This window comes from Cupressus sempervirens, chromosome 2 (genome assembly GCF_028749045.1).
Source record: "Cupressus sempervirens isolate cs-2001-9-10 chromosome 2, ASM2874904v1, whole genome shotgun sequence".
Taxonomy (NCBI): Eukaryota; Viridiplantae; Streptophyta; class Pinopsida; order Cupressales; family Cupressaceae; genus Cupressus; species Cupressus sempervirens.
Window position 1 is genome coordinate 511,478,793 of NC_143119.1, and position 72,089 is coordinate 511,550,881.

The 72,089-nt window shown below is 36.5% G+C and overlaps 1 protein-coding gene across 2 annotated transcripts; it reads right to left on the reverse strand.

Moving 5' to 3' along the window:
* Positions 1–1,159: 1,159 nt before the first annotated feature.
* On the reverse strand, positions 1,160–59,976 carry LOC149573219 (peroxisomal membrane protein PEX14-like). Of its 2 annotated transcripts, none has more exons than XM_089814398.1 (14): positions 59,768–59,976; positions 58,773–58,843; positions 58,268–58,512; positions 58,037–58,085; positions 57,597–57,787; positions 57,041–57,227; positions 56,736–56,894; positions 18,335–18,414; positions 18,165–18,210; positions 17,977–18,044; positions 3,260–3,304; positions 3,103–3,171; positions 2,204–2,925; positions 1,160–1,518 (listed from the first exon to the last, which is right to left on the reverse strand). In XM_089814398.1, the coding sequence occupies exons 2-13, from the start codon at positions 58,822–58,824 to the stop codon at positions 2,215–2,217; spliced, it is 1,902 nt and encodes a 633-aa protein (XP_089670524.1). In that variant the 5' UTR covers positions 58,825–58,843; positions 59,768–59,976; the 3' UTR covers positions 1,160–1,518; positions 2,204–2,214. The 2 variants fall into 2 exon arrangements, with proteins under 2 accessions (XP_089670524.1, XP_089670525.1); XM_089814399.1 differs by having other exon boundaries at positions 1,160–1,919.
* Positions 59,977–72,089: the final 12,113 nt, after the last annotated feature.

Genomic DNA, 72,089 nt, shown 5'->3' on the forward strand with positions numbered 1-72,089 from the left:
CAAAGCTCGTGTTTGCCTACACCTTAAAAAAGATACACAGTGCTTTACTAGTAATTCACGCTTCAAATTATTTTCTTCATCATAAGTTCATAACCAAGATCCAAGAAAACCGAATTGGCATGCACCAGATAAAACACATTATAAACATGAAGCCTTCATGATTTTTCATCTGAAAGCAGCATTACACTTAGGTAATGTAAAGTGGAAATACAATTCACCAATTTTGTTAGTAATATCCCAGGCAATGTAGTGCATTGACAACTAATAACCCACAGATCAAAATATCTAGTACTCCCATTTTCCTCATCCCCAAATACTATAGCAGCAGTCAATATTAACGAGAAGTACAATTCAGGATGCAGAGACCAACTAAAGGCTAAAATCAAATGTTACAATCACAGAATGCAAAAACAAGTTGTTCCATGACAGTTCCCTTCAATCAGACCAAAAACTTTAAAACACATTTATTCATATCTACTTTAAAAACATAGTAATGGCATTATACTTCCGCATGATATAAAAGGAAAAGAATTTGAAACACAATACTTGTACAAGCCCAGTTTGGAAAAGTGAAAAAACAAACAGCTGAATTGAAGATGGAAAAATCGAACTTAAGTAGAAAGGAATATGCGACGGAATTTCAATGAAAAGGAAAATCATCTCTCCATATGTATTATGTTGATGCTTTACAGATGCAGCTCTAGCACAAAAGTGCAATCTGATGCATGCTTAAAATATGTCAAACATAAGGAACATACCACGAAAAACATAAAAGAAGTTTGTAAAGGAATTGCTAGAAAAGGTTGGGAAGATATTAAGACTAGGGAGCCAGGGACGAATAGGGGCATGATGAAAATGAAACATGTAGCATTCTGAATACCAATCCAAAAAGGTGTTGAATAGAAGTGTTGTAGTCTGAAAAACTCATTGCTAAACACAATGAAAATTAGTAGACAAGAAGAATATATTATTAAATAAAACAAGGATCAGGAAATTCAAAGCAAATCCCATAATCCATGAAGCCACAATGGCCATGCATGAGAATGTCATAGAAACGCACACAGAAGGCCCAAGGCAAGGATAAAGACACGCCAAAAATTAAGCATGGAAAGACAAAATTATTGACATTTCCATTATCATGGAAACTGGAGACCACAAGAAACCAAAATAGATCAATGGGATTCAGGAAACTACCAGTTATAAATGAGTAGTATTAGGGTAATAGACCCTGAGTTCTGAAAAATAACTAAATGGAAAGTACAAGAGAAAGCTAATAGCTAATACAGCAGAATACATATAATTTTAGGATTGCTCAGGCACTCATCATCATGATAATGTTGTGTGAAAACCAATAGTACATTTATCACTCTTGTAGTATTCCAGTAAGCGGTGCTTCACTTTCATAGTCAATCATCCTTATCATCATTTGGATGGCTATATATCTAGTTTCAACTTCATATTGCATCATACTGTGTGCACAAGACATCAGCATAATGAAATATGTCATGAAAGCAGCACCTGAAATGAATCAATAAAAATCTAGTCAGTATGCCCTAAAATCAATTTCCATACAGAGAACTCTGAAGATGAAATTATGTGAAAATCCATATTTAATTTTAATGAGAGCAATAAGCGAGTGACTCAGTAGACGATCACTATTTGAGTTCCATATCACATGGTTCCATGTATAACTTTCCTTTAAAAAATAAAAAATAATCAACACAATGACAAGAACAAGCTCACAAAGAGAGGATCAATGAACAAACGACATTATTTAATAAACACTCCAAACCAAGCCAGAGTAGAGATACCAACATACTTTCCCAACAAACAAAACAAACTGAAACAAAAGCTTCAGAACCAAATACAAGGATGCTTAAATCCCTCCAAATTCTTCATGCTTAGCCTTTGGGTTCCATCTACAAATAGACACATGACTACAATTTTAAAATAATGTAAATTTCCATAAATAAGATCATTATTAAAAAATGAGATATATCAGTTAGGGCCAGAAATGTAAGCAAGAACTCAGAAAGGGCCAGCAAGTGAAAGATGAAAAAAATAGGGATTTGGAAAACATTTCGATTTGTAATAGTAGCAAAATATAGTGAAAGGTTCAGCATAAGACAACTAAACGATGTGCACTTGACTTATATAGTAAAGCAGACAATGAATACAAAGCAAAGAGATAATTATCCCACACCTTCCATATGCTCATACATCCTTCACCTCGACACCCTCATTTACAACATCCTTGTACAAATTTGTCTCATAAGAAGCTTCTTTGGTAGATCTAGGAAGGTGATTTATGTCTGTTATATTTTGAACCTCTGATGATGACACCACATGTTCTTGCTCAGGCATAGCTTCAGTTGGCATTAACGAGTTATCAGTGGACTCCGGCCTCGCAACTGGCCCAGAGCTAGCTGACACCTCAGATGTCAAGTTCTGTTCTTGAATTTGTGTCTTTGACTTTGGATGCCAAATCGCTTTTGCAGCTTGAGGCATGGCCACTGGAGGTGGCGGAGGTGGCACCCAGGATATATCACTCGAACCAAGTAAAGAACTATTGCTTGGTCCATTTGCAGCGGTGTTCATGATGCTTCCAGAAGGCAACTCGTGTGATGTGCCACCATTTATCTCCTTATCAGTAGATTCCATTTCTGCTATCCTCAAATTGCTTCCAGAAGGTGTACTGAAACCAAGAGATAGTTCTGTTTCATTTTTCTTAGGTCGCCACCAAGATTCGCGGGCATCAGATGTCGTTACAGTTACTGGATTAGTTGGCTGTGGTTGTATATTACCAGAGCCATTGATGACTGCCTTTTCTCCATCTCTTACTGCAGAGGTGTTCACTGTTTGAACATTCTGAGCATGCATGTTGTGTTTGCTGTTGCTGCTTTGAGCTTGGATTGTTTCCCAGGGCTGTTAAACAATTGCAGCTAAATAATTTTCGAAACATAATACAAAGTCAAACAAGAAACATTTGAGAATATATGTGGATCAACTTCAAAATGCCTGGAAACTTGTACCATATAACTCTGTTTAGAAAATTCACAAAAACAATCAAGGTCAAAGGTGCAAGTTCAACGATATTTTAACCTTTGCTTTTGGTTGTAACCGGGGATTTGATGGCAGTTGATTTGGATATGGAGGTTTGTCATTTACTTCCTGCAAAACATTAGCATGTCTTGAATAAGCCAAGAACGTGATAAAACAATTTACATACCAAAGATGAATTAGAGAAAGAAAATTCAACCTTAATCCCTGGAGGTTTCTCGCCACGCTGTACCATGGCCACAAGCTGCCAAAAAAACCTAACTTTAACATAGTGGCCATAAATTTCCATTTACCAATCAAAACAAAAACTTCATCCCAAAGGAAAAAGCAAAAGATTCAAACGTGTGGGCTACTTTTGATTTGGCTAATTTTTTACTTTTCCAGCTGAATTCCTTTTCTCCTAAAGCCATTGTGGAATGAAGTAAAAGTTGACTTGTTTTTTAACATTTTGCCTTTCTCGTATTGTTCTGGTATCCTATATAGGCTCTGTGGACTCTTTCCAAGATAGATGTTCTAAGTTGTTAGATTAACTAGAAATAAGCTTTTCATTTTGCTGAGACATTTCATGCATCATTGCTCAAGCTTTTATGTTCGAGATTTCACACCGCTGCTATTTCTAATAGTTCTTGTTTCGTCAATTTAGTTCTAAGTCACAAGGTTTGAATTCGAATTCAAGTTCATCAATCATAAAATTTGGATTAAATTCAACAAGGGTAATAAATTATAATTCAAAACAAATCAACAATAATGTGCCTTATATAAATTTATTAATTTTTATATGTAAGTAGTATATCCACAAAATTGTCAATAGTTTGACATTGTTAAATAATTAACTAAATAACTCGCTATTATTTTTAAATAAAATAACATTATATTAATGATTATAAAATTCGGATGAAGCTTGGAAAGGGTAAAAATCCACTGGAATTTGGCATATCCTGTGACTTAGATTTAGTTTATCAATACTTGTGAGATAAGAATTATTTATTTGCCTTCATATCCAGTGGTACTTGTAGCATATATTCTTTATGAGTTATATAGAACTTGCAGATGTGTTGAATTGCTCCAGAAGTATTCGAGAATGAAAAAAAACTATTCTCTCAACTTTCCTGCTTGGAAATATGCCGTACTTGGACGAGTCCAAAGGAGTCTGATTTGCCTCTTCTATAGTAAGAAACTTCATGGACACATCAATCACCTCAAGCAACAAATCGTATGCACTCTTTTTTGCTATTCGAAGCCAGGCAAAAAATTCACAGAATAGACAAAACAAAAAATGCAAACAGCCTTCACATTCTTGAATAAGAATAAACTAGATAGGAAGGGCATAAGGAGCCATTTTTTATAACTAGATAATCACTAGAGGAGAAGAAGCTCGATAATCACCTTACCTTAGAGGTGGTGGAGAACCTAGGAGTATTTGGTGATCGAATTGACAGTTGCAAGTAAAGGGTGCAGCACACCCTCTCTAGAAGAATTAAGTGGGAAGTTGCTCCATTATACTATTGCAAATGCAAAGACAATTTTGGAAGACCAAATGAAACACTAGCAAAAGTTCAGGTGCACCATTCTTTCAAATGGGTGGACAGATAAAGAGAATCACACCTTAATCAAACTTTTGGTCACTTCAAATGATGAGACTAATTTTCTTGAAGTCAATTGGTACCCCTGAGAAAAATAAAGAATATAGAAATATTGAATTTAATGCTAAGAGGATTTTTCTTAGAGGCGGGCGTAAAAATGTGGTGCGAGATGTCAATTGCAATGGCATGCATGCCTACTAGGAAAATGCATTATGATAGGCATATATTTCTTTTTTGGACCAACTAGTTGTAGAAGATGCAAGAAGCATCACAAAATATATCTATAAACACAACGAGATTTTTAACCTGATGAGGGACCACACCAAGTCGAAAGTGATTGTGAAACTATGCATCACAAGGTTGACAACAACTTTCTAACATTGAAAAGCATTTGTAGTCCATTGACATCCTTGAAGCAAGCAGATATGTGCAAGCCAAGCATGGCTATACTCATAACGTATTCAAAAGCACTAATGAACGGATTTCCAAAAAGATAGTTTTTTACTATGTCTTCGTTAAGAGACCCACAAAAATCAAGTTAGCTTCAAACATTAATTTAAATTTCAAATTGAATCTTTTTATTTTCAAATTTTAAAAAAAAAATTTAAAAAATTTAAATTTTAAAAAAATTGAAAATAAATTTAATTGGTCAATTTGTCACTTGAATTTGTTTGTACTTAAAAATGTCCTTTTGTAAGAGGTTTACGCTCGATGGATTGCAAGCAATCTACTAGGATATAGTTATGAACCCACAGATAGAGGTAGATTTGATCCCTTTTGAGAGATCATTGGTCTAAGGTGAAAAAATCAATTCCATCAACCCACTCATGCAACAGAGAATTACCTTGACCCCAAGTTTTCCTATCGGATAGCTTCCCAAACTTTCCAAAGGGAGGACAGAAAATAGGTTATCAAGAAGGAATTTTGTTTTGCCACTTTTGAGGATGGAGGGGGCAGCTATATAAAAAATAGGGAAACATATAAAATATATAAGGAAATTTTAAATATTCATATGAAAACATGGATAAAGCATGCTTAAACACATTATAGAACCTTAACATATACAATTTGACTTAATAATTCAAATTGAGCGTTCACATGAGATTTAAGTCAAACCCATTATCAAAACTCAAACATTAATACTATGGGCAAACAAGGGATGTCCCTGAGGTGTCCCCAGGTAACATTGTTCCCAAATGTTAAAAAGGTTATGGAGGAACTCTCACACCCAAGGTTGATGTGAGAAGTCTCATCATTTCAAAGTTGGAAAAATACAAGAAAGCTGAAGGGAGACTCTCTTTACTTATATTACAAATTACAATTATTTGCAAACTATTGCTTTCTTACAAACTTTAGAATATTTTATTTGTGGGTTTTTTTGGTGGGAAGATTGACCTAGAAATACACAAAATCTTCACTAGGTAGCTCTACAAATTTTGCCTCAACCTTGTAGCACTTCAAAAGAAACACAAGTTGATTACACCTCCATGACCTAGTTTTACATTGAAACTCTAAAAAGCAGAATGAATTGTATTAACAATGCACATAAATAAATAGAATTTATGAACACTAAAAAAACTACGAACTAAAAACAAAATTGTCTAAATAAAGATGTCATCTAGCAATAGACATGTTATGCCTTGCATACTTGTCCCTGCATTTTGCTGGGGAAAATGTTTTTGTACTTGTCCCTAGTTGGGGAAAATTTTCTCCGTTGTGTTATTTCTCCATGGTTCGGAACTCCAAAGTATGTTGTCTCTTGCTTGGGACTTTTTGTTGTCCATGTTTCTTTCCTTTAGTGTTTGTTACCCAGTCATGCTTCAAGATCCTGAAGTTCCTTTTGCTTTGCTGCCAAGTCTTCGGAATTCAGTGATGCTTCTTGTGTTTTTAAACGCAAGGGAGGTTTGTTCCTAGGAGCCTAGAGTTTGATATAATTAATAACACAAGGGAGGTCTATTCCTGGGAAACCAAAGTCTGAAGTAATTAATGACCATGAAAAGGTGTGCCATAATTAATGCCCCTAACCCATGACCTATATAAGGGTTTTTATTGCTCATTTTTACACTTACCATGCGAAAATAACTCTGAGCTAAGTGCCTTTGACCTTATTGTGACCAAGTTTTAGTGCTTTCATTATGAATTGCAAAGATAATTGTTGGAATCCTTGCCCATTTGAAGAGCCTAGTCGTGCATGAGTATTCTAGTGACGAAGTGTCAAATTGCGGAGAGTGGTTTAATAGAGCTCAATGGTTGCTTAGTAAGGTTGGTAGCCTTTTAATCCTTTTCGACAATTCAATTGTCTGGTTGGGTTTCTTGTTTTGTTTTCTTACTTGTTTTTTCATTGTTTTCATTGCGGCAGAACCACTTGGCTCCATTTGCCTTTTGGGTTACTTTTGGGTCATTCGGCCCTCTGTTTTGTCCATCATGTATTTGAGTGACCTCTTTCGCCCATTTTCTTTGATAGATGGTCATTGTTTCTATGGTGTTGGATTGTTGGTATCTCCACAAACCAGTAGAGCGCCTCTGTGTTGGTTTTGATCTTACTCTCAATCATGGCCGTTTTTTTGCATCGGCCATGTTTTCTAACGTTTCGTCCTATGAGTGGGTGGAGTTTGACTCCACGGAGTCCAAGGTCTTGGCTTGGACTCGTCAATTTGGGTTTGGCATGCGCTCCTTTGGCGTCCTTGCAGATGTCAAAGTCAAGCTTTGCAGAGTCAGAAAATTCAAAGTCCATCACTTTCAAAGTTGGTTGCAAATAACGGTGTTGTCCCTAGATTTTGGGTGGCGCTGCTAGTGGTGCTACAATGGTGGCCAGAGTTTTAGCTCTAGTCACCACAATTGGTTGCCGTCGTTAAAACACACACGTCATACATAAAAAGGGTAATTAGTACCTAATAGGCATTGTACCCAACTAGCCGTTGGTAATTAATGTTGCCAAGATTTTAGTTCTCAGTATTCTTATCACTTTTGGGTGATGGTATCAAATGCTTCCAAAGAAGAAGCTATAGGATAAAACTGCAAAATGATAAAAGCATCTAAGTATCGGATATACCTTAGATTTAATTTGAATACAATGTGTTCTTCTAGGCTTCCAAACTTCGAGACTTCATTGTGTCTTCTTAAGGTAGTTCAACTCTATGTGAAGGTATGTTTCCCTGGCATTTTCTTTAAGCAACCTTTTGCTAAGTATTGATTATTCATATAATATTTTGGACTTCAAGTTATAAGTATCCTGCCTCAAGATCAATAATAAAAGCACCTAAGTATCGGATATACCTTAGATTTAATTTGAATACAAAGTGTTCTTCTAGGCTTCTAGACTTCGGGACTTCATTGTGTCTTCCTAAGGTAGTTCAACTCTATGTGAAGGTATGTTTCCCTACCATTTTCTTTAAGCAACCTTTTGCTAAGTATTGATTATTCATATAATATTTTGGACTTCAAGTTACAAGCATCCTACCTCAAGATGAAATTTTGTTCTGGCCTATTGCTAACACTGGACTCTTGCTTGGGACCTTTTGTTGTCCATGTTTCTTTCCTTTAGTGTTTGTTACCCAGTCATGCTTCAAGATCCTGAAGTTCCTTTTGCTTTGCTGCCAAGTCTTCGGAATTCAGTGATGCTTTTTGTGTTTTTAAACGCAAGGGAGGTTTGTTCCTAGGAGCCCAGAGTTTGATATAATTAATAACACAAGGGAGGTCTATTCCTGGGAAACCAAAGTCTGAAGTAATTAATGACCATGAAAAGGTGTGCCGTAATTAATGCCCCTAACCCATGACCTATATAAGGGTTTTTATTGCTCATTTTTACACTTACCATGCGAAAATAACTCTGAGCTAAGTGCCTTTGACCTTATTGTGACCAAGTTTTAGTGCTTTCATTATGAATTGCAAAGATAATTGTTGGAATCCTTGCCCATTTGAAGAGCCTAGTCGTGCATGAGTATTCTAGTGACGAAGTGTCAAATTGCGAAGAGTGGTTTAATAGAGCTCAATGGTTGCTTAGTAAGGTTGGTAGCCTTTTAATCCTTTTCGACAATTCAATTGTCTGGTTGGGTTTCTTGTTTTGTTTTCTTACTTGTTTTTTCATTGTTTTCATTGCGGCAGAACCACTTGGCTCCATTTGCCTTTTGGGTTACTTTTGGGTCATTCGGCCCTCTGTTTTGTCCATCATGTATTTGAGTGACCTCTTTCGCCCATTTTCTTTGATATATGGTCATTGTTTCTATGGTGTTGGATTGTTGGTATCTCCACAAACCAGTAGAGCGCCTCTGTGTTGGTTTTGATCTTACTCTCAATTATGGCCGTTTTTGTGCATCGGCCATGTTTTCTAACGTTTCGTCCTATGAGTGGGTGGAGTTTGACTCCACGGAGTCCAAGGTCTTGGCTTGGACTCATCAATTTGGGTTTGGCATGCGCTCCTTTGGCGTCCTTGCAGATGTCAAAGTCAAGCTTTGCAGAGTCAGAAAATTCAAAGTCCATCACTTTCAAAGTTGGTTGCAAATAACGGTGTTGTCCCTAGATTTTGGGTGGTGCTGCTAGTGGTGCTACAGTGGTGGCCAGAGTTTTAGCTCTAGTCACCACAATTGGTTGCCGTCGTTAAAACACACACGTCATACATAAAAAGGGTAATTAGTACCTAATAGGCATTGTACCCAACTAGCCGTTGGTAATTAATGCTGCCAAGATTTTAGTTCCCGGTATTCTTATCACTTTTGGGTGATGGTATCAAATGCTTCCAAAGAAGAAGCTATAGGATAAAACTGCAAAATGATAAAAGCATCTAAGTATCGGATATACCTTAGATTTAATTTGAATACAATGTGTTCTTCTAGGCTTCCAAACTTCGAGACTTCATTGTGTCTTCTTAAGGTAGTTCAACTCTATGTGAAGGTATGTCTCCCTGGCATTTTCTTTAAGCAACCTTTTGCTAAGTATTGATTATTCATATAATATTTTGGACTTCAAGTTATAAGTATCCTGCCTCAAGATCAATAATAAAAGCATCTAAGTATCGGATATACCTTAGATTTAATTTGAATACAAAGTGTTCTTCTAGGCTTCTAGACTTCGGGACTTCATTGTGTCTTCTTAAGGTAGTTCAACTCTGTGAAGGTATGTTTCCCTGCCATTTTCTTTAAGCAACCTTTTGCTAAGTATTGATTATTCATATAATATTTTGGACTTCAAGTTACAAGCATCCTACCTCAAGATGAAATTTTGTTCTGGCCTATTGCTAACACTGGAGCCCAGAATGCTTTAAAATTCATGTCCAGTCATGCAAGTGAATAATGGCCCATTCACCATCACCATCTACCAGCACAAATCCTTATGTTGGACTCTCCGCACCTTCTAGGAGGACAACCAAAGCTAAAATGGAGATGGAGAAGCCCCCCCTTAACAATGAAGCATAGGAAGGATGGCCAGCTCCAAGCATCCAAGATAAATTTCTCATTAAAGTCATCACAGACATGGATGTCAGCAAGTGGGCCAAAATGCAGGAATTTCAAAGAAACATAAGATCTTGGAAGGAGATAAGCAAAGATCTATCCACATTTCTCTCCTACTCCGGACTCATCCAAGCGGGCTACTTTCTCAATTCCTTCCAAAGTTCGAAGTTGTTAACATTATTTGCAAAGAACTACAAACCTGTCAACTGGAAAATGACGTTGACTACAAATGAACTAGTGCTCACCTTTGATGAATACTCGATGAGGACAGCATTCAGAATCCTTAACTAGGGGAACCAAGCACGAGTGATGAGTTGGTAATAGTCCCAAAAGGAGTTTGATCAAAACAAAGGCAAGGCCCAAGCCTGGTTGAGTGTCAATCAGCTGAAGAAACCTAGGCAGGACATGAGGAAGATGTTAATTAACATCCTGCGGTATGATATTATCAAGCCAATCCAGGTCAATATCTACTTTTTGTGCAGAGTGTTTGCAAGCCTAGTGCCAAAGAATTTGGCTAATTAATGTACTACTTTTTGCATTCTATCACCAAAAAGAAGGTGCGGTTTGATTGGCCCACCATCATTTCCAACCACATCCACCAATAGAACAAGGACCTAGAAAAGCACAACTATTTCTATATGACATCCTACGTGGTGTGGATAACATGGCAGACACCTGGACTTTAGGGTTTGAGGGCGATAGGGATCATAACCAGTCAAGTATCAAATCCACTACCCTAGCCAACCATTCAATGACTTCTTCGCCCATTTTTGTAGGGTTAATGATTGTTTTATTTACGACTGGATGATCAAAATCTCCGGAGACATTGAGGATTATTGGGCAGACTATCAAGATGATTTTGAGATCCGAAGGAGGCAGCAAAGGCTTCTCACAAAAGATGAAATCGCCACATTTCACCTATGAACGCTCCCCAAGAGGTTCACAGATATCAAGGACATGGACATGATATCAAAGGAAAAGGTGTACATAAAATAAGCCTCCCTTCGATAAATTGGGACACCCCAGAAGTATATAATATTGAAGCAGTTTCAAAGACCATAGTGGAGTGGAGTCACCCTTGTTTTGAAAGGGTGTGTCTGACAAGTGTAAGGAAATGCCCAACTACCCATACCAGAATGCATGGTCCCACCACAACTAGATACATCTGATTGTCAGCCACAAGGTCAGGCAAATGGAAAAGAGTAGGCGTGTGAGTCTTCGACTCGACCTAATCCCCTATTATCAGCCCCCACTAAAGTTGTATAGGAAAAATTAGGGGAACAAGTGGATTGTTCTTGAAAGTTGGTATCCGCATCGATGGCCTGTGAAACCATTAGACTTGGGCTTGGACCTCCAAGTGTTACACCTCTGCAAACCAGAATAGCCCCATTAGGAATAAGGCCAATCAACAACAATCATTATGAGTCGGTGGAGGCAAAAGAAAATGTGCAAATAGAATGACCAAAGAGGCAGCAACAAAAGAGTCAAAGACCATGCCTCAAGTTCTACCCATGGGGGATCCAAGCGCTCCTTTAAAAATCAAGGATCTAGATGATCCTTCCAAAAAAGACATCAATGATGTCTTAATAGTGGATGATCGCTCTCTTCAAAGAGGTTGAGGAAAATATACGCCTTGTAAAGGAAGCCTGGAAGAAAGCGGAAGCAAAGGTAGAGGCCAAAGCTAGGTCAGGGATCGAGGCTAAGGCCAAAGGAAGACATTGACTAGAAGGCCGAGGAAGAAAGACTCTGCAAGGAGGAACAAGACTGCCTCTAAAAGGAAATAGAAGAAAAGAATAAACAAGAGGAAGATGGATTGAAGCATAAAGACTCTAAAAAGAGAAGGAAGAGTGTGCCCGCCAAGAGGAAGCTCTACCCAAGGGGGAAGAAGAGCTCTGATAAAAAGAAGAGGCCAAGAAAAAGAAATCAGGGGGCGAGCAGAGATCAAAGATAGAAGAAGAGAAGACTTATGAAGCTCACAAGAAATCAATCAAAGTGAGCAAGCATCAAAGGAAGAGATGGAAGAAAAGAAACGAAGGAACAAGTTGTCGCTCTTGAGGAAATTGGATCTTTAGGAACAACTGTACCCTTAAACACTAGCGTCCCTCCTACCTTGCCACCAAGAGTAATAGATACAACGTTGCCTACCATGCCACCAATGATCATACTCGAGTGGGATGAGAAGCACTAGAAAACAAGCCTGATGAAGAATCACCTAGAAGATCAACTTCCAGAGAAAGGTTAGAGCCAAAACCATTAAGGACCGCAACAAATGCACTTTTGGATTGCAAAAAACTAGGTTGAGCACTCCCAGAGCTACCTTAATGGGCATAGAATCAAGGCAGAGGAAGAGACCAATGGATATGCCACCCTCACCATCATTGAGTGATTTGATATCAGATATTGCAACACCTACCCCTAAAACATGGAAAAGGGTACAGACACTGCATACCTTCCAGAGTGAACCGAGAGGAGAGGTTAGTGTTGACATCATTGTGCCACCAAAAGGATAAGATGAATATGAAGTGGAACTAGAAGAATATGCGATCACTCAGATCCCACTGGACTGGAGAAATAAGGAGGTGGAGCTTACCTTGCTTGATGGGGCCAAAATTGAATTGAGAATCCTTAAGCTCTCAAGCTGATACAAGAGCATCCAATGGTGTAAGGGCAATCCTATATCACCAAAAAATATGCTTAGTGTTAGTTTTTGTTTAATGTGTTCGTATATTAGATATCGTTTGGACCAATTAGTGATTCCAACTCACATATTTCAATTATTACTGTCTTGGGTTAGTGTTTTTATGCACCTCGGGTTACGTACAAGTGCAGAAAATAGGTTATTTTGTAAAAGGGTCATTATTATGAAGAGTTGAGTTGGGGGGAATATTGTAATTGAAATTTCAAGCACTCTAGAAAAAGAATCAGGTCAAAAGGTTTCTCGATTTGAAAGTCATTGCAGTTTTAAGCTGCCCGGAGACCAAAAAATGCTTTGGAGCCCAATTTGAAGCACTAAACAGCCTTGTACAGCCCCGAAAACTAGGGGACAGAAAAAGTCAGCCCAAAGGTCTATAGAGCACTCAAAGATCTTTTTAGAAATGTAAACGGTTGCTCAATTAGAGTCCTAGGTCAAAAGTTATGCCTCCCAAAAATTGGACTACCTTTTCTAGAATCTTCTAATTTTGCACCGACTTCTAACTTGAATTCTAGAACCTTCTGTTTTGGCGGTGGCCGCCAAATGGCACAATGTAAATTGTATTCCTAACCCTAAACCTAAAACAAACTACTTAAGGCCCATTCTTGCAATGCAAAGGTAATTTTTGGTGGAGCTTGGGAGAAGAGTACTATGATAAGGGTTTTCTCCAAAATTTGATAATATTGTATAGCCTGTAGGGTATGTAGTGGTGTCTTTTTTTTATGTTATGCATGTAATAGCTTCTCATTTTAGACAATAAAAGTTTCCTTTCACATTGTGTTTATTTTGTCTCAAGTTGTGCCCTCATCGCAAGATTATACTTGTGGAAAGGATTTTGCTCTTATCATTTTTTGTTCACAAGCTGATAGATATGTGATCTTCCATGGTAGCCAATGGCTCATGTGCTCAAGCACCCTATTATCTGCTACTCTTTTTCTGATTTGCAAGAGGAAACCTTAACACAACCTCAATTTTGCTCAAGATGCCATTTCTTCCTTACTTCTTTGGAACAACCTTACATCTAAAATTATTGGAGACTCAACCAACACATTTCTAGATTGGTTTCCTCACAACTTTTAAAATGTTTCTTGTGCTCAAGTTTGTGTCACAACCAACTTGGAGAAAGGGCTCACAAAATGTGGCATTAAAGTTACTAGTTGAGGCAACAACCAACCAATGGATTATGAGCATCTACTATTTAAATGCTTGCATCGCTACGCTCGTGACTAATTTTCCAAGAATGTCCTAAGCTCAAGGAGTTGCCAATAGATTCTAAACCTATTTGAGGCTTTCAAGATCCAAAAAATAAAAAAGCCTATGCAAGAAACTGCTTCTAAAAATACTAATCCATTCTCTACTCCATAGTGTGAGAATGCAGAGAGGCTACAAAGCTTGTTTCAAGCTCCGTCTAAAATCTGAAATCTACTCTGCAAGTGGAAACTACCCAGCCAGAAAAGCCCTTTCTAGAAAAAGGATGGAAGGGTCGATTGTTGTCATTCTTGATAAGAAAAAACCTCATAGTAGGATATCCATGATTAGACAAATCATACTTTGAAACTTCAATGAATTATGACTTAGATAATGTGGTTACATGAACAATATTGAAAGTGGCTGAATTTAGACTGCTCCTCCTCAAGCAACTATAAAGCGAGTGATATTGATCTCTTCAAAATTGTGGAGACAGATGTACTTTTGAATAAGGTTGAAATGAAAAGTGACTTTCATCCATAAAAAAAGGAGCTAGCACTAAAACAAATAGAGAAAGACGCACACAAAAGAGTAAAAAGAATGTTAGCGGGAAGACATTTACTAGTTTGGACATTTTCCATTTCAGACAACACAATTAGAAAAATGATTAACCCCTCATGGGATCATGGGAATTGAAAGTAGTTACAAATAAAGCTTCCTCATGTATCTCATTAATGAACACCATAACACTATTGAGGAATCCAAATGGACTCTTCTACAGTCTCTTGTATCCTGCGTTCCATGGAAAATCACTCTCATACATATCATCTAAGTTACCGATTCGGATGCGGACTCGGAAACGGATGTGGGAAGTGGATGCAGGAAGTGTGATTTTTTTTTTTTGAGGGATGCGGATGCGTATGGATGCCTCTATGTATGTGTGTATCTATCTATATATATATATATATTGCTAGACATTATATATATAATTGTCTATTTGCTGTCCCTCACAAAACACCCAACATTGCTCACATAGGGCAATATATAAATGTCTATCTGCTGGGAGTTCATTGAGTGCTAACTGCTGTTACAAATTGTCTATCAGCTGGCCATACCAATCTGGGCAATGTTGGGAGTTTTGTGAGAACCGTCAAGGTTGGAGTAGGACTTTACACATTCAAAGGTTCTATACACATATCTGCTGGAGGGTCGTACTGCCACAGAAGAAGCTGTCTATGTTAGGGAATGCTACAGCAGTTCCATATAAATCTGAAATACTTCATTAAGGGTGTCGTACAAGATGATTGAGGCCCATACCAGGCCTGTAGCTGAGTTCTGGGCAGTGACTGAGACTGTCTGGGTAGTGATTTGGTCAGTAAACAGAAGTTAGCACTCAATAAACACACCCTGCCAGCATCCAACACGCTTCCAAATGCATCCCACATCTGTCCGCATCCACTTTCGCATCCGGGGCTACAGGGCACAAATCGGTATCCTAGCATATCATTGAGGGAAAGGAGCTTCTAGAGGTCTTTCCATTGCCTATTCTAAGGAGCATGCTCAACACTTTGACAGTCTCAAACTCTAAGACGAGTCAACATCCCCTTCACCATTGTTAACATTTATGCCCCCAACTCTGAAAAGAGCATTGTTGGAATCTCTTTAAGTATGCTAAAACCATCGCATCGCTAAATAGCTCTAAAAATTTCCGGAAAAAAGGAGGCTGTAGAATGAAGAATCCAAATGGAGAATCAGTGGCAGAAATTATGGCTTCATCTAAACACCTTTAAATCCCTCCTATCAAAGGAAAATATTCTTGGACCACTAAAGATCTGGCAAGTAATTCATTGCCAAAAGACTTGACAGATTTGTGCTTGCTGAAAATCTCAACTTCTTCCAAACCTGTTCTCTATAACCCATACCAATCCATCTCTGATCACAAACCCATTTTTCTCTCCTCTAGTGATATTGAACCCCATCATCCCATCTCTTTCAAACTTTATCTTTCTTGGTTCTCTGTTCACTCCTGCTTCCTGAGGGAATTCTCTTGGAACAAATTGTGCTCATCCCTTGTGTTATAACGCATGTAAGAGGGAAAGTTAACATTCTCAAGACTCAAAATTAGAAATATTTTCTTGGCTCAATCAACATAATCACAGCCAATCTGAGGAGAGGAAGTCTCTCATGGAACAATGGAGATAGAAATATTAAATCCTTTAACCTCAAAGCTTGCCAAAGATTTCAACGCAGCTTTATCCAAAAAAAATCTTTGGATAATAGTATAATGGTAACTAAGTTTGATAAAACAAAATCCGCTGCTTACTATCATTTTCAAACTTTATGGTCTAAGGTGGATGGTAATATCTAGGTGCAAACTGCACAACTCAATAAAGTTCCTTTGGTTTTTTATGATGACATCAAAAGTAATGTCACGAAACCCATCTCTCCTGAGAGCTTGCTGTCATGTTTCTCAAAAAAGCAAGGCACGCTGACTAGATGGGTTCTCCTATACCTCCTACAAGCCATATTGTGATACAATAATTTAGTGGATTTCAAAGTCTATCTTACAAGCCATCAACTCCACTTTCTAGCATTCATGGTCAAAGAAAACAACGTTGAAAGCTTTAGCGAATTCCCACAAATCTTGTTTTGTAATTTAAACAAAAATCCTCACCAAAATCATGGTCAATCACCTCAAGCCCATCCTGGCCAAGTGATTCTAAGAAACAAAGTGGTTCTATGTCTACTAGGGAAATACATGAGAACATTACTATTATCACAAAGCTCTTCATTCAAGAAAGCAGAAAAAGAAAGTTTGCTTCCATAAAACTTGATATGGGTAATGCTTTTCATAGTCTCAATCGTGTTTTTCTTTCCAAGATGCTCTGAAAGTTTGACTTTCATCGTGAACTTATTCAATGGACTAAAGCCTGCATCTCCACTCCACAAATGTAGAAGATCCATGACTGGTTCTATTGCATATCTAACGCCTCTAGGTGCAGCTTTTTACACTAACCCTCCCTAGCAAGGACTCTGGTCTTTTCTCTGCTTCTTGGGTTGGCAAAACCAACTCATCATGGCATCTCTAAATTTGGGCATCATTATCAAGTATTGTCTTAAATACAAGGAATGCTACGCTCAGGTTATTAAAAAGATTCAAAAAAAAGGATAAGTAGGTTCTCCAACTCCTGGCCGTCACCCAGGCAGACTGGTTTTGCTTAAGACGACTAATACCTGAATGACTATCCATCTCCTATCCTCAAGGAAAAATTTAGAAAAACATTCAACAGATAAAAGATTGTCCAAGCAATTTCTTGGCATGGACAAGATTGTACAGAAAGTAAAAATTCCATTTGGGCTCTCAGAAAATAGCCTACAAGGACAAGTCCAATGTCGGCTTTGGTCCACTTGCCTTCTCATTTGTCTTTATCTTTTAGGGCTCAACTATTTTGGCAACTCCTCTAACCTCTTTCATACTCCTGAGATGCTGTAGAAAAAATTATAATTGCTAAGCATGTCGGAACCATCCATACCGATCTTCCAAGGAACATTCCTAAAGTAGGGGAAGATCCATCCATGTCAATCTCCCAAGGATCACTCCCTAAAAGGGAGCCTTCTAAAGCCTGTAACTTAATGGTAAAAAATGTGTTCACTTGGTCTCCAAACACGTTCTGTGGTTGCCAGTGTGTGTCATGCCTGTTAGAGGGGCCTTGTAAAACCTGGAGCTGAAAGGTAAAAACTACTAAAATCTATTTGACTTGGTGGTTGCCATTATATATATTTCAAATAAATATAAAATACAAATGTCATAATAATTTAATAAATGAAAATAAACAACAATCAGATTCTAGGTGTCATACATTTCTGGGATCCTAAAATTTGTCCTATTCCAAAATTGCCATTGCATTGCATCTTTTCATTGAGGCAACACTAATATTAAAAAAAAATTACATATTGTACACAAGAAATGAGCAACGTGCTGCAGAAACCAGAAACTATAACAAACCTCAATATATGAATTCGAATATGGTGCTTGACTGGGCTCAGATCTTGCAGGGGCAGATGATGGCCTCACTAAAACAACAGCAGAAAACAGTGATAGCCCATTGTGTCTTATTAGTACACATCTAAACTTGCATTTTGAATCAATTTATTGTCAAAATAAATAAACCAAAACAAAACTGCACCACCCACCTAGCCCTTGATCAGCAGTTGACATGCTAGCATCTGCTGTGAAATTCTGAAAGTAGGGGAACAAGTAATCGTTACTATCAAAAAAAAATGTGCTGACTATAAACCATCACTAACATATCCAAAATCATTTAAAAACTATAATCCAATATGCTCATAACAGCCTAACCGACCTTGGAAATTGTTTGAGAAACTACTCCATGCTCTAATTGATTTATAGATGAAACAGCTTCCCAAGCACCATTACTTTTGGCTGCAGAAATCAGTTCATTATCAGCCAATTAAGAACAGTTGTCTCTTCAAAACATATTATGTGATACAGTCAGGGAAGAATAAGTATTTCGGTGCACTGTTTTGTCTCTTCAAGATTTGTTCATGGCTAAAAGTCATCTTTCTTTAAAGCTGCTAATAAATTTGCATCAACTTGGAGATGTGGACAAAGAGTGAACTGTCATGATCAGATGTAAAGAGAATAAAGATGCATCGAAAAATGACTCAATCTAATACCATGTTGACTCACCTAGCATTTTAACCCTGCAATGTCCAATTCCCAAAAGCATTAATAAACATAATAGATTTGCAACATAAACAACATTCACACCAGATTTGAAATATAAACACAAATCTTTAACAAGCTATATGAAAATATACAAGGATCTATGATCATATACAAACAATCTGTGTTAAAACCAAAATATCCTAAATTCATCCATATTTATTTCAGAATTTCTTTCCATTGTCCAGCCATAGTAGGAATCCAACGAAAAACCTTGATAGGATGTCAGGAGACTGTCCTCAACCAAGCCCAAGGGCACAGAATGAGCCTCCGAGTCATTTGGCCCCTTGGTCCACATGTATGCAGGACCTCCAGTCCATCCATCTCGGTTGGCGTACATGATGAGGAAACCGGTACTGCTGCAATTTCCTATCAGCCATTTGACATTGATTCCAAACATTATTGCTGATGAAAACCAAGTAGATAATTACTAATCCTATATATCTTGATGGATTGGAGATTTAATTAAATAAGTAAACCTAAAGGTTCCTAACACATTTATGTGGAGATAAATTAATACAAATGTATTGCACTTTCCTTAATAATATTGATTGGTGTATTGTTTTCTGAATTCTATTCTCCTCAAATGAGGTTTCCTCCTTTTATATCCATCAAGGTGAGAAGCACCTCAACTCTTGAGTCTGAATAGATACAACTTAAGAAACCGCTGCCTTTTAACCATGCAACTTCTGCCTTCCGTTGAGGAAAACAAAGGTTGCCGCTTAGCATACCATAATTAGCTGCTACTAGGGATAAATGGTAATTAATATTACTCAAAGAAAATTGCTGACAGAAATGGTAATTACTCCTTTTGTTTGTAACTGTGTCGGCCCTCACACTGAACAGCTATTGTTATTAATGTTTATTTTTTGCCTAGATTTATTTATAAGGTTGGCCCCTTGGATTTCCATTAATTTGTCATCTGAATTTTATTTATTAAAGATGCAATCTGTCATACAGGCAGAGGCAACAGATGTCTCCTTGATAAAACAGTCTTCCATATGATTCTGAAAAGGGGACATGACAACCCCACAACTTCCCAAGTATAAAACAATTACTTGTCAAAGTTCTTGGTTTACTCACAAAATAAAACTTTGAAAGGCATATGCCCAAACTAGATCATTAAAAGGCTCAAATTAGGGTAACTGTCTTTGACCCTTGATGTATCATTTGGTTGTATCTTGCAAGTGTCAGAATCTATGCAGGTATGACTGAAGCGATTTGATTGAAGATTAAAATGTCAAGAAATTGGCATATTTTCTATATGATCATCGTAAGGCTATTTTTTGAGTTTCTGGTCAGAGATAGTTTGCATTTTATTGATCAGCAGTAAAACATTCTGAGGGTCATTGTAGTGTGATTAGTTTTGTATATGTGTTCTATGATTCAGAAAGGAGAAGTGTGTGTTGTAGATGTCTAATCCTATAAGGACATACTACTAGTGATTATTATGTGAAAATAGTTTGTTGAAGAAGTAATTCTTCCATATAAGCTTGTGAAGCTTTGTATTTAATCTCCTGATTTTTCATCAAAGGAACTATTTTGAGAGTTGTTGGAATTTACCCCTTAAGCTGGAGGGATTTCCCAGGACAAATACCTTGTGTTGATCGTTCTTGTGTTTTAAAGTTTTTGATTATGCATTTATAATCTTCTGATTCTGAAATTTAACATGGTATCAAAGAATGTCTAAAGAAAAGATCCAGAACCAGAACTCTTATGCTCTAAAACATTCTTTGCTTGTCTCCTCGCTTGTTTATTTCAGCTTCCTACAATGGTGAATGAACTCGAAGATAGGCCGGATGGTGCATCCAACTTTAGTTCATGGAAATTTAGAGTCCTAATTGCACTTAAAGAAAATGATCTTCTCAACTTCATGAAATCTGATGTAGTCACCTTCTAATTACACTTATAAAGCTCAATGAAGGAAGAACAATATCATAGCAAGGAAGCTACTGATTGATTATGTTAAGGATCATCTGCTACCTGTTATATCCAAGATGAAATCAAATAAAGAGATGTCTGAGAGTCTTCAAATTTGGTATGAATTCAACAACACTAGTAGAGTTCTAGTCTTGAGACATCAACTCTTACATATTAAAATGGCTAAAGGAGAGTCTGTTGTATCTTTCTTCATGAAGATTATAGAATTGAAGAATCAACTAAATGCTACTGGAGATTCAAGTGAGGTCAAAGACTTGGTTATTGTATTCAAGAGGAATGCAAATTGGAGGCGAGAGGAAACGGGTAAAAATTCTCACCATGAAGAAGATCGTGTCTTTGCTGCCCATACTTCTAAAAGGAAAGAAAGGAAAGGAATTTTCAAGAGGTACAGAGATAGGAATTCTGATTCAGCCCCTGAACCTAAGAAGAAGGATCTATCTAGGATTTAGTGTTTCAGATGTGACAAGTATGGTCGCTTTGCTAAAGATTCTTCAACAAGACCTAAAGCATCAACTTGACGTTACAAATGTTGAAAGCGAGGGAGGTTCTATTGACTCTTCAGGGATGCACAATCACTCTCCACTTCTGCTTCAGGACGACACACTCTAGCACCAACATCCTTCAACACCTTTGCCTTGTCCACTCATTGATTTACTCTTCACATGGACTCATTTAGTGTGCGGTATGAAGTGGTCATTTACCACCACCCCTTTTTCCAAATCTGTATCCCCCAAGATCACCTAGAGGCAACCCTGAGTTATATCTGACAATTTGTGTATCCTTCAGTTTGGAGGTACTTTACTATTGTCGGAGCCCTTAAGTGGGTATGGAGGGTTCTCTTTCCTCTCCCCTTGCTTTTGTTCCTCCCTATGGTTTTTGTTGTTGTTCTTCCTCTTCGAGCACTATTTGGTGTCCCTGCAACAAGCTAGGACTTTTTGTTATACTTCGCAATCCCTTTGACCCTTTGTAGTCTCTTGGTGGGCATTAATAAATTTATCTTATCTTATATCCTCATAGCGAATCAAGTGAAAATTCTAAGCGTTTCTTTATTATATCAGCTCTTTCAAGTAATGGTCCTATTGATGGTGATACTTGGCTATTTGATAGTGGAGTTTCTCGCCATATTACAAGATACTAAGAGCATCTTCCTAATATGACAGAAAGGGATACTAATTTGCTAGTTATTATTGGTGATGATGTTTGTTATTATTGGTGATGACGCAAGTTATAAATGGTGATGATGCCTATTATGCTTAATATTACAAACCATCTGTAGCATTGCTAAATGGTTTGCAAAAGCTTTTTTTCTTTCTTTCAGGTGTATCTATTATTTTGGTTGGTGATCTTGGTCAATTACCTCTAGTCAATGATAAAACATCATACGTTGGCCAAAGATGAGCAAAATTATTATGGCAAGAATTCAAAACAGTGGTTACATTAGATAAAATATTTAGGCAAGATGGTCAAGACAATGATCAACAAAAATTTTGTGAGCTTCTAACAAATCTAAGAGATGCAAATCCAAAGATAGATGATTGGAACCTTCTTATGATGAGGATCCCTGTACGGCTGGATGCTGCAACCAATGATGAGTTTGACAAAGCAATATATTTGTTCTCGACCGATGATAATGTCCACAATCATAACATGAGAATGTTGTCCTCTTTGAGGTATCTTGTTGCACGTGGTCTTGCAACTAAGACAAGGAATTGTAACATAGTTCAAGATGGTTCAAGTGATGAACTTGAACTAGAGCTATTAATTAGTAAAGACTCCAAGGTGATGTTGACTACAAATCTTTGGATAGAAGTTGGCCTTGTCAATGGAGCTTTGGGATAAATCTGGAGTGTTGTGTATAGACCAGGAAGCAGTCCTCTTGAACCACCAATATATGTCACAGTTGAATTTGATAATTATTTTGGAATACCATTTGATGACCACCATCCAAAAGTAGTTCCAATAGCCCCATTACAGAGGGGAAGAACCTTCCAACTACCATTAAGGTTGGCATGGGCATTGGCAATTCATAAATCTCAAGGACTAACTCTTATAAAAGCAACAATTGATATAGGTCCAAAGGAAAGAGCTATATTGACATTTGTGCTTATTTCTCGTGTAAAGTCTATCGAAGGCTTGAGAATAATGCCACCATTTACATATGACCTCTATAAAAAAATGAAAAGCGGAAAACAACTTTCAAATAGAAAGGTAGAAGAAATGAGATTGAGAAGCCTTGAACATCAATGATGTACTCAAATGATGTAATTACAAATTACTTTTAAAAAATGCATCATTAATTATTCTTCTATTTTTATTAAAATTGTGTTTTATTACTTTGAGCCAATGCACTGCTACTAAACAATTGAAAATTATGTCCACTTATTCTTTAATGTATAAGAATGATCATAATAATGCCATGTTACCATACATAAATTTTCATTGCAATTTTCAATGCAATATGGTTTTTACATTGATATTCTCCACACTTTATTCTAATTCACCTATTATGTAACTGAAAACATTATTGATTTCAAATTTATTCCTCTCCACCTAAGTACACTTTTGTTCTTATTTTTTGTTTATGTGATGTTTTCTAAATTGTTTTCGATAAATTGATTCAGCTATGGAAGCTTCTAATAGAGAGTCAAGCATCATTGACATGAGCCCAACTGCTTATGTAGGCTCCAATCATTTTTTCAAAACAAAATTTGACAAGTGCACACAAATAATTAAAGATTGTTGTACAAATATAGTCAAAGCTCTTGAGAACACGACTTTGTCACTTGATGGTGTACAAGAACTAGAGATAATTCAGATGGAAGATGTTGCAAGATATGTATGTAGCACATCTACAAAAGTGGGCATGTTTCCATCCATGATGAAAGAAGTCTACAACGATCATTGTACAAGAAAAGGTCGCAATACAATTTTTGATCTCTGAAGAATATGTGTTGTACTTGCATCATTATGGAGAAATGTTCTCCATATGGTGATATCATATCTTTCAATTTTCACTTATTACTTCATTTGAATAATTGTACTGGGAGATATACTTCTCATTTCATTTATGTGTGAGAATAATAACATCTGATTTCACAATAAATTTGATGTTTATTTCAAATATACTTGCAAACATTTGCAACATGTAACCTTGTACTTTGTGTTTCTAATATTAAAGCCTTTACATGACACATATCACTAATATGTTGGGCATTAAATTGATGTAGTAATTCTAATAGTAAACCTAATCTAAAGCATAAGATTCATTTTATACTCAATTTATGTGAAACCATTACCTCAATAGCATTAAGTAACCCCACATGCTATAGGAATTCACACTAAGCACAATTTTCATTAAGTAATACTCTAATTATAAACATAACTAACAAAATTATAATACTACTTAAGGAACATCACAATACTTAATTTGCATAGTATCATGCTAAGAGGCATGTGCAACAGGAACAAGATGTCAACATAACTGTAACTCTAAGCCTACCCCTAACCATAGTAATAAGACTAAACCTACCCCTAATAATAACTCTAAACCTATCCCTAACTCTAACTCTAATCATAGTCTTACTTCTATCCCCAACCTTACCCATGATCGTGAGAATATACCTATTATTATATCGGGCGTCTAATATAATAATCTAAAATCCTAACCCTAACTCAATTGCTAATATAATAACAAGAACTCTCATTGAGTTGAAGTCCTTGCCTTATGCAAAGGGCAAGAAGAACATTAGCAAGTGTTTACTGGTGAAAAATTAGATGACAAATATTTTTAGATTATTATGAATATAGAGTGGGGATTTACAAATAGATAGAATAGTGAAAAATAAAATAACAAATTTATATAATAAATTAAATCGAATTTCAAATTTTTTAACATAATATTAAAATTAGAGCTCACTTGGGATAAATTTTTTTTTTTAAATGATGTTTTATTTTAATAAAATAATAAATTTATAATATAAAAATTAAAATTTATTTAAAATAGAAAAAAATTATATACACATACATACATTAATTGATCAAATCATTTTAACTTCAAAATAAATTTAAAAATAGTATGAATTTATATATTTAATTAATCAAATTGTATTTGTAACTCACTTAAAAATAAAAATATTAAAATAATTCAATACAAATTATAAAATATAGATTATTATTCAAATTTAAATAGAGAATAAATAAGCTTTAGAGCATTGCTTGTCAACGTATTTTTATCCCACATAATTATATTTAAACTAAGATATATCATTTAAAAAGCTAGAAAAGAAATATTTTAAATATAATCAATAGTATAAATATAATTTTAATGTATTATATATTCTTTATATAATATAAAACTACACATAGTATCTAATATAAATATATAAATAATTTGCATTAGAATAATCACCTTTTAGACTCTCTTTTTATTTAAATTACTAAATAAAAGATATCTCTAAATTGAACAATTACGTTGGCTTAAGAGTCCAATAATAAAATATAGAAGGGAGAAAACAAATGTAGAGCGAAAAAAATAACAAAACGGTGGAACACATAAACAAATAAATTAAATTAAAACCCTCAGTACCAGAGCAAGACGAGGTGAAGGGTGGACTGCTTCTACGTTCTGATTTGCTAGTCTCGCCGTCTTCCACAAGTTTTATGATGAAGTTGCATGTTTCTCTGACACGCACAAATACTAAACGTATTTAATTCATTTATCCATCTGTCAGGTGTTGATTTTAGTTTTAGTTTTTATATTTTTAAAATTGATTTAACCCCAACAAAAATGGCAGTGACCAATTAGAAAATTGAAATTAGTGCAAAGAAATTATTTTTAAAATAAATGAGCTGCAAACTTTATAGTTTCAGATATTTTGACTCATCAAATTAATGCACATAAGAAACTAGGAACATAAGTTCGCTGCCTTATATAAGGCAGGGACTAATAAATCACTCTATTCTAACGATAGGTAACTCATTGCCATACCCAATCCTACATCGGTACCCTATCCCTAAGCCTAATCTTGCATTTGTAAACCTAACCATATCTGTGATGCCAAGTGTAACTATAACCTTGTCGCTAAACCTAATCCTATTCCTACATTGGTACCCTATCGCTAAACCTAATCCTACATTGGTACCATTGCACCATTGAATAAATTTCAAAAAAAACGAAAACACAATGAAATTTTTTGAAATTGTCAACATTTGATCTTCATGATCTGTATATTTTGTGATCGAAAACAACGAAATTTTTGAGATAATTTTGCTGTGTTTTCGTGAATCTGAAAAAGAATCATGTTGACTTTTTTTTTTGGTATTTGGTGCATTTTGTCTGGAGATTAGCCAACGCCGCAATCCTACGTTGGTACCCTATCAATAAACCTAATCATGCATTGGTAAACTTAACCATATTTCTAATGCTAAGTCTAACTCTAACACTATTTCTAATCAAGCACCCTTTCGCTAAACCTAAGTCTAACTGTAACCCTAAACATACGTGTAATGCTAAGTCTAACTCTAATCCTAATTCTAACCAGGCACTCTTTCGCTAAACCTAAGTCTAACTATAACCTTAACCATATTCGCAATGCTAATTCTTATTCTAACCCCAATTCTAACCAGCCACCCTTTCACTAAACCTTTCTTTGAGGCAGTGAAAGCCATGATCCACGATCAAGGCCTACAAACCTTTCTTTGGGCAGAAGCTTGTAAAACATTTGTTTATGTTCATTATTGTAGCCCATGTCAAATCTTGAGACAATATGACTCTTGAAGAAGCATTCAGAAATAACAAACTAGAAGTTGGTCATTTCAGAATTATTGGATGTCTGGTTTGCATTCTTGTCCTTAAAGATAGAAGGTGTATGTTAGAACCTTCAAGCAAGGAAGGAATTTTTTGTCAGTCATAGTGAATCTTCAAAAGCTCTCAAGGTCTACATTCCAGAACAAAAAAAAAACTAAAATCAGTAGAGATGTTCCATTTGAAGAAGATGTAGCTCACAAAAGATCTAAAGGGACTACTAAGAAAATTGATAGAGAAGATCATGAGACTTCTCAAGATATGAAAATTGCTACCCCTGATTACCTTCAGAGATTCCTCAATTAGATCCTATTGATCTTGTTGATCTTACAAATTCCACTATTTGTCAAGAAGAGACCTTTGCGGGTCAAGCATATTATGCAAGAGGTTGAAAAATATGCAACCCCTTGTAGCACTTACAACGAAAGTAAATCCTCATAAGTTTTAACAACTTATGTTGCTTTAATGAGTCATATTATTGAATTTGGGCCTTGAAGTCTTGAAAAGGCTTCATATAAGCAAGTATGGAGAGATGCCACAATGACAGAATATCAATCCATTATCAAGAATGACATTTGGGATATTGTTCCAAGGCCTAAAGGTAAATATGTTGTTTCTTCTAAATAGCTATCCAAAATTAAACACACAATTAATGGAAGTGTTGGAAAGTATAAAGCTAGATTTGTAGCAAGAGGGTTTTCTCAAAAGGAAGGCATGGATGAGAAGGATACATTTGATCCTATAGCTCAATGTACTTCTATCAAAACTATCATAGCTATTGCAGCACTTAAAGGATGGAAATCACATCAAATGGATGTAAAGACAGCATTCTTGAATAGTGTAATGAAGAAGAGGTATTTATTGAGCAGATAGAGAATTTTGTGATACATGAGAAGGAATCACATGTATGCAGATTGAAAAAGGCTTTGCATAGCCTTAAGAAAGCTCCATGTGCATGGTATAAAGACTTAAGTCGTTATTTATTGAGCTTAGGCTTCCTTAAAAATGATGCAGATCAAGATCTCTACTTCAAGGTAATTGATGATAAAGCATTAATTTTATTTCTTTATGTTCATGATCTATTTCTTATTAAAGAAGATGATCTCATTGCTAAATGTACGAAAGAGTTAGTTTCTGAACTTGAGATGAAAGATCTCGGCCTCTTGCATTACTTCCTTGGATTAGATGCATGGCAAAGACAAAATGAGGTTATCTTGAGTCAAGAGAAATTTGCTATTGACATTTTGAAAAGAGTTGGTATGATAGATTGTAAGTCTATGTCAACTCCTACAGAAGCAAATCTGAAAAAGTTACATGAGGTTTTAGCCAGTTCAGATTTAGTTGATCCCACTATAAATAGACGAGTGATTGGATCGTTAATGCATCTAGTTAATACTAGGCCTAATATATGTTATATTGTTAATACTCTCAGTCAGTTCATGTGCGAGCCTAGACAGATGCATCTTGTTGCAACTAGGCCTATATTGAGATATGTGTGTGGTACAAAGGGATATGGTCTGAAATATAGTTCTTGTAAAGATCTGAAATTGCAAGATTTTTCTGATTCAGATTGGACTGGGTGTGTGCTTGATAGGAAGAGCAATTCCGATTGTTGTTCCAACTTAGGCTCAGCTATAATTTCTCAGTATTGTAAGAAACAGACATGTGTGGCTCAAAGTACTGCTGAAACTGAATAAGTTGCAACTTGTGTGGCAGCCCGAGAAGCAATGTGACTTCAAAAGCTTCTTGTAGGATTGTTTGGGCAAGCTTTGGAACCAATTGTGATTCTTTGTGACAACTAAAGCTGTGTAAAGCTTTTGGCTTCCTGTTTTTCATGATAGAACCAAGCATGTGGAGATTAAGTATCATTATTTAAGAGACGTGGTTCAAAGGAAAGCAGTTGAGCTCAAGTACATTTTCACAAATGAGTAGAAAACTAACATTCTCACCAAGCCACTTCCTAGAGTGAAGTTTTCTTATTTTGAAGATAAGCTTGACATTGTGCAGAATGATGCTCTTGTCAAAAGAGAGTCTCAACTACAATGATTGGTGTTTCTTGTTGTATATGCATTTTTCTCTGTGATGGAGAAATTTGAGGTGAAAGCCCTTGTAATGCATTCTTCTCTAAGATGGAGAAATTTGAGGTTTAAGCCCTTGTAATGCATTTTTCTCTAAGATGGAGAAATTTGAGGTTTAACTTGCAAAGTAACCAGACTCGGACCCAGCCCTAATTCGGCAAGGGTAACTCGACTCATGGCCCAATGCAGACTCGCCCGTGACTCGGCAAAGTGACAAAACTCTTGAAATTTAGAGATTTTTTAGAATTTAAAGAACATTCCATGCACCCATTATTGAATAAAGATTAAAAACTCAATAAAATACATTGATTTCATAAGTACAAAGGTAAATTACTAAATAGTAGCTAAAGGAAATAGCAAACATAGACATATAAAATCAATGAAATCCATGAAATCCATCAAAATCTATATCAAATCCATGAAATTCATCACATCAATAGTCATCATCAAATGTTCCAAACATATGTTAAGTTAAACAAAAAGTTAAAACAAGTCTATAGCTATGGCTCTAAGTCCTCATCCTCATCCTCAAGCTCAAAATAATCTATAATATGCCTCCTCGTAAGGCGTCTAAGCTAGGTCCTAGATGACTGATTAGCCATAATCTCTACCTGTGAGGTGCTTCTAGGATCAACTGTAGTCTCTGCAAGTGCTTGTGAGGTGCCACTAAGATCAACTGTAGCTCTCTACTCCTTTGCTGCCATAACCACGACCTCAACCTCTTTGTCTACCTCGTCAAATCCCCTCTAGGTTCTCATCATCGAAGACAGGATTAGTAGCCTCAGTAATCCACTTAGACTCTAGATCAACTTCTTCTAGAGTAATCGGAGAGATGTCACTATTCAAAATCTCCCTGGTCCTTTTAGGGTTATTAGGAAAAGAAACATTTTTTAAAAAATTAAAAAAAAAAACAAATTTTATGTTTTTATGGCGTATGAACTTGCCCAGCCACGGCCAAGTCACGATGCACGTGACCTGCAAGTCATGTGACTGATCTGCGGGTTAGGAGAGTCATGCGGGTCACCCAAGGTGACCCGCCGGGTCAAGGTTACCGACCCGAAAGACTCACCTGACTCGCAGCGAGTCTCGTTACTCTAGGTTTAAGCCCTTGTAATGCATTTTCCTTTGAATTGGAGAAAATTGTAATGTAATCCCTTGTACATTTTCCTCTGAGACGGAGAAATTTAAGTTGTAGGCCCTTGTTCCTCTTTCTGCTCATGAGAGTAGCCATAGTGGATGTTTTCCTCTGAATTGGAGAAATTTGTAATGTAATCCCTTGTACATTTTCCTCTGAGATGGAGAAATTTGAGTTGTAAGCCCTTGTTCCTCTTTCTGCTCATGAGAGTAGCCATAGTGGATGTCATGTTGCGAGACTCCATGACAACATCACGTTGAGTAACTCCACAATGAGAGTTTGTGTTTATTTCACACGTGGGAATAGCCATGGTGAGCATTATATTGAGTGAATCCATGATGTCATCACGTTGACAGAATCCATGATAAAGTTTTTATTTTAACACAATTGACTGCTGCCATTTTGTTTGTCATGTTGAGAGGCTTCATGACATAATACATGTAAATGATACCTCCATTGCTAAAAGGAAGTGTTAATGTTTTTGTAGCCACGTGAGATATCATGTGCACCTGCAATAGTTGTGTCTATTATTCTTTGTTATCTTTTTTGAATTAAAGTTCTCTTGCTTGCAGTTTGTGGTTGCAGGGCTTCCTTGTTGGTCTGCTATATCTTTCTCTATTACCTGCAAAGATTATTTTGGTCAAGTTTCATCTCTTCGTGTTATTCATGATGATGTGTTGATCAAGTCTTCTTTGTACAGAATTGACTTTTTTGTTAATTCAAGGCATGACAGCATGATAATTCCATCTCTTGGCTCGTTTTCACAGTTCCTTATGATGCATTTGTGGTTGTATCATTGGATTAGTTGTATTATTGTTGTTGTTATGTTAGTGACAATGAAATGGCTAACAAATGTCAACATACATGTCATCATATACTTCTCTTCAGTATTTTATTCCTGACATAAATGATTCAATGAATTTTGGAAATGGATCAATTCCCTTTATTTGTTGCCACCGTCCATGTGATCCATGATGAGAATCCAAGCATCCTCAGTTTCCTAGTGATCGCATAGTCCTTATGTTTGGAGGAATACAAACCAGCATGGTAACCGTCGTTGACCCTCAATGTAGCATTGGGTTATCTTGCAAGTATTAGAGTTTATGTAGGTATGATTGAAGCAACTTGGTTGGAGATTACAATGTCAAGAAATTGATGTATTTTCTTTATGATCATCGTGAGCCTATTTTTGAGTTGTTGTTCAGAGATAGTGTGCAATGTATTGCTCAACATTATAACACTTTGAGGGTCATTATCATGTGATTAGTTTTGTAGGTGTTTTGTGATCCAAGAAGAAGTATATGAGATTATTATGTGATAATAGTCTGTTGAAGAAGTCATTCTTCGATATAAGCTTTGTATTGGATCTTTTTATTTTTCAGTAAAGGAACCATTTTGTGTGGTTGTGGTTTCCCCCTCAAACTAGAGGGTTTTCCCATGATAAATATCTTGTGGTAATTTTTCGTGTTTAAAGTTTCTGATTATTGCATTTATAATCTTTTGGTTCTTAATTTTATCAGAGAAGAGCAAGAAAATTACTCAACCTATTTTAAATATGATCTAGGACTATGTCTAATGCAAGTAATCACTATAAACATAGAACAATAATGCTAATTTGGATTCAAATGACAAGAAAACAGGAATTTGAATTCTCCTACCTCAATTGGGTTTATCCCTATACCCTATTACTTGATAAGTTTTTCTTGCATAAGAACTTCTACACAAGTGCAATATCAGCATGGAGAAGAAAAAGTTCAAGTGGCTCAAGTTAGTATATTTGCATTTCACTTTTGAAGGACTAAAGTGAAAATCTTTTATTTAACTACATAAGCCTTAAATGCAATTATTCATTAGTCATCTTGGCTTATTTTACAACTAATACTAAGCCTAAAATGCAATGATTCGTTAGTCATTTGGGCTTATTTTCCACCTAATACTTATAAGTGAGAAGAATGATTGTATGATCAAATCTAATTTTGGAAGATTAGTTTTTTAGTTAACTAGCATAAATATCCAAGCAAGATAGAAAGAATGTAAGATTTAAGAAGTTCTTTAACAGACAACAAAATTGAAGTTGTAATATTTTTAATACAATCATACTACATGTTGATTTTCATGCAACTATGAGTTGTATTAGTGTTAAGGTTTACTTGTAAGTTTTTCAAATGAGTGAAAAACAGAATTCAAGATGTAGTATACTTCCACATTTGAAGTTTTCTTTATCGTGTGATTTATGCAATATTATTTAGCATTCACCAACTTAAATAGATACACCAACTTAAATAGCTATCCTATTGACGATATCATATCACTCTTGATTTTAAGATTTTGTGGTTAGCTCTTATAATAATTGTAATAATTTCAAATAGGAAATTAGTGATGTTCCATGGGTATGCATCTTCCTCAAACAAAACACATCCCCAATAAGGGGACGTTTCTGAGACATGGGGAGTTCAGGAAAACCTCCCCCCACAGCACCACAACCTCTACTACCTCCAATAGGAATGTTGTCGTGACACTTGCTATACGGATATGCCATTGCATTCTGATAGCAACCTTTCACCTTGTGAAAACTAGTTTTCCTTTCATGGGGCTTTGGTAGAGATTTTATATTGTAGATTTTGTCATGTTCTCAACAACAAGGGCTGATGAAGTGACCATGTACAAGAGACTCAATACACAAGGACTTGGAATACTCCCCAAAGGACAACTTCCTTCACTCATAACAATGTTTAAAGATAAGCATATTAAGGGTTCGATGAAGACACCAAAAAAAATTGTAGTGTCGCTCATTTGTAATTTTTGATGCACTAAATAGCCACAAGCTGATGAAGATGGACAACAACTAGATTTTGTAGGTTCACTTGCACGAGACAAAATTTTTGGAAAGAGAGATATAAAAACATGTATTGAGAGTCTTCTATTCAAAACAAGGATAATGAAAAGGCAACAAGAAATCGTCTTGAATTGGTTCAATGTTATCCTGATATCATGGAAAAGACATCGCAAATACAAGCTAAGAAATGTTGCCATCACTAAAAGAAGTAGATCACAAAGTCAGACTTCATGAATTAGTTCCAAAAACACCTATGTCTGAACTTCTATAAAACAGACATACAATTTCTTCAAAAAATTAGAAGAATCAATAAGATGGGATTCTACAAATATTAGGAAAACATCACCCAAATAGGAATCTCAAAGAGGTGATCAAGAAGCTCCATTATTAGTTAGATGGAAAGTTACATCAAACACCATAGCAATGCCCTTTAATAGATAAGTATAATCATCAAGATAGCATTTGATAAAACACAACCACGGTAAGACAAAGTTCTGTGAATCTTCATGCTCTACATCATTATATTCAGAACAATTAGAATCAATACATATGAAAAATATGACATATGGAAACATCAAGAAATGGCAAGGTATCACCAAATAAACACAAAATGTGAAATAGTCGATAGATGAGAACTCAATGTCATCAATGTGATTTTGAAAGTTAAAAAAGGTGAAAGAAATGTGACCTTAACATCTGAATTATTAAGCAACTTAGTGTGCTTCTCAGCGACCAAGCTTTTCCCAAAAGATAGGGGGTAGAGACCTTGCTAAGAAAAACTACAGAATATATGAGTGGCATTCTTTATCATCCAATCTGATCGTAGGAAGTAACTTAATTACGTGCAAATATTGATGCACACTAAAAATTAAGCACCACAAGTGTGTCAAGTGGCACGCACACACACAAGAAAAAAAGCATTAAGAATGCCCTCAAAAGGATGCACCGCACCGCCAATCCCAAAAAAAGGACACTTAATAGAATTAGCAGAAGAGACAGCTTAGCGGAGCCAACCATGGGTAACAAGATGGGGCAGTCATCAAGATAGGGCATCCCAAGGCAGGGTAATCAGCCCTAGTTTTTGTAGGTGGGACATTCCTTTTTTATATTTTCTTTCTAATCTTTTCCTGAAATGTAGGCAAACAGAAATAAAGTTTTGCTGAAAGGAATATGTCTACAATAATAAGTTGGGGAGACATGCTGGAAACACATGAGATATGAAGCACGCACGAAGCATACACATGAATATATGCAGACACTAAGCATACACAAAAACAAAAAATATGCACATGAATATATGAAAATGTACAGCATACACACAATTACATGTATAATTAGTTCCCTTCTCATTGACTAGAATGCATCTGGATGTTGCAACTAGATTTGATCGTGTGAGCATCATCTGCATCAACATTTTGAATCATACTTTGTGATCGATAATGAGGATGATAAAGAGCATAAGGAGAAAGGTGATGGATCACAAAGCGTAATCCGAAACATAAAAACTGCTCACAGAAGCGAATCCAAAAGCAGCATCCAAATAACTTATGGATTGTGGAAATCTACTCATTTTGATAGAATGCATCTATTGATTTTCTAAGAACTTGCCCTAGCATTCAATCACAACAGATTTGGACGAGGAAGCATGATGGGTCCACCCAAAGCCGTCCACAAACTAAGTCCATGGGAAGACACACCCTCTTGGCCCTAATGGCAAGCACATTGGACATCCACCCGAGGTGGTGTACCTAAAGGGATACTTGTATCTACTTTCCCTATTCATGCATCATCCCTTTCAGTCAATAGTCAATCGTTAGTCATCATAGAGTTGGGAGATAAGATTGCAATGCGGACCCTAACCCCACCTTCCTGCTCCTATGCGTCAAAAAGATGCCCCAATCCAACCTTGTTTCCCATAAGTTGTTTCAAGCTAGAAAGAGGACCTAACCCCACCTTGTTACTCATAAGTCATTTGGAACCACAAAGAGGACCTAAACCTACCTTCTTGTTCATAAGTGATTTAGTAGAAAGAGGCCTAACCCCATCTTTCTACTCTTGTGACCCAAGAAGAAAGCCTAACTCCACCATTATGCTCCCATGAACTAGAAACAGGGCCTAACCTAGCCTATTTGTTCCCATGAGCCGAGAAGGAGTCATACCCACACCTTGTTGCCTATAAGCCACATAGAAACAAAAAGAGGGCTTTGTTGGCATGAATACCTTAAGGAGGTTGCTAGTATGCTTTGGGAGATGATTGAATGCTTGTGTGTTGCATTCATGACTTGGTTTGTCATTGATGTCAACATATTAGCTTTCTAGATAGTTCAAGCAGAGTAGCGGAGACAGTTTTGTTCAACACGATTCGTGGATGTAGAGTCAGATTTAGCAGGATTAGCAATATGTTCTTGGATGTGTATAGCTGCTATGCCTATGTGTGTGGAAAGAGTTATGAAGTTTAGTGTGATTTACAAAAGTTTCACAGAGGACTGGTTAGAGGCTAGTGTATAGGAAATTCTACGTTGGTGTTCATGTTGTATCTTTTTGATGGAGTTAAAGCTTGTTCAACAAGCTTGGATTCTGGTTAGAAACATGTTTGAGATGGCAGAATTTGGTTTTCAGATTGTGAAGACTTGTGAAGGATAACGTGTGGGTTACTCCTTGAAGGCCGATTTTTTTTAATTATTGAAGTAATCTGTATTGTAGTGTGTGGAACATAATTGTAATATCTTATGATAGTCTAATATTGTTCATTGTACATTGGGGAAGTCTCAAGGCCGACTCAATTAGTTGATTAGTGTTAAAGATTGTAGCAGCGATAGCGATCTCTATCTCTAATTTTATGAGCGAGAAAGTTGTTTGTTATGAATGTTATGGTCATCTTTAGCTGAAAGAGATAATTGTGATTATATTATGCAAAAAGACATGTATCACACATCATGCAAAGAGGCATACGTATGGAAATGTGAAGTGTTGTATATGTGGAAATATGAAGGGTCTTATTTTTGGGACTCAAAAGACCTTCGTGTGTAAGATGAAGAATCTTATGCAATCTATTTATATGATTGCTCAGTGTACTGTAGATGTATCAAGTGGAAATCCATGTACTTATATATTTTATGATCAATAGAATATATTTTCACTAGTGCGGATGGGTTTTCCCTTCAAGTGGAAGGGTTTCTAAGGATAAATTTGTTGAGTCTTTTGTGTATTGTTTTTACTCTTCCTTCTTGTTGTTTATCTAGTATCTGGACTAAAACATTAACACGGTATCAGAGCTTGGTTTTGGATTACAGCAATAAGGGAATTCTAAATATCTCCCATCAGTTTTGCCAATATAGCAATGATTGAATTTGGAGAATTAGAGCGGTCAATGTGAAATCAAACTTCATCTATTTTTGGGTTTGTGTTAGAGTTTTTTTTTTCTTTTGGAAATCACATTGAATTTCTTTGAAGATGAATTGTCTATATTTCATATCCATCCACATAATAAAGGTTGAGCATCTGGTGTTGTATTCTTAACGAAAACACTCTTGTAGTGAAGAGAGGGAGCTTTGATGGGTGTGTCATACAGATACTTCGTGAAGGGCCAGATCAAATAGAGAGAGCTTTTGCCTAATGTCCATTGGAGATTGCAGCACATATGTCTATAGCAGCAGTTTCGAGTGTGATTATTGATGGAAAGCCACTGCTTGACCTTCCGTCATATTTGCCTTGGCTCAATGCTGTCAAAATAAAGGAAGTTTCTGCAATCACAAGCATTAAATAACACCTTAAGAAGCAGCTCATACACATTCCTTGTAGTTTCTTCTGCTTACGCTGCATGTTGTTGTCAATTCTTTCAAGTATCAGTAGCTTTGGTATTGGTTATTTTACATCCTATCCTTGCTATCCCACGTGGACGGGAGTTGTCGGAAATAATTCTTTTTGAACGTCACGTTGTTGCCATATCACCATCAATGTGTATGTAGCGGTTCATTTTGTAACTGCCAACTTCCCTTTTCATGTCCGCATATCCTTATGCTTCCATTATGTTTTCAGGAAGAGGTTGTTCATCTATCAAAGAGGATTATTCATCTTTGGCATCATGAATAATAAGCGATACTTGCTTTCTCAGTTCTATGACATATATTCAGCATTGGAGAAGATGTTCATTCCTTCATGGTGCTCAAGAGGGTGTTCTTCATTTGAGTATTATCTTCAAACTGCTCATATCATGGAATCTTACCGTCTTCAAGGTCGATAATTGTAACACTCCCTTTCCCCCCTCATGCATGGACGTGATTTAGTAACGTCTTCTTCCCTGGAGGATGGTCGGGATATGTGGAGGGAGTTGATAACTTCAGAACTTTTCAGATCTTGCAGGACCTCAGAAATTTTGCAGGAGAAAGTCTTGTCACAGAAGTTCCAAGGATCGCAAATAATATCTCAGCTTTAGGGATTGCCTGTGGAGGACAAGAGTGAGCAGTGGAGGGATTTGACAGCTCACTACTGCATAACTTCAGGATCTGCTGCCTGTGGATTATCTGCTGTCAGTGCTTCTTGGTATTGAGTTCTCTAGTGTGAGTTGACAGCTAAAGAATCTAGACAAGGAGGTAAGTGTTTTGTTTTGATCGTAATTTTATTTTATGACAATACTTTGTTTGCATTTGTATAACTCTGTTTAAGTTGTGTTTATGAAGCTTTGAAGGTTTAGCAATAACAGGGTTATCTGTTCATATATATATTCCTACCTTTGTGGATTTCATGGCAATGATGATCTAGCATCATCTCTGTCAAACCTTCATGGAAGTTTATTTTTGCATGCATAATAGTTTACTATTCCATAGTAGTTCTTACATCCCCCTATGTTATCTCTAGGCTGATGGGAAGGTAAGTGTCCACATTACGGGAAGGTAATATATTTTTACTTCAATCTTCTTGACTTTTTTTTGTGTATTGTGATTTCAGTAGATGAACTGCACTTATTCAAATATCTTGTATATTTGAATCTTTATATTTCATGTGCGTGTAAAGATTTATTGAAATATAGGTTGGCTTCATCATAATAAGGGGCTTACGTATGCTCTGTGAGAGAATCTTACTATTAAAAGATGCTGATGATCAATTGTAAGAACATCCATAAGAGGTTTTAATAGTCAGTGTCGTCAATCATGATTGCATCATGTGTATACTAACTTGAACTTGTGCAAGAGCTTGTGATTAGACTGGCAGGTTAGTTTGGAAGATCCCAGTGCTCATTTTAATTTATGGTAACATCTTTATTGGGTAACATATTTGTTCATATAAATATTGGGTTGCATTTTCTATGGTTCAATGGGATAGTGAGAGATTTTGCAACCTTGTTTGTTTTCTTAATACTAAATTGGTGACACGTTATATTCATTAAAAGAGGTAGATCATGTTTAAAAAGAGACTATTCAGCTTCAGAGGGAGATTACGTGATAGAGGGAGCTGTCAACCTCTTTGCAATTTTATGCAATAGTCAACCATCTTATTATGATGATCAAAGTTGTCCCTACTAAGAGGGGGTCTCTAGTTGTTAAAGTTATTCCTACTGAGAGGGAGTCTCTGTTAAGAGAAAATCTCAGTTATTAATGTATTCTTCTCTAGGAAAAGTCTGAGGTGAAAGCCCTCGTTCCACCCTCTGCAAGTAGGCATGGTGGAAATGCATTCTTCTCTAGAAGAAGTTTGAGGTGAAAGCATTCATTCCACCCTCTACAAGTAGGTATGGTGGACCACCCTCTACACGTAGGTATGGTGGAAATGTATTCTTCTTAGGGAGATGTTTGCGGTGAAAGCCCTCATTTCACCCTCTACAAGTAGGTATGGTGGATCACCCTCTGCAAGTAGGCATGGTGAAAGTCATGTGTGTGATCATGTGTGTGACTTCACAACTATGATTTTATGTACTTATAAAGCAACTATGGCGAATTATGTTATGTTGGGATAACATGTGTTATGTGATATGAATTTATCATTTTTGATTGCAGCTATGTGTGCCTGCCTTACTAAAGATCTCTTTCTTGCTAAGAGGGAGTGTTGAAGATTGTAGCTGTGACAGAGATCTCTATATCTAATTTTATGAGTGAGAAAGTTGTTTGTTATGACTGTTATGGTCATCTTCCGCTAAAAGAGATACTTATGATTATATTATGTAAAAAGCCATGTGAAACACATCATGCGAAGAGGCATACGTATGGAAATGTGAAGTGTTGTATATGTGGAAATATGAAGGGTCCTGTTTTTGGGACTCAAAGGACCTTCGTGTGTAAGATGAAGAGTCTTATGCAATCTATTAGACTATTTATATGATTGCTCAGTGTATTGTAAATGTATCAAGTGGAAATCTATGTACTTGTATATTTTATGATCAATAAAAGATAGTTTTGCTGGTGTTGTTGGGTTTTTACCTTCAAGTGGAAGGGTTTTCCCAGGATAAATTTGTTGAGTCTTTTGTGTATTGTTTTACTCTTCCTTGTTGTTGTTTATCTAGTATCTGAACTAAAACATTAACAATTAGGACTTAAAAGCCCATTTGGGAAGCCTCAAGGCCCACTCAATTAGTTGATTAGGACTTGGTATAAAGAAAAGAAGTTTCGTTGGTTGAGAATCATCATATGCAGTCATATGTAATGTAATGTGATTGTATGCAAAGTTGGATACGAATTTCGCTAAGGTCATAGCAAAGATAGATGCTGGTGATGTATTGAAACTTCAAAGGAATTGTATTGGCAAGATAAGTTGTTGTTATAGACAATTCATTTTTCTTGGATATGTTATCATGTATTGTTTATTGAGAACAATTCTGAAGCAATTTGGACAGTGGGTTCAATTGACTTCTTATCAGCTTCTAACAGGGTTTAAACAACTCCTAACAGGGTTGGAATCTTCAGGCAGAGATTCAAAGTCTCCTAACAGGGACTCATATGTACTGATTGTATTTATTTGACTTCTAACAAGGTCACATCCTTTCACAAGGAACTTCTATATAAGTACTTCATATGTGGGCATTATTCCCACCGAGGTTTTCCCTATGATCAAGAGTTTCCCTAGTTAACATATCTTGTGTTAACTTACATGGTTATCATCTTATGGTTGTTATATCTTTTGGTTATATGTTTCAGATTTGATAAAGCCAATTAAGTTTTTTAAAGTGCATAATTGATTCAATGCCCCCCCCCCCCTCTCAGCTATATTGGTATACTTTACTTTCTAACAACTGGTATCAAAGCATTTGGTCCTTGAAGCGAAAGTTTAACAGCTTAAGGAGATCCATGACTACATTCAAGAAGGAAAGTCTGAAATTTGAAGGAGTGAACTATGATAACTGGAAGGGAAGGATGAAGACTCACTTGCTATGCATGGGAGCAAATTATTAATTGTTGCAAGGGAAAGTAAGGTGCTGATAGAAGCAAAGGATCTAGAATCATGTACTCAAGATGACAAAGATATGTTCATGTGCAATATGTATGCTAGAGAAGCATTGTTATCAGCTCTTCTGGAATCTGAGTATGTTGAGGTAAAAGGCTTATACCTTGCACATGAAATTTGGACTTACTTACAAAATTTATTTGAAGGTGATTAATTTGCAAAGAAATCTAGACTTCAAAATTGGAAGAATATGTTGGATAATGCTAAGATGATGGAAGATGAATCTATTAGAGCATATTTTGGTAGGATATTTGAGATTGTTGCAAGAATGAAGAGTTGTAAAGGAACTCCAACAAAAGATGAAGTGCTACGGAAGATATTGAAATCTTTGACCCCTGAATATGCACACAAAGTTGAGTTCATTTAAAACATTATTTCTGTGACACTGAATTTTACCAAAGAAACATCACTTGGGAAGTTGCAAGCATTTGAACAGAAGTTGAAGCGAAACCAAGGAGCAACCAGGAAAGAGACAGCTTTTAGTGTATAGAAAGATAGAGTTATACTTACAAGGAGTGCGAGCACAAGTGGAGATTATGCTAGAGGAATGGATAGTCAAACAAGAAGAAGATAAGAAGATTGATGTAGGACTTGCATTACTTATGAAAAGGTAATTGTTAGTCATTTTAGCCCCCCTGCCCCCTTTTTGTTCCTGTTAGCTTGGTTTTTCACATGTTAAATTTTTTGCAAAATTGTAGTGAAAGATCAAGTTGTCATCAATACAATTAGGGATTGTGTGTTCTTTTATTGATTATGCCCTAGAAAAAAACCCTAATTGTATTGCTCTAATGTCATTTGTGCCCTAGGTCTCTAAATCGGTTGACATTGTTCGCATTTTCAAATATGCGCTGGAAGGTTTTTAAATAAAGCCCTAAAACCTTTAAAAAACCTTTTATTATAAAGTTTCGCGCAGCCCTTATAAATAATTTCATGAAAATCTATTTGCCCTAACACTTGACCCATCTCCAACCTAGGTTTACCTTTGGTTAGCCCGCCCTTTGTTTCATTTTAGTTTCTTAACCCAAGGGAGTCTTTTTTCGTGATCTTCAGATCTCAGATGATCGAGGATCATCACTTTCTCACTTTTGGAAGATGCACGAAAATTAGGTAAAGCGAGGAAGCGACAAGTTGACACCTATCCCTATAGGACCCTCTCTAAACACTATAAAATGATACATCTTCCGAGCCATTAATCAAATGTAGATCAACGCTTGTCATATTCTCGCTTTCTGAAGTTGCACAAAGGATAGCCAAAGAGAGAAAGCCAGTGTTCAACATGTGGACGTAATGGAACCAGACTCAAGTGTGGGCCGCAAAAAGGAATGTGTCAGAGCAAGTTGACAAAGTGACATGTTCTGGTTGGTCGAAGGTGCTGACTATGACAAAAGAACTTCAGTTATGTAGAAACCATTAGATCTTGTTAGATCGATGGTTGTCGCATTCTCGCTTTTCAAAGTTGCATGAAGTTTAGCCAAAGCAAGAATGTGATGTAACGACACATGGAGATGATAGGGTCGGCCCGTGTTGTGAGTTGCCAAAGGTTGCTATCAATATGAGGTTCCAAGTGGCAATTTTTAATTTGCTACGGATACAAAGCACAAGGAAAAACATTGCTTTGTCATAGCCGTCAAATTTCAGCAGATCAACACCTGTCACTTTCTCACTTTTCAAAGATGCATGAAGGATAGCTAAAGCAAGAAAGCGACGAGATGACACATGTCCTAATCGCCAAAAAGGTAAAGGCAGGAGATCGCATGATTGCAAGCAGTATCAAGCTTAAGATATGTTAAGTTGAAAAGGTATGAAGGGCAGCAGCAACAGTTAAGTTCACAGTTATCGCTCCATCGCACATGGTTAAGGGTTACCTAAAGTTAAGGTGGCAAAGTAGCGAAATGCTTTGATCACGGCTTCGCAAAGTTAAAAGATGTGTTAAGATTTCAAGCTGCGAGGTTGCAATTCAAAGCAAATGTTAACTCCTAGAGGTTTTCACAACATTGTTGGGTTAGAAGACAGAGCACTAAGCAGTTGCGACAGAGCGATCAGTAGTTGAAAGAAGTCTTCACAACCTTGCAGGTCAACATAGTCAATAAATAGATAAGGTCACAAGGTTGTGAAATGTAACCAAAACAGTTGAGTTAAGGGCTAGGCGCAACATCGCAAGGTTTCATTTGCAGTCAGGGTCTTTACCTGCGAAGCTGCTAAGTAAAATGGCAGTCAATCAAAACAATGATCGCAACATTGCATGATTCAAAAAAGATTTGTATATGGTGATTGCGAAGAGGCGACACATTAATGTTTGAGGCATTGCAACATCGCAAGTAAAAGAAATGTTAAGTTCTAAACTGCCACGAAGATGCGAGGCAGTAAGTTTCATGGTCATTGCTAGGTCAAAGTGGTTAGTGAACTAAAGTAATGGACAGCTGCGAAGCAGCGATAAAGCTTAGAATGAAGAGGTCGCAGTTTCACAAAGCCATGCAGTCAATGAAGAAATAGGGTTGCGAAGCAACGAACAAGAGCAAGTGCATCATCGTAGGCTTGACATGGCAATTATAAAAAAAAAGGATGATATGGTGGAACGCTTCAAAGATATAAGGCTACATGGCGAGGTTGACTATTGAATTCAATTTACTCGATGACAAAGCTGACCTGGCACTATTGTAAACACTATCAAAGCGGCTCACTAATGGCGAATAAATCCTTTGATCGCTTGCAACCATCTTTTTGGTGTTCTCGATGCCTGATAAATGCAAATTTCATTCTACCACCGCAATGGTTATCCATCTACTGGTCAGAGCAGGTATGGTCGTCGTTCCTGTCTCTTAAGGGCCCGAGTTTGCACATAAAAATCTGGTTTTCTAAATAGGGACAAGCATTCGATCAAATCTTCCTGGGATCAATAGTTATTGTTCTCTGCATCTTGAAGACAGTGGTTGAAGTCTTCTCAGTTATGCCTAAGCTATAAAGGCAAATTTTGTAACTCTTTCAAGGGTTAGTCTCTTCTAATTCTGATTAAGTTGTATTGCATACTTTACTATTGTAATTTCCTTTGCCTCTACGTGAATATCTTCTATGTTGTACCACTTTCTTCCATTAATATATTGTGCAATATCTTCTTGCTTGTTGTTAATGTGTTGCTTCCATTCTTCAACTTTTATGTTGTACCTATTTTGTCTTTGAATGATATAGAGTAAAGCTCCTTCCTTATAAAATTATATTGGTTTCGAATCTACATGTGGTTGTTGAGTTAAAACAAAGATTGAATCTATGTACTTTGGGATTATATTGATGAATTGTGCAATTCTAGGCAAAGATAAGACTAAACATACTATTTGGTGTATCACCCCTTTAAATTAGACTTGGTAGTTCGATTTCATGCATTTCCTTCTCCCTTTTCCTTTATAGAAATAGTTAGGTGCATCCTAATAGTGAGGAAGTCGGCCTTCTCCAAAGACTCAATCTCATTGTTCAAGTTCCATAACTTGGAGATCGTTTCCATGTTTCACAAAGTTGTCTTTAGGTCAAACTTCAGGCAAGGGTGCAAACTTTTGTGACAATAGTAACCTAAAGGAAAAAAAAATTTGCTTGTTGGACTTGCTAAGAAATTGGTCATTTTTCATCATAATTTCCTAATAGAGAAAAGAAGACAAGACCTAGGAAGCCTTATAAGTCAACAAAAAAATTACACAAGATTGCTTCTATGTTGATGAAGATGATAAATTCAATTTTAAGGTAATAAATTTCTCAGACAATGATAATGAATGATGAACTTGGATTTGTTGCTATTAAATAAGAGTCTTGAAAAAGAGGTGAAAGAAGAGGTAATAGATGAGAAAGCCTTAGTATCACATGTTGAGAACAAAAAGTCTGATTGGATTATAGATAGTGGTTGCGCTCACTATATGACAAAAGATATGAATAAGTTTGTTGTGTTTAACAATTATGATGGACGAGTGGCTAGAGTTGGAAATAATGCACCTTGTCAGATTAAAGGAAAAGGATCTATTACACTTTATGGGAAAACTAACACTGAGGATGTTTTTGTTGGAGGTTTGAAACATAATCTTTTGAGCGTTGGACAACTTGTGGATAAGGGATATCTGTATAATCAAGGATAAAGATGGTTAGTTGATCAGTACAAGTACAAGGACAAGAGGTGACATTTTTCAATTAAATCCTACTAAGATGACATGTTTGGTAGCAAAGGTTGGTGACGGTTATGACATAAGAGATTTTGTCTGTGGGACTAGAACAAGCGTTTAGATTCATTTTGAACTTTTTACCCATAATTCTAGAAACATATTGTTTATCGTATGATGAAACTTTCCATAAGGAATGTGTGATGGAAAAGCAAAAGAAGTGTTCATTTCCAAGCAAGATGTTTACTACTACAGTGAAGTAGGAGATTGTGCACACAGATTTGAGGGGTCCTACAAAAACTAGAGCATTCTATGGTGAAAGGTATTTTATGTTTTTTATTGATGATTTCAAGATGTTTACTACTACAATGAAGTTGGAGATTGTGCACATTGATTTGAGTGGTCCTAACTAGAGAATTCTATGGTGAAAGGTATTTTATGCTTTTTATTGATGATGTTGGTAGCATTTCTTAGAGAAAAGTCTGAAGCTTTTGAGAAGTTCAAGTTATTTAAGAATGGAGTAGAGAATGAATATGGATTAAAGACTAAATGTTTGGGTCCACATAGAGGAGGAGAATTCATTTCAAATGAGTTTAACATCTCTTGTGAGGATAATGGAATCAAGAGGTAACTTTCAACCCCTAACACACCCCAGCAAAATGGGAGAGCAGAAAGGAGAAACGGATCAGTTGGAGAGGCAGCTAGACCAATGATTTTTGAGAATAATGTTTCACATATCTTTTGGAGAGAAGAAGTGAACACCTTAGTATACACAACGAACAGAGTGCAGATCAAGCAAGGTAAAATAAGACACCCTCTAAACTATGGTTTGGACATACACCTATTATGAAATATTTTAAAATCTTTGGAAGTAAGTGTTATATCAAAAGAGATGATGATATTGGCAAATTTGACTCTAGAAGTGATGAAGGAATGTTCTTTGGATATTCTTTGAAGAATAAGGCATATAAATGTTTTAATCAAAAATTAAAAAGTATTGTTGAAAGCGCCGATGTGAAGATTGATGAGAAGTTCAGAATTTAGGGAAGAATACTTGATTATGATTCTAATGAAAATACTAATCAAAGGACTATCAATTAGAATGTTGAGCAAGAATTATTTTATGAGACTAACACTGATTTGCAAACAGAAATACAAAGAGAAAAACTGAGATCAGAACCTATAGCAAAAGTCATAACAGAGCAGGGAACACCTAATAGATATGTTGCAAGAAATCATCCTGTGAATCAGATCATTGAATGTGCAAACAAGGGAGTGATGACAAGAAATAAGATAAGTGAAGAATTATGTTTGATATCTCAAGTTGAACCTAAGACTGCAAATGAAGTTTGTAATGATGAATCTTAGATAAACGCTATGAAAGAGGAATTAGAACAAAGTGAGAAAAACAATACTTTGGGAGTTCGTTCCTAGACATAAAGAAAAGAATGTTATTGGAACTAAATGGATATTCAAAAACAAAATAAATGAGCAAGGAGAAATGGTAAGAAACAAAGAAAGATTAATATGCAAAGGTTATTCACAACAAGAAAGAATTGTTTTTGAGGACACTTTTGCCCTTGTTGCTAGACTTGAAGTAGTAAGAATCTTTTTGACATATGCAGCTAACAAGAATTTTAAAGTTTATCAGATGGATGTTAAGTCATCTTTTTTTAATGGTGAGCTTGAGGAAGAAGTTTACATTGAACAACCTGATGGATTTCCCCTGATAGAAGACAAGGACATGGTTTACAAATTGAAGAAAGCATTGTATGGATTGAAGCAAGCACCTAGAGCTTTGTATGCTAGATTGGATAAGCATTTACAAAATTTGGGATTTAAGAAAGGTAATGTTGATAGTAACATGTATTGGAGGAAACGATGAAGCTAGTAAGAAATTTTCAAAAGAGTGAAGAATGAATTTGAGATGACTATGATTGGTGAAATGAAGTATTTCTTGGGGTTGCAAATAACTTAGAATGAAGATGGCATTTCATATCACAAACTAAAAATCTTAAGGATTTGTTGACAAAGTTTGGTTTCAAGAATTGTAAACCAATTGGGACACCTATGGTTATAGGATGCAAATTATCAAGGATGAATCACCTAATACAATACAAACAAGATACAAATCTACGATAGGAGGATTGTAGTATTTGACTCGTAAAAGACCATATATAGCTAATACAGTTGGAATTGTTACAAGATTCCAAGTCGATCCTAAAAAGACACATTTCGCAGCAGTAAAAAGGATATTCAAATATTTGAAGGGTACATCAGATTATGGTTATGGTATGACAAAACACGTGACATTACCTTATGTGCATACACAGATGCAAATTGGGCAAGAAATGTTGATACCAAGAAAAGTACAAGTGGTGGAGCATTCATTTTAGGAGGAAGATTGGTTTCATGGCTAAGTAAGAAACAAAATTGCATATCACAATGTACAGCAAAAGTAGAGTATGTTGCAATAGCAAACAATTGTAATCAGATAATTAGGATGAAGCAGATGTTACAAGACATTGGTATTGAATTTTCATAACCTATTATCATACACTGTGACAACACAAGCACAATTAATATATCGAAGAATCCAGTGTTACATTCAAAGATTGAGCATATTGCAATAAAGTATCATTTCTTGAGAGAGAAGGTAGCAAAGAAAGAAATCAAATTGGAGTATGTTAGTACAAAGGAGCAGATAGCAGACATATTTCCAAAACCTTTGGCTAAGGACACCTTTGAGTACTTAAGAGGCATGCTTGACATTATGCCCCAACCTTCTTCAGAGTAGTTGATGTAGGATTGCATCAGTCTAGTATACCAAGAGCTTATTCTTACATTTACACTGTATGTTGGTAAAGTTTCCTTGGGGGAGTAGTCATTCGTGGATAGAGTTGCTGAGAACTCTTCAGCATAGTTGAATAGTGTCTTTTGACACTTGGTAAGCTTTTTCAGATTGTATTGAAGATGATTGAACTTCGAGAATTAGCATAATGGCACCTTTGTCATTGATGTCAATGGGAGAGAGATATACTTGAAAAACACAATTGTATTGATGTTACTTTGGGGAGAGATATGGAAGAGATATACATTAATGGAGAAGTAGCATGAATGGGGGAAAGTATCTTTGTTGCAAATTGATGTATTGTATTGGTCGGTTGAGTTTGTAGATGAGGAAGAAATATATTTGGTATTTTTGGAACTTTTGATGTTTTTCATAATATCTTCTCATCAATGCCAAAGGGGGAGATTGGTGGCATGAATGCCTTAGGGAAATTGCTAGTATGCTTAGGGAGATGATTGAGAGCTTATGTGTTATATTCATGACTTGATTTGTCTTGTTGGATTTTGACCCCAAAAAATAGATAAATAGCAATAACAAATAATCAGAAAAGATACAAGAGACACTCAGAAATATCTTAGGAAAACCCTTCAAAAATAAAGGGAAAAACCCAACTACACAACAAAAGATCACAATATTGATAATAAAATTCATGTGTACAATACCTTTCGCTAGATGTGATATATATAACACAAGAGAGACTCTTCACTTTACAACAAAAGGTCTCTTGAAATTCCCAACAATATAACTCTTTATTACAAACACAACTCTTCATATTTTCATGCCTTAATGCATGATGAATAACACGTGTCATTGTATTTAATATTATAATTATCATAAACGTCCTTTTAAATTGAAGGTGACTATAATAGGGAATTCACACCCAAAGATCAAGATTTCTATCGCACCTACAAACTCCAACACTCCCTCTTAGCAAGACAGAGAAATCTTTACCTAAATAGTCACACGACTAAAACCAAAAATGTCAATGACAAAATCTAATCACATAGATCCTATAAAATTTCATGGCACCACTCAACATGAAAACCCTGCAGGAAACACAAACAATTTTTATCAGGATTTTGTCATGAAATCTCTCAACATGACACTAATAGAATAATATACTTATTGTTGGTAATCATGGAATCACTCAACATAATAGTCCTAAAACAATTACTCATAATCATAGAATCATTCAATATGATAGACTTGTAAGAATCACAACTAAGCCTTTAATCACAAACTATCTCAACATGAACTTTTATGGAATCTCTCAACATGACATTCAACTCCCATCACAAAACCTCTCAACGTGATGTCATCATGAACTCTCTCAACATGATGTTGAGTTCCCAGAGTAAGAGTTATCATAGTTGATTCTTACAATCTTATTTATTCACACAAGAACAAAAATAGGCATAACAAAAACAAGACTTAGTTCCATTTAAGTCTCGAATACCACAAGCATATATGAGAATGATGGGGATTTTATAAGCAATCCCTCTTAATTATGAAGCCTCCCTCTAAAGCTCAACATCTCCCTCTGGAGTTATAATCCTTATCTTGTTGCATCCTACAACCAAGAGAGAGAAAATCAACTTATCAATGCTACGAGTATATATAACAAAATTCATGAACTCTTCAAAAATAATGCTAATGTTTATGTTGATGCCAAACAAGATCCATTCAATCGTTCTAGCCCTCTTGCTACAAATATCAATGTTGAATTTTTCCTCTAGAAGGCACTTCTACATAAATCTTTCATCCTCCCTCTATTTCTATAGGCCAAACTCTAATAGCTTCCACAACCTCAGGAAGAATCACTATGCTTCCCACTGAGAATCAAAATCTATGAAACCATTATTCTATAGCAATCACTATTCTCAGTAATCAAATCAATATTCAAGGAAGAAGAAAAAAACTTATCTATTTGATTTTCTCCAATGTCACTACCAAGCATTTGCCTTATCAAATTCTGACAGGCCATTCTCCTCTCTACAACTTTATTTAATGCATCAAAGTCTATTTGACAAGGCTCTCCACAATGTTTGTTGTGTCTTACAATACTCCCTCTCTCTCTTACACAAATATATCTTCAGGAGGCTTTGTCAAATAAGAGTTGAATGTGCAAATGTAATTCGCTCCTCCTCCAATACTCCTCTATAACTTCACAATAATATAAGAAGGGAACCTCTGAGAGAAATCACAATATAAAAATCACACTTCACAAAGCAACTTTGCCTTTTTCTTCAGCATGGTTGTTTTTACAAAAATGTGCAGAAGTAAGTCTCCTTGGAATTCCCAATGCCTCAGAAGAGAAGTTACTTGTGCTATCATGTCACATGGCATGAATGTTCGTTTGCTTGTGCTGCTGACATGACATACATCGTCACCTCCTATGTAATTGTTGCTTTCAACAGGTCAAAAAGATTTATGGTAGAAACCGAAAGTGACAAAGGAAATTTAGGAATCGTTAGCGTCGATATCTGTCTTTCTTTGTCATAAAAAATATGATTGTGGCTTGTTCTCATTCCAATGGGAATCCATCTTGCGGTAATAATTTCTAAAACTACCATTTTATTTCCCTTTGCTCTTGATGTTTATTTTTTGCCCATCTTCCTACCAACACTGATCGAAAAAGCAATATTTGATCTTCGAAGAACAAATGCCAAAAAAGTCATCAAACAATAAGCGAAAATTACTGGAGGAAATTGTAACCAAAGGAAGACATAAAAGATAGACCTCAACTTCCGCCAACTTTCACCACCAATATAGCATTCGCAAAATTGCAAAATACACATAACCACCATATAAAAAAAAACTTGTCAATGGAAGAAGGGAAGAGAACAAAGAACATCTCATTCTGAAGCAATTTTAGCACTCACAACCGTCCCTCTGCACTCTGTCCTCCTTGTCAATTGAAACCTTGAGAATATGCACTGCTATCTTCGCTGAATGGAGATTCTACAACGTTCACCAATCAACCCGTAAGTTTCTGAGAAAGACCTGCATCTCTCATACATAAGATAAGATAATAATATTAATGTCCACAAGAAACCAACAAGGTTTATGCGACTGAGCATACAAACAGAAGAGCCGGCCAAAGAAAAAGCACCAAACGGTGACTGAGAAGAAACAAAAGCGAGAAACCAAACAAGAGAGAAGACAAGGTAAAGACTAAGGGTCCTTCCTTGTTACAAAGAAATCAGTAATAGAGGAGTAAACCCATGAACAATCCATAGTCTTAGAATATCATGTAGAACCACTATAGGACTGTCGCTGCCTGGAAAGACTGGTGCAGTGTCTAACCAATTTGGAATGAGAAGTACTGGAAGGCCTTTTCAAACCACATGGAGGACACAAGGGAGAGAAAAAGGCAGTAATGAGCTGGTCTAAAGTACGGCCCTGAGGTATAAAAGACTGCAAGGTAATCTCCCGAAGGTGGGTGGCCTCCTGAAGATAAAGTGCAAGACATCACTAATCAATATAGCTGAAGAACATTGAAAGAGAAGAAGAGTCTCTGAAAAGGCAATAAAATCTTCCTCTGATCTCATAGTAGAGAGGACATTGAAAATTGAAGTGGATCTCAGTCTCAGCCTCTGCCAAAGTACACAACTGACATATCTGATCATCTTGATCCACATGGTGATCGGTCCAAGCCCTGAGGCGGTAAGAACCAACTCTGAAAGAGCCTAAAGAAAACCGTAAGGCATGATTCCAGAGCCGATAGCCGATAGAGATAAGTAGGGCAAACAATAATACCATCCTCAATCTCAAGAAAATGCTCAGCATAGAAGGCCATCTTAGGTCACAGACCTCCCGAGGGATTACTCCAAGTAGTGGTAATGTACTGTCTATAAATATCCTATCTGACATGCTCGTTCAACTCCTGACGTGAAGGGAGAAGATGAGCAGGAGCATCAAGTGAAAACTAGCAAGGAGGAAGACAATCTATCTCAATACCAATCGAACCCAACAAAGAGGTAGCCTGGGCGTACCAACAATGAGACCTAGTAGAAGTGTCGGATCACATAATCTGAACAGAAGAATAGTATGCCAAATGAGAGTATCTGTGTCAATCAACACCCGACTACATAAAACCACAAAGCTAATGAAGAAACCAAATCAAGTCAAAAATGGTGACAAGTTTGAGATGAGCTCCAAACTCAACTAAGACAATGTTGTGAGAGGTGAGATTGTGACGTCTTATGATAGGCTGTAACATTAACCTCTGAACCCGCTCAATAGACGCCCAATTAGAAGCAATAAGAGAAGGCCCCCAAACAACCGAGCCATAGAGAACTGTCGGACGAACCAAGGAGTCCAAAAGGGACAACTTGGACAAAATATCCTAGAAATGATGCTTGAAGCATTGTCTTTCCAGCAAAGCCAGGGAACCCATGCCTTTACTAACTTTGGACTAAATAGCTTGTCTCAAGCTAAAGCGCGGCCCCAAGAACTTCACACCAAGATACATATAAGAGAGGGTAATCTCAACTTCCTGACCCTAAAAGAAGAAATGAAGATAAGAGGTCTTTATACAGTTAAAGACCATAACCCGAGTCTTAGACAAATTGACCACAAGCTGCCGCTGATCACAAAAAGAAGCCACTTCGAAAAGGCACTCAACAGACATGACCCAATTATCCAAGCCGCATTTTGCTTGAAGGTAGGAACCATCGCAGATATGTGAAGAGAATATGAATGCTCGGAATAGCACCACTCATTCAAAAGCACAAATCTCTAGTTATCGAACACAAATTATCATTTTCTTTATTAGAACATGGTACTAGTCTTGCCTGCTTTTCTACTAGTTTTGCCTGCTTTTCTTGACATGAGTTGTGAAAATGGCTGCAATTTTTGCAATGTTTTTGCTTGCCTTCACAATATTGTGTAGACCAGCCAAGTCATCATCGAATGCCTTGACTCCTTCCCATTCGCCAAGACCTCCTAAATAGAGAGCTTGAATTATCAAGATCCCAACCACCACTTGACAGAGTTGTCCAGCGCACAGATGGTTGCCTAGGGATGCTGGGCGAATATTTGACTATAGACAGACTTCTTCCTTGAATTTTGATGGTTCCAAATCCTCAACTGATGAATTTAGATCAGATAAAACACAATGTCAACTTATAACATATTGAAGTCCTAACATTTCATTCCAATAGCGATGGAGACGAGCATAATAAGAATAATACATATGAAATAGAAATTGAATTAATAGAGACATGCATGCATCTCTCTCACAACACTTGCAGACATATTTGACCCTGTACATTCTTCTTTATTCTCGTTGTCAACCTAGCTCTAATACCATGTTGGATTTTAACCCAAAAAATGGATAAACAACAATAACGAATAATCAAAAAAGATACAAGAGACACTTTGAAATATCCTAGGAAAACTCTTCGAAAATGAAGGGGAAAACCCAACCACACACAACAAAAGATCATTATATTGATAATAAAATTCATGTGTACAATGTCTTTCGCTAGATGCGATATATGTGTGTGTGTGTGTGTGTGTGTGTGTGTGTGTGTATAACACAAGAGAGACTCTTCACTTTACAATAAAAGGTCTCTGGAAATTCCCAACAATATAACTCTTTATTACTAACACAACTCTTCATATTTCCATGCCTTAACACACATGATGAATGACATGTGTCATTGTATTTAATATTGCAATCATCATAAACATAATTTTCAACTGAAGCTGACTATAACAGAATTAACTTTCAATGATAAAGATTTCTATCATGACTACAAACTCCAACATGACATTGATGTCAACGTATCAGTTTTTTGCACAGTTCAGGCAGAGTAACAAAGATAATTTTGTTCAGCACGGTTCATGGATGCACAGTTACATTCAGCAAGGTTAGCAATATGTTCTTGGATGTGTATAGATGCTTTGCAGAGGTTTCGCAGAGAGTTGGTTACAAGCCACTGTACAAGAAAATGTATGTTGTTGTTCGTGTTGAATCATTTTTATGGAATTAAAGCATGTTAGCAGGCTTGGATTTTGGTCAAAAACATATTCGATATGGCAAATTTGGTTTTCAGTTTGTGAAGACTTTTGAAGGATAACATGGATGTTATTCCTTGGAGATCAACTGTGTTATGTTATTGATGTAATTTATATTATAGCATGTGGAAATTAATTGTAATATCTTATGATGGTCCTATATTATTCAATATACATTTGGGAAGTCTCAAGGCCCACTCAATTAGTTGATTAGGACTTGGTATAAAGGAAAGAAGTTTCATTGGTTGAGAATCATCATATGCGGTCATATGTAATGTAATGTGATTGTATGCAAAGTTGGAAGCAAATTTTGCTAAGGTAGTAGCAGAGATAGATGTTGGTGATGTATTGAAACTTCACAGGAACTGTATTGGCAAGATAAGTTGTTATTATAGTCAATTCATTTTCTTGGATATTTTATTCTAAATTTTTTAGTGAGAACAATTCTGAAGCAATTTGGATAGTGGGTTCAGTTGACTTCTTATCAGCTCCTAACAGGATTAAAACGGCTCCTAACAGGGTTAGATTCTTCTAACAAAGATTCGAAGTCTCCAAAACAAGGACTCAAATGTACTGATTGTATTTATTTGACTCCTAACAGGGTCACATCCTTTCACAAGGAACTTTTATATTAGTACATCATCTTGTGGGCATCATTCCCACTAGGGTTTTCCCTCTGATCAAGGGTTTCCCTAGTTAATATATCTTTTGTCATTTTGCATGGTTATCATCTTGTGGCTGTTATGTCTTTTGGTTGTATATTTCAGATTTGATAAAGTTGTTATTGAAACTTCAAAGTGCATCTTCAGATTTGACATAGTTTATCTTGTGCCAAGTGTGGTTTAACTCCTCCAATCACTGACTTCTCTTTTAGACCTCTTGAAACTCTGATCGGGCATTGTTCTTTGTCTTGCACCAAAACTTAATTGTTTCACATCATGATAGACTAACCTGGCATCATAAAAAGACTTTTCTTTGGTGGTGTGATTTGATGTTTCAAACATTGCTCTTGCACAATCTTTCACACTTTACAAAGCAACAACAATATATTGGACTCCATCAGACAAACCATCCATGTTGGTGCCATCCTTTTAAATTCTTTGGTTTTTTTGGAACTTGTAACTTTCTTCAATTTAACAGACCGGTTGCAAACCTCTAATTCATACCATCATGTGTTATTTTGAAAGATAGTGCACCATCTTTATTAATTCTTTTCTAAATGTCAAAGCTTGTGTCTTTGAGCCTTCATCATTCCTTGCTCAAATCAGCATGTTGGCTAAACTTGTTCGCACTCTAAAAGTGCATTGTGAAGACTCATTTCACAGTTCTTCACCCACAGCTACCATAGCCAAGAACTTCATCTTTAGCTTGGAATATTGCAACAACGGCCAATCTACAAGAATTCGTGAGTAGAAACAATGTAAACTTTGATGTGACACATTTATAACGTGACCAAAAATGATTATATTATATCTTAAGCTCTTAACAAATCATTAAAAACAGTATGGAGTTGTCAAAAATTCATAACAATTTCAAAAGTTGCACCGATCATATTCTACAAAGCCACATCATTGTCAAATGTTTTAATCACTGGTTCATGCAATGTGACTTTCAAATTCCATTGAAAAGACCTGTCTGTGCCATGCAACAAACATTTGAATCACACACCTATATTTGAAGACATATATAAACTTATTGGTTCCAAGAAGGTTCATGATTATGACCATAACGAGTTCCAATGCTTGTCGTGTTCATCTAAATCAGTTTCCATGTCCAATGACCATCACACAACATTATTGGTCATTAGCATAACATCTTTGCTTGCACTTGCTATAAACAAAGAATCATTCAACATCACCAGGGAGCAAGAAATCAGAAGAAGGATATTAGATGAACATTAGAACAAGTTGAGTCACAAAACAAGAGAAGAGAAGTTCCAAGAGCATCATATATTGCATATCAGCTCAGAAGATGGTAATTAAAGAATCACAGTGATTGTGCTTGCAGTTTATTGTAAAGAGGACTGCAGTCTCATGCAAAAAAGGATGCTTGCAGTAATTAAGAATGCAAATCAGTAAAATCTCTGTTCCATTCATATGTGTTTGATGCATTTTGTAGAGTGGTTAGTGAGCTCTTAACTGAAATTCATGACTGCATCAAATAAGAAAGCATAGCTGCTTTATGGGGGCAATCTCTACATCCAATGAACCAAGAAATTGATTCTGATAAAAATGATTTCCAAATGAAAACCGCTCCTTGTGATGGAGAAAAATATAAGTTTAAAAAGCAGTTTAGCCCCTAGTTAGAGGGACTGACCAAAAAGCAAAAACTAATTAAACTACTATGAAAGAGTCGTGCACACCACATTTTAGACACTCCACACTTATACCACATATACTAACACACCCTGAATTAAAGGTAAAACAAATTCTGGAAGTATGTTCATCCTACTGATTCAAAGATACAGGTTCCTAGGCAGAAAATTGGAACACTGGAATGATAGAAAGCATCTATTTGTACTTGTCTTCAACATCAGCTGATATAAGTTCAAGGTTGCACGGGGACCAGGGGTACTTGGGTACTTAAGGTACAGGTACAGGTACAACTAGTTTTCAAAGTAGGAGACAGGTATTTGGGTATTCCAATTTTTTTAATATAATTCAATCTTTTTATAGAAATCTGAAAATATGAAGCATACCAATGAGTTTTCAAAACAAGAACTGTGACAAGGTTTGCAGATGTAATGTATTGCTTTCAGTTTCAAATTCACAATATGTTTGTAATTACAATACATGCCAAATGTTTGGAAGCATAACAAAGTAGGCAAACTTTAACCAAGAACAAAAATCATAAATCTTATAACAATGACAAATTGCAAATTATAAACTTCTAACTTGAACGGTGATAAATTTTACTGTTAATCAGTATTGTTTCAATGTTTCAAACTGAATACATATTGAATTAAGCTCGATAAACAAGTTGATACAAATACAGAAAACTGAAACAAAAATCAGAAGTCTTAATCAGGGTCCTTCACTATGATGCTCTCCACCAATTGCCACCAAGTACCTACTGAGTACCTGGTATGCATCCCAGGAGTATGGGTACGAGTACCCATACAACATAGGATAAAACTCACTTAGTTAAAAGAAAAAATTTAAAAATACAGTAAGTACTATGTATCTTGAAATTAATTTCATTGGTAAAAAATAAATTCATCCAGTTTTGAAGAATATTACAAATCCAAATTCATAGAAACTTTCTGAATTTCCAAATGACAATCTGCTAGATGGACTCCAATATCCCAATTAATATAAATACTCTGGAAATAACAAGTTCTAAGTTCTAACAGATAAATAAATTTCTAACTTTACAGATGACAAGGATCTGCTCAGACACAACCAACAGACAGAGCAGTCCAAAAAATGGTTAAAGCAAACACCCCTAATTACAATGAATCTTGTCGTGCTTATAGTTGAGCAAGCCTTCTCTTGCAGTAAGACCTACTCCTAAAGACAGAATTCTTCCCAAATGAGCTTATCCATGCTTTATCAGTTATCCTCCTCAAGCAGTCATTTCAATCACTTTATCTGCTTTGATTTATTTTATATGAATCAATATGTTTTAGTATCACTCTATTTTCTTAAAAAGGACTTGTGCATTATTCTTAATCTATCTTTGTTGAATAAATTTATCTTTCAATTCTTGCTCATATGTAACATTTTATTGTGTTAAAGAGTCCTCTTAGTGAATGAATTGCTGCACTGAGCACATTAGACATACCCCTATTTGTCTCGCTTGCACTTTGACTGTCTAAACGGCTACCAGCAATATGTACTCGGTGCCTCTGGTTTTCTATCTCCTGAAGAGCAATTTTCATGGACTTCATTTCTTTTGTTTGCTCTTCCAAAGAATGTATCAGCCCTTCCAAATGTTTGCTATCTGGCAGAGAACACTAAACAAACGTAAATTGAAGCATACTATAGAATACATATTTTCGTTCTCCTCTAATGTTCAGGTAATCATGGCAAGACTTTTGAAGGAAATTCGCGTGAGGATTGAAAACCACAAAAGCATCAATTGCAGACCTTCAAGTTTTGATTTAAGCATTTCTCTGCTAGCTTCAGCTACTTCAGCTGCTGCAGCAGCAGCAGCTTTAGCTGCAGCCAGAGCCTCCTCAGCTGGACTAGGTGCTATAGCCTTCTTTTGTTCAAGCTCGTCAGCTCTGGAAGCAATCTGCCGAATCCAAGATTTGAATCTGGGAATAACTGCTTTCTGGAAAAAGACAAACCATCATCAAGTGCAACATTATCCACAACAAAATGAATACGGCAGAGAACATTTACCTTACAATAGCCAAATAATTTCAGCATAGGTATACGCTAATAGTATTATAGAGTTTCTTTGTAAATCCAAGTTTACATTTACTGGCAACTTACTACAAGTAAAAGGAAATTAAAATGAATAATAGATTTTAATATATCACCAAGTGGCTATGAATATCTTATAATTGTAACTTTCTCTTGTATTACCATTAGTCTAGTGATTCCTTCTTCCTTGTGATCTGGGACTAATTTTTGCAGACAATGTGTCAAGATTTGTAAAGAATATAACTAGATTCCACAAATATACGTAAAAGCCAACCTTGAAAATCACACCCGTTCCAGCACCAGTTGCAGAAAGCAATCCCAAAGCCAAAAGAAGGTGTGTCCAATGAAAACTTGACGGTTGAACCATAGGTGGTGTTGATGCTGTAGCATGTGTGACAGCAGAGGGCTGTAGAGTTTGAACAGTAGCTTGAGATTGTTGAGTGGCAAGTGGCATTAGTTGCCTCTCTTTATAAAGACAAATAGAAAACAATTTCAGTGATTTAGTTCTCCCCATAATCCACTATAATATAAAGCATTTACAAACAGACCTAGTGTGAGGATAAGAAAAAAAAATTGTTGTAATCATGTTTTCTAACAGCAGACTAATAATTGTGTGCACCAGAAACACTCAGTGGTTTGTCCTAAAAAAAGCAGCAAACCAATAGCTAAACAACTGAAGATTTTTAAGAAAAAAAGTCATAGGTGATTCCTTGCCTTGAGTTGGCACAGTTGTTCTTGCAGCCAATTCTTGAGAAGAGGGATCCTAGAATGCATTACAAAAAATTAGTAAGCCACAGAGCTCTCTGCACATGCACATCTCTTAAGTGCATGTATGCAAGTAAAACTGTAGCAATGTAATTGAATATAGAAATGTAATGACAGAAGAGAGGGATGAAAAAAATAACTGTCAAAGGAGCATGCAAGAAAAATGAATGACTTTCTTACTGGCACGCGGCGAAATGCTTCATCAATTTCCTCCTTTGTTAAGCCCTTTCTTTCAAGAAATGAGCGCCGATACATGACAGGAGAGCCTCTAACTTTAGGGTGAGATAAAAATTTGACTGCATTTTGCACTTGATCTTCTCTAGTGGGCTCTGAATTTGCAAAAGGCCAACTCCCATCCTTTTCCTTTGTAATGTCTGCTTTGTCTTCAGGAGATCCGCCACCTTCAACCAGTTTCACAGATTCGCCTGCCAATTTAGAAAAAAGCCAATGTGCATGAAACATAATAAACAATATAAGGAGAAAGAAGTGTAGATGTATTTAAAGAGCAATTTGGTCGTTCTAAAATAAATTGACACCAAAACCCACACTGAAATATACAAAATAGATAAAATCTTGAGAATTTATTAAAGATTGAAAATGCGAACACTATATATTTCAAAGCCTGAATTCAAATATTATACTTGCGAATCAAAAACAGTGTTCAAATGGCAAATGTGTAACATACCTGATAATTGTTTGCCATCAATTTGATTTGGAGGAGAAGATTCAGTCGTCATCTATTCCACCCTTCGCTCTCTACACATAGTTGAGTACTTTAAGTAGTGGTTAAAGACGGAAAAAAGAAAACAATGTGAAACAGACGTTGCTCTGAGATTAGTTATAGTTAGGTTGCTAGGATCACTGAACAGTAAATTCTAACTCGGTGGCCAAAAAGAAACAACAATCTAAAACAATTTTTATATAAGCACCATCTGATTTCAAGGAAAAGGTCCTATGCATGGATTGAGATCAAAATTTCTGATAATTGAGAAAATCCAACACAATTGCATCGAGAAACCATTCTTGTTGACACTTATGCATTGCAAAACATTACAATCCTTGATCTCATTAAAAAATAATCCCACAGATTGTTAAAAAATTGCATCATAAAACTTATATAGGTCACGAAAAGTGGGGGGAATAGAGAAGTTTGCACAAAATGGATTGAAAAAAAATTCTTGAACTACCCAATAGTATGTCCATAAAATACGATGGTATAAAGGATGGTGTGCGAACCCCGAGCAAAGACGGATCGGCGCAGTATTTAAAGAACTATGACACTCCAAACAACAAGGCCACTGATATCTAACTGATAAACCTCCTCAACATACTATAGAGGGTCCTTAGTTTCAACTTCTGACTGGTCCGTATAAAACATCATGAACAACTCTGAAATATTCAACATATATTAGAAAATCACTATTTATATTAGTATTCTTTATCTAATTTTAGCGGAAAATTTTGTGTTTCAATTTTATTTTGATGCAATTCTATCATGCACATCCTATATTTTTCCAGTCTATTGACACTGAGAATAAATTCGAGCGGTCGCAAAACCAGGAGCATACTCATATGCAGGTAGCAATTCTTTCATTTCGTTCTACAAAGTGATTTAAAAATTCTCTGGCCAAATATGTATATGTATTGCTAACATGGTGAAAAACCTGGCACTTTCCTTACCCTGAAACCGAATCTAGCCCTCTACAGAAAGCCTTCATGCGCTTCTGCAATATTATATTATCCAGAAATATCAGGCTGCGAATAGATATGGTTTGCTGATTTCAGAAGTGTACAAAGATGAGCTGAGGAAAGACAGCTGGGGTTCGAACTCCTCCCCTCTTCAACATTAGTACGAGGAAGAAGACGATAATTAGACGATTATGTATCGTAGGAGAAGCAAAGCTTCGGTCAGAAGAACATTAATATTTTTAGTGAAAGAAAATCGATAAGTGGGCCCAGTTCTATGTCACTCCCCTTCGGATCATCAAAGCTGAACATAATTTTATAACTTCAAATATAAAATATAATCAATATTATTTATTTATTTATTATTAGTCCTACCTAGTTGTCCCTTGTCAATTAATTTTCGTAACCAAAATTACTTTATTTCTAAAATTTATAAACTGAATTAATTTCTAATGGACAATTTTTTTTTGAATGGGTCTTAATTTTCACGGGGTTCATTACAATTTTATGTATTAAATTTTATTTTTTAAATCTACAAGTCTCTAGAAAGTTCCACAATCTTGTACAACTAAATTTTCAAAAGCTCCACCCTGGTTAGCAACACTAGCAGAGGGTATGGGGGCAGTGAAGACAAAATGACGGGGGCAAACACAGACATAGCGACTTCTGCAGAATAATGTACATTAACAAAATTTAAAACATCCATCCGTGAAAATAAATTTGTTGTAAATGATTTGGGTATGATTTGGATTTGATCTTACTAGGATGTCGAGGCCTCTGAAAGTATCTTTCAACCAACTCACAAAATCTGATACACTATCCATTTCATCCATTTTTCTCACAAATAAATGAAAATCCACATGAAATTCATTACTAAAACCATAGGTTCTAAATGGGGAAACTAAATGAAAACATATTGAAACTCATTACTAAAACCAAAGGGTTTTAAATGGAGAAACTGAAAGAAGCAGAATGAATAGAAATGATATGATAGATTTTAATGATGTCCGCAAGGCTAAAGTAGCCTATGGGACCTACACGATCACCCCCCAAGGTAGGAGCAAAACTAATCTAGCTACAAAGTTTTGGTTAACTTGTCTCTCCTTCTCTAAAGTTTGATAATTAGAATCGTTGTTCTCTTCACTTGATCTTCCTCGCACAAGTGGCAAAGTCCTTATTTTGTAATATCTCTATATAACCAAATCTGATGTCATTGTATGCCAGGCAATCCTTGACAAAGTGTTGCTTCATCTCTATTGCTCCCATATTACAAAATAAACACATTTTGTCTGCCCACTCTTCCTTTGGAACTTGCCATCTACCAGTTTCACATCGCAGCTAGTGTGAACTAGTTCTAAGTTGTGCCATCAGCATTTTTTCTTTCCGATTAATAGGTGCTCTTATATAGGCCTTTTCATCATGACTAGAAGTGAGGCTAAATTCTTTAACGTAATAAGATTTTTTTCACCCTATGCACTTTGCCCATAAAATATTGTGAAATTTTTCCATGACAAGCTTCTTTATTTCTTTAATGCTATCTGGGCAAGTATGGATGTTGATATCCCATTTTTGCATCTATTTGTTATTTTGCTTCATTCGTGTGTTTTTTTTCCTTGGGCCAACGATGTGTTTCTGGACCTTGGGTTTTCTTTAAATAGCTTAGCATCTGGACCAATGTGATGGCTTCTAACGGAAAGGAACCCACCTCTACCAATAAGATCTCATACAATATCGTGGTCTTAACTTTAAGATTGCATGTGATGAAGTGTTTTTGAATTCTTTCCGCCTGTCGTCATTTGTAGTGCCTCTCCCATTTGACTTATGCAAGTCATCCTGATGGATGCAACCTTGTTGATCTTTTGTTGTGATGGGTCATGATTGTGACCATGAGTGGTCTACACCATTGAGGTGATTGGTTTTTTGTTTCTGTATCAGTTGCTTTGATTATGTTTTTGACTGATCTATGAGATTATGATGTGATTTATGGTTCACTGAGGTTTGTGCCAGTGGTTACCAGGATCGATGTGGTATCATGAGGTTGTTCCATGATTACCTTGAGATGTGTGCAAAGATTGCACTGTGTAATTTTACCATGCTACACTAGACTAGGTTCCTGTAACAGTGGGTAGTCATGTTTATGACTATGTTCACTTATGCATTTTAACTGCCTTTTTAATGTTGTTTAAACAATCATTATTAAATGCTTAAGTAATTAAAATGGGTTGTTCTTGTTGGATTCTTTGGTTATGTGTTGCAGACATTTACCTTGTTATATTTTGATCTGTGAGATATCTGTTACTTTTGTAATGTTTTACATTTGAGATGACCTGAGGGTCAGATGTTATACTTTGATTTTAGTATCATAGATAGATTATGCGAATGTGAGTGATGTAAACAGATTATTTTAATATAATTAAATAAATGGTTAAATTAGGTGATTTAATGCATTTATTGCTTTGGCTATGTTATTATATGCAATTGCACTGGATCGTGTTGTTTAGTGTGTAGGATTTATATCCTTAGTAGTGGCACATGGAGTTAGTGATTCAACCATTCATATTTTACCAATGTCGTCCTTATATGGTCGACGTATCCTTAATTAAATGTTTAAATTAAACCTTTCGGTGATTATTAAATCCGAACTCATTTGTATTATGTGATTAGACCAGTAAGTGTGTCTGTGCATTTAGAGGTTCGCATTGTCGTAAAAGTTATTAAGAAATTTATGTGTTTTTGGATTTTCGGGCTTTTTAATTGATTTATTTTAATTTATGGCAGCTTTGCCATAGATGAATTCCTATTCATAGGAATAGCTTGTTTTCGTTTGGGTTGATTCGGGGTATAACTAAGTTGGTTGGTTATTTGCCCTAATCGATTATTGACTCAAAAAGTGAATAAGTATCCAAAAAGGAATTTAATTTCTCACTTCTCACTTTTGAATTAGAAAGTTTGAGAGTAAAACCCAAAATCCTCTTCATGAGGATTTATTGTTTTGTTTGTTGTGGGAGCTACGGGCGTGGAATCATTGCAAGGTTGAGCTCATTGGATCCAACTCGGGGAAACCTTGGATTGCTGTGCTTTTCGGCCAATTCTGCGAGCGTTTTATTTTTTGGTTCAGATTTCTATTTTACCCTTTTGGCTGTGAGGTAGGGCTTTCTCGTTTTATTGTTTTGGCTTCGTTTATGCTTCTTTTTTTGGTAGTCATTTCTTTGGAGGTTGAGAACTAGTGTTCCCATCTGTTTTTGTATGTTAGTTCTACTCAATTGGGCGGGTATGAACATTTCTCTATTTTTCGGGATGAGGGTTTGGAGTTTTGCACCGTTATGTTGGTTGTTTTTGCATACGGTGTCCAATTCCATTTATTTTTGGATTTTTGGGAGGTTTTGTACCCAAAGGTCAAATGGGTTTTAATTTTGAAGTTTTCCAAAATTTTGAGATTTTTACCTCATTTTGTGTGCTGCCCTATTTTCTCGAGTTTTCTTGGCACAATGTGGGTTGTGGACCTTGATGATCTATTTGGATATCAGTCAGACCACTATTGCACTTTTATGTTGCATTGAGATGCATGTTGCATCCGTACTCCCAACGTTGTGTTCGGTTGAGTGATTTTATACCTAGTGTCATTATTTCTTTTAGACCTTTGCTTTTGTTTCATAAGCGCTAGGATTCGTGTAGAATCCATACTCTCGGATTGAGGCCGGTTGAGTAAGTTCATGATGTTTGGTCTTGTTGCATCATTGGGATTCGTGTAGAATCTATACTCTCGGATTGAGGCCAATTGAGTGATTTCATGATGTATGGTTTTATTGGCTTTGGGATTCGTGTACAATCCATCCTTCTTGTGTTGCTTTCAGTTGGGTGTTTTCTTTGCATTGTGTTCTCATTCCTGTACTTGTGTTTTGATCTTCATGATGGTGGTGCGCCACACACGAGTACGTGCACGTACATTTGTTGGGTGACTTGCGAGGCCCGATCTTCTGTGGCACTTTCAGAAGTTATGATCATTGGGGTTGGAATGGGAGTATGCATGCCCATGGGCACTTGTCATAGGATGAGCATGGGTAGGGTAGGGTAGCATATGGAGGGGGCTTTTATCTCGCAGCCTGGTGGCATCAGTCCCATAGGGTTGCCAGAGGAAGTTTTAAATAAGTGATAATTAAAGAAAATGTGTGATTTGTAATAAAACTTAAGATAATAAAATGTGTGTGAGGCCCTCCATTGAGGAGTTGAAACGCACAATCCGAGCTTGGGCTTGTTAATGCCAAGCGACTCTCCATGATGTCAGCCCCTACTTAGTAGCCTATTGAGTGTCTGACCAGGACATGTACTCCTTGCATTGTCTTAGGTTTTTTTTTTCAATCATCATATTGTCTGGCATGAGTGTTAGCCTTAGATTATGTGCTTTATGTGTGTTTGTGGTTGGATCTTTATCTCCATGAGCATGACAGGTGTGGACCTACGGGTTCCACGTGGTTGGGAGGTGTAGCTACCTTCACCACTACTAGGGACCGGTGTATAGAGACGGTCTTTTGTCCTAGTGCGACCATTGCTAGATGTTTTCACTTGGTACTTCGGGTTTCGAAGTATGCTTTCTTGTGATTTATGCTTTCATTGGAATGCTTGGATATCATGTTTAGATGATGTTAGTTTACTTGACGCATTCTCATATTATGATGTTTAGCATATGATTAGATGATGTGAATTGTTGTAGTAGCATATCTATTGCTTATTGATGTTTAGCATGTGATAGGTGATGTTATCTACTGTAGGATTATCTTATGCTTTTCTACTAGCATGTTAGATTCGTTATGCTTATATTGTTGCATGTTTTAGTAGTGATGTCCCTATTACGACAGTACTAACGATTTGGTTGGTGGCTTGGGATGTTACGTGCGGGGGATGGCTAGGATCCTTGATGGTCTTATGATGCTATTGACGGTTGGGAGGAACCACGTACTTAATTTGGTTTTTTTTTTATTGTGATATTATCTCTGTACATTGCAATGTTGCTTATGTTCACTGCGATGTTCCTTTTGTTCTTTCCCTTCGATGTATGATTTAGATGGTTAGATTTTGGCTTTTCGTCTTTCAGTTTGTCGAGTGTTTTTGCCTCGAGGTGTGGATTTGGTACTCCCCGGTGTGGAGGTTTTTATCTATGTTTTAGCTTGTTGTTTGTCCTTAGAGTTTTCTTGTTTTTTTCCTGGGTGACCATGTGTCAGCATGGTGTGATACAATATAGTGTCGCACGCCCACTTGAGGAATGTCGTACAATACTTTAAAGTATCGCACACCCTCAGAAGAAATGTTGTACGATACACTTAACAGTATCACATGCCCTTTGGAGAAGTATCGCCCTCCTTCTAGAGAAATGTCGCACGATATTGGTAAAGTATCGCATAGTACTGATAAAGTGTCACACAGTTTTTGTGAAACCTGTGCGGGTGGGTAGCAAGCACTTTTCAGTCTGATCTGAACTTTTCAGGGATGGTTCGGGGTACCCTCTTAGGTGTTCTTCAATCCCTTGGCGGCACAATTTGAATTTCAATTGTGTCTTTTTTGTAGTTCATTCTTCGTGGTTTAAAATATATCATTTAAGTATAAGTTGACGTTTCCTTATACTTAAAATGTATTTTAATGTATGTGACGAATCTTTTGAGATAGGTTTCAGACCTCTCGGAGATAAGATAAAGATTCTAGGAAATTTCAGGGCTTTAGAAATCCAGACTTAGCCAATTTTCAAGGCTTCAGAATTTCAAACTTAGCCAAATTTTAGGATTCTGCATTTTAGCCTAGCTTGGTGTTTTTTTGATGAGTGGTCGTTTCTTGAGCCCTCATCTTGTATGTGGTGGTTGTCAGCTTTTGTTCGCATGTGTCAGTTTGGTAGTGGCGTTCGAAGATCTGTTGGTTGTTAGGATTGTGGTGAAGTCTTCCATTGTGATCTTTGGGATCCCTGTATGATGTTGTCATGTGCATTCATACTTGTAAAAAAAAAAAATCTTGGCTTGTATTGAATCCTTGTTCCAAGGATCTCCAGGCGGGGCATTACACCATTTCTGTTCAGACATACTATTGCCCCACACTTCACATCCGTATAGAATAACCGAAGTGACTAGCAAACCAAAAAGAGTTTTCATGGTCGTCCAATCCCATAATTTTGTGTTCTTGCACTTGTTTTGTATAGAATATAACGCCTTCCAGCCCCCTTGGATCCTTTTTGATTTGCATGTATCCCGATTGAGTTTGTTATGAAAATCTATGCCCAAGTATTTGTACTCCACAATCTCAAGACGGTTACCCTCAAATAGGAACTCGTCCTATATACCACTGTTCTTCATCAGCAAGAAGATCATAAATTTGGTTTTGTTAGTGTTCACTTGCATTCTCACTTCATGTCAAAAACTTTCTAGTGCTTTCAAGTGTTCTTTCAAACCTTTAACCATTCTAGCAAGTATGATGAGATCGTCTGCATATAAGAGCAATCTTATCACAAAGTGGGCCAGTTGTATCCCCTCACTATTGGTCTTATTTATCCATTATTCTAACTTGTTAATATAGAGCCTGAATAATGTTGGAGGTAGCAGACACCCTTGTTCAACCCCGATGGTGTTGCCAAATCCTCGGATAGCCCTTCCATCATTATGATTTTAGCTTTGACCTGCTCATACAATCTGTGAACAACAAATCTAAGTTATTTAGGAACTTCCAACTCTTCCATTCTATCCAAAGTTTGTTACGTGGCACTATGCCAAATGCTTTTTTTAAGTCCATGAAACAACAAAAAGCCTTGGCCCTTAAGTGTCCCAATTTTTCTCTATCAAATATCTAAGAGTGATGCTATGATCTATAGTTTAGTGTTTTGATCTAAAGCCTGCTTTCCATTTTGCACTTTTGCCTTCTATTTCAAATCATTTACTAACTTTTTGTTCTACCATGCTACCAAATAACTTTTCGAAGAGTGGATTGATCATGATGGTTTGGTAATTAGAAGGGTACTTTATATCTCTGCTTTTGTGGAGTGGGATCACCACACTTGTCCAATTTATATGGAAGCCTTCTCTGTTAACACTGTTGAAAATCTTAGTGATGTGTGGTGCCTATTGTGGTTCCACAACACATGCCTCATTCCCTATAACTAGGAATGGGGACCCCCTACTTTTTTTCTAAACTCATAATTCGGGGATCCGAAGAAATGTTAAAGAGTCAAAAAATTGAAAAATTAAAATTAAAATTAAAAATCAAAAAAGTCAAAAAAATGAAAAATCGAATAAGGATATAAAAAATATAAAATTGGAAAAAAAATGTGCACCACATATAAGGCGCGGGGCACACACCACCCACGTGGTCTACGTCACACACCTGTGCACTTGCATGGGGGTGTGCCGTGCACCCCGCGGGTGGGCAGGATTATAAAAACCCCCGCCCCCCCTAAAACCCTTATCCATTTTCATTTCGCACTACTTAGTCTCTGAGCTCGCATCAAGACCAACTCCACACAATGTGAGGTGCATTTCAAATTCCCACCACGTGCTTAACGCGTCGGGCACCCACTCATTTGCATTGCACTGCATGCGCTCTTAATGCATCACACACCCACTCATTTGCATCACACTCCACACGCTCTTAATGCGTCGCATGCCCACTTATTTGCATCGCATCACGCCCGCTCTTAATGCATCACACACCCATCTCTCCAATCGTGTGTTGCGCTATGCGCACCCACACATGCCCATCTCGCAGCTCAAGTGTGTCCGCACGTGCGTGCATGTGTCCAACATCCGCCTCCACATCGCTTTAAAACCCAAAAAAAATTAAAAATATATATATAATTATAATTAATAAAAATAAAAAAGAGTGCACCTTATTTATTTTGCATTAAATAAAAGAGGAATTTACTTTTTTGTGTTTTATTTAAAAAGTTTTTATTTTCAACTAATAAATGCTTCTTCTTGTGTCATGTAGATATAATGGCATCCACTTCTGGAGAGAAAATGGCACCAAAGCTCGTTGTGTTCAAATTCCAAGGCATGTCATCAAAGTCAAGATTTCAAGACCACTATGCAAAAATCAAAGATATCAATTTGAGACATACAGACTTGGGAGAGCTCCTCAAAATCTACAACAAACCCATGGAGAGATTAGGTCTAGTGTCCGCCTTGATCTATTCCAAGTTGGTGAGCACAGCTTCGCATCCCATATTAGTGCAATCAACAGAATTGATTATGACACTAGCTCAACATTTTTTTCCTGAAGAGAGTGTGGTTAAGAGCGTGATAGGAGAAGTGGTCTTGGACCTCCGACCCGACAACATTGAGAGGGTCATCGACCTCCTAAGAGAAAATCAATTTATTAGACTCTCCTATGAAGCAGCACAGAGATGGTACAAGGAGCACCCTAAAGAAGGATTTAAAATCATCCAATCCTCATATCCCATTGAGAAGACTCCTTTGGGCAAGGTCACAAAAAAAGTGGACATGACTAGGGGATACATGAAGGACGATATTGGCTATTCCATCATCCTTTTGAGAAGATTCATGGGTCTACCAATAGCTGGCTACCTCAGCGCTTTTATGGTCAATTTCATTAAGACAATCAAGACAGCAAGGATGCCACTAGACTGGGCCACCACACTAAGTGAGAACTTGTGTGAGCAATTGGGGGTAGTTAAGGACAAGAAGAAGTTCTATATGACTTCTTACATGGTTTATCTTCTTGCAGCAAAGGCAAAAAACTACCCTAGTTTGTACAAGAGAGGCAGTATGTAGGATCCTAATGCCTAGCCCTATATTGTCTACCCTCAACTGGTGAGGAAGAAGCTCATAGTGCAAAGCAAGGAATACAGAATCATGAATGATGCATTCATTTTCACAGTCATCAGATTCATTAAGGGGGATTATGCAAAGAGGTTATCCGATGAGGCAAAAGCATAGATAACAACTCTTGGGGCCTACTTCATCCAATTTAAGACATTCACATATCTACAGGTAGCTGGTGCATTTTTCAACCCTAAGAAGCTTCCTAGATATCCTAGTGACAAACTGGTGTTATTGGAGATTGCCCGGTAGATTGAATCTATGTATGAGAGGGTGAAGAGACAAAGGAGACCCTGTTGGACATGGCCCCTAGTCATTGGACCATACCAGGTCAAACGGAAGCAAGATATTCCGTCTTTTAAGTGGGAATGGGAGAATTATCCCCTTGAAGAGTACAATTCCTCTAAGCTCTATTTTGATAATATCGAGAGAGTGGAGAGTTTGGTTGGTAAGGAGTTCCACCATGAAGATGCTATTGAAGATCATTGGATGAACGCAACAAATGACTATGATGTCCACATAAGGGACTATTGTAGGATGACTTTGTATCTAGCAGAGAAAGCACTCAAGTTGAACATCCCAGAGGAAATAAGGCAACACGATTCATAGGAGTTGCTAGACCCCCTATTCAACTCGAACAAAATTGGAGAGAGGCCCATCATGAATGTCGAGGTTGACAAGGAGGAGGGCGATGATATTAATCATCAGGTAAGGGACATAGTCAGAATGAACAAGGATTGGATCAAGAAACCTTTTCAACTTGATCTAATTCCTGACATCATGATCTTTCATGCAGAAGCTCACCTAGAGAAAGGTAGAGGGAAGAAAGTTACAATTCCTATCTTTGTGGCCCAGTCTCCCATTAGGCCAAAGACAGTATACCAACTTGACCAGCTGGTCGGATACTACCATCCTCCATAGAGGAAAGGAAAGAATAAAAGGAAGAGGACCTCCCCTTAAAGGATTTAAACAGAACTGGGTGAAGCACAAGCACCTTCCGAGCAGCAGGAAGAGAGTGTGCAATGGTCTGAGGATACTAGAGCTACTCAAGTCTAGGATGACCCTCAATTGCTTCCCTTTGTGCCTAGCCAATCACAAGAGGGAGAGAGTTAGCAAGTTTCCATTCCTCCTTTGTAAGAAGAGCCAACATCCCCTTCTGCCTCCACAAAACAAAAGAGGATTAAAATCTGGAAGAAGAAAAGGCAAAGGGTGACTACGAGAATGGTGCCTTTTCCATCTGTTCTCGAGACCATTCTGGAAGGAGAAGTGGAAGAAGAAGAGGAGACATATGAAGAAAAATAGGTGCCCCTTCAAAGAAGAACTTGACTAGCTAGAGCCATAGAGCAAGAAAGAAGAAGAAGTTGTAATCACCTAAAAATGGTCATCTAGACTATTAGCCCCCTTTTCAACATTTTGGCTAAATTAATTTAATCATTTACCTAGACCAAACTGCTAATAATCAATTTATTTGATTATAACCTATAGTTTGACTATGCTATCCTAAGTTCATTATTTGATTAAAAGAACATGTCCCCTTTTAATTAAATAAAAGACCCCATTCTTCTAACCCACTTAAAGTGCACACATAAAGTCCTTTTTCTATTTTGAAATTAAAAGAAAAGGCTTTGTGACTTTTGTCTTATATGACAAGTCAACTTATATTCTATTGGATGATTTGTGTGTGCACATGGATCACTCCTCTTTTCAAATTCCACCATTGATCATCCACCATCTTCATCTTGATCTCTACCATTCGTACGACTTTAAAAGGGAGAGAGCTTTCCCCCTCAAAGGATCGATCTTTTGAGTATTGTTATGCTGCAAGTTTTCTCACAGGTTTTTTTGGAGCTTTGTGGATAACTTCTATTTCTTGTCTACATTCTCTCTTACCATAGCATTTTAGCTTAGTTTCCATACTTGCATCTCATTCTATCTTAATCTTCATTTGCATTACATCCTTGAGGAACTCATTATAGACATTTGCATTCTTGCATCTTGTCTTTGGAACCTCCCATTGCATGATTTACTAGCAAAAAGAGTATCTCTAGGGCTCATCTGAGAGCCCTTGAACTTGAAATACACTCTCTTGCACTCTGTGGATAGGGAGCTCTAAGCCAGCATCCAAGCATTCCAAACTCATGGAATTGTTTGGATAGAAGGGTTTAGAGTGTGACACATTTCTAGTGTACATTTTTGGTGCCCACCGTGGGGCTTGAATCAAGTTTCTAACTCCATTTGCTTTTATTTTTTATCTCTAATTTTTTTACAGCAGCATATTGGATCTAATCAAGTGCTTTTGTAGAATTATTACTTTGGTTTTAAGCCCAACCCATAAGGAGATTGGTTTGAAGGCCAAAAATCTAGTTGATTTAAAGATTTGATCATATCTTTTAAATCATTTGGAGTTTGGTTCTAAATTTTTTTTTGCAAGTTGGGTATGTGTCCAAAATTTCTTAGTCCAATTTTTAGAGCATTTTGACGTGATTTAGGAAAGTTATGATTTTTTTTATTTTCCATAAAAAGTCATTTCTGATCTCAAATCAGCGTATTTTTCAAAAAAACTTACATTTTCAGAATTTTTTTTGAATTCTAAGGTGGGTGCTTTCTTTGTGTTTTGACTTTTGAGGTCGTATTAGGGATCAAAAACCTAATTTGATAAATCTAGCCTATTTTGACAAAATGGGTCTCTAGGGCACAAATGAAGAGATTTTTTTGAATTTATTGCATTTTTGGAAAGCTCTTAGATTTTTAGTAGGGGTCTATTTTTTTCATTTTTATTTTTGAATCCGAAATCATAGCAAAAAATTCTAATCTTGTTGACTAGGTCAAAAGCAAAGAGTAAAATGAGAGCATTTGTGATTAACTTGCACTTTCTTTGCATGCACTTGATTAGAAGATAACTTGGATTTTTGAGGCAACTAACCACTTTTTATTGCAGACTTTTATGTTATTTCAAACTAACTTTTGGTGCTAACAAGTTGTGATTTCAGGTTGCCATCCTTGTGAAAAAAATTGAAACATTGCATAAAAAGAACGCATGTCAAAGCTTCAAATGCACAAGGGCCACTAACAATTGTTTGCAGGGCTGCCCAACGCATAAAAACCCAAATTTTCTTGTTCTTTACTTTTTACATGTGCGGCATATACTAATTATTATTTTTTAGGCACATTAAAACTTACAATTGGGATCTTTTGGTGATAGGAGAGTATGCTCTTCACCCTTGTGGTGAATCAGAAATCTTGACTTACCATTTGGTTTCAAGAGTAAGAGGCAATTGAATCTTCTTAGTGTGTTTGGGGGAAGCATTCAAGGTAGGAGAGTATGCTCTTCACCCTTGAGGTGAATTAGAAATCTTGACCCTTGAGAGTGGATCCATTTTGTGGTAGTTAGGATCCTTTAGAGGGCCTGCTCTCGGACAACCTGAGAGGAACGACCCAAGTGGGGACAAGCAGATTACCTGGCTCTTCCAACCCACTATAAACTCAAGGCTATCAAAGACACAAAA

Coding starts and splice junctions, on each gene's coding strand:
- LOC149573219 (XM_089814398.1), bottom strand. CDS start 58,824: ATGACGACTGAATCTTCTCCTCCAAATCAAATTGATGGCAAACAATTA. Junction 56,895..57,040: donor GCTTAAATCAAAACTTGAAG/GTCTGCAATTGA, acceptor GTTCTCTGCCAG/ATAGCAAACATTTGGAAGGG. Junction 3,172..3,259: donor AGAAACCTCCAGGGATTAAG/GTTGAATTTTCT, acceptor AATGTTTTGCAG/GAAGTAAATGACAAACCTCC.